General features: G+C 45.2%; 2 protein-coding genes across 5 annotated transcripts; both read left to right on the top strand.

Moving 5' to 3' along the window:
* Positions 1-29988: 29988 nt before the first annotated feature.
* LOC123133173 (RNA-binding protein 48) lies at positions 29989-33531 on the top strand. Of its 3 annotated transcripts, none has more exons than XR_006465178.1 (9): positions 29989-30252; positions 30364-30447; positions 30560-30640; positions 31287-31426; positions 31586-31682; positions 32439-32508; positions 32637-32759; positions 32875-32937; positions 33019-33531. XR_006465178.1 is itself a non-coding variant. In XM_044552709.1 (9 exons), the coding sequence occupies exons 1-8, from the start codon at positions 30191-30193 to the stop codon at positions 33097-33099; spliced, it is 678 nt and encodes a 225-aa protein (XP_044408644.1). In that variant the 5' UTR covers positions 29990-30190; the 3' UTR covers positions 33100-33116; positions 33188-33524. The 3 variants fall into 3 exon arrangements, 2 of the variants coding, with proteins under 2 accessions (XP_044408644.1, XP_044408643.1); XM_044552709.1 differs by lacking the exon at positions 32637-32759 and having other exon boundaries at positions 29990-30252; positions 33019-33116; positions 33188-33524; XM_044552708.1 differs by lacking the exon at positions 32637-32759 and having other exon boundaries at positions 29990-30252; positions 33019-33525.
* A 1903-nt stretch (positions 33532-35434) lies between these two features.
* LOC123135433 (protein transport protein SEC16A homolog) lies at positions 35435-43051 on the top strand. Of its 2 annotated transcripts, XR_006466003.1 has the most exons (14): positions 35435-37630; positions 37728-38051; positions 38688-38816; positions 38890-39012; positions 39131-39298; positions 39810-39935; positions 40015-40149; positions 40372-40499; positions 40602-40713; positions 40818-41144; positions 41260-41364; positions 41450-41748; positions 41839-42615; positions 42693-43051. XR_006466003.1 is itself a non-coding variant. In XM_044554507.1 (13 exons), exons 1-13 carry the CDS (start codon positions 35696-35698, stop codon positions 42389-42391), a joined length of 4464 nt encoding a protein of 1487 aa, XP_044410442.1. In that variant the 5' UTR covers positions 35435-35695; the 3' UTR covers positions 42392-43051. The 2 variants fall into 2 exon arrangements, 1 of the variants encoding a protein (XP_044410442.1); XM_044554507.1 differs by having other exon boundaries at positions 41839-43051.
* The last annotated feature ends 29038 nt before the right edge of the window (positions 43052-72089 follow it).

Genomic DNA, 72089 nt, shown 5'->3' with positions numbered 1-72089 from the left:
TTCGTGGAGTTTCAGGATTTTTGGACCAGTGCAGAATAGGTTTCCAATGTTTGCTCATTTTCCAGCCAGAATTCCAGCTGCCGGCATTCCCCCTCTTCATGGTAAACCTTGTAAAATAAGGGAGAATAGCCATAAGTATTGAGATATAATGTGTAATAACAAGCCATAATGCAATAAATATTGATATAAAAGCATGATGAAAAATAGACGTATCAACTCCCCCAAGCTTAGACCTCGCTTGTCCTCAAGTGGAAGCCGATATGAAAAATATGTCCACATGTTTAGAGATAGAGGTGTCGATAAAAATAAAATACGGACATGAGGGCATCATGATCATTCTTGTAACAGCAACATATATAGATGTTATCATATGATTTCTTATACTCAAGTAACAATCAATTCACAATGTCAAGTATGGTTCAAAAACTTCATTGAGAACTAACAAACTATAATCTCAGTCATTGAAGCAATTGCAATTTATCATAACATCAGAAAGAGTCAACAATAGAGCCTTTTCAGCAAGTCCATATACTCAACTATCTTGTAGTCTTCTACAATTGCTAACACTCACGCAATACTTGTGGTTATGGAGTTTCAGCCGGACACTGAGAAAGATAAGGGCTTATTGTGTTGCCTCCCAATGTATTCACCTTTAGGTGATATCAACAATAATAGCCTATGCTAACTTACATCCAGTTGGATATATATATCATGATCTTTCAAACACGAGGAGCTTGCCAAAGGATAAAATGAAAAAAAGGAAAGGTGAAGACCACCTTGACTCAAGCATAAAGTAAAAACATAAAGTAAAAGATAGGCCCTTCGCGGAGGGAAGTAGAGGTTTTCATGTGCGTTTAGGGTTGGATGTACAAAATCTTAATGCAAAAGAACGTCACTTTATATTGCCCCTTGTATGTGGACCTTTATTATGCAGTCCGTCGCTTTTATTGCTTCCACAACAAGATCGTATAAAGCTTATTTTCTCTGCACTAATAGGTCATACATATTTAGATAGCAATTTTTATTGCCTGCAACCTGACAACTTACTTGAAGGATCTTACTCAATCCATAGGTAGGTATGGTGGACTCTCATGGCAAAACTGGGTTTAAGGATATTTGGAAGCACAAGTAGTATCTCTACTTGGTGCAAGAAATTTGGCTAGCATGAGGGGGAAAGGCAAGCTCAACAAGTTTGGAACGTCAATGACAATATACTTTAACTGAGATGTGAGAAAAGATAAGCCATTATGTTGTCTTCCTTGTCCAACGTCAACTCTTTTAGCATGTCATACTTAATGAGTACTCCCAATCATAAAAGATGTCCAAGATAATATATTTGTATGTGAACTTCTCTTACCTTATTACTTCCTATTAATTGCAACGATGACCAAAACTACATTTATCGACTCTCAACAACTTTTATGCCTCATACTTTCTATGTGTGAAGTCATCACTAACCGTAAGATCAATATGAACTCTTTTATTCTTTCTACTTTATTAGGACCTTCGAATTCGATACAGTAAGTCACAACGACAAGTCTGTTTTCGTAATTAAGCATGACTTATATATGCTTTATTTGCCTGACTTATAATTTTTAATTTTCACTATTGTACTAGCGCATCCCCTGCCATGCAAGAATTTTTGTCTTGGATAAGATAGGTTTCAATGATATGGAAACTATGGAGGTAAAGATAGTTTACCTGAAAACTGAGCATGGTTGTACTTTCAACGTCAAAGTATACAATGCACACACGTACACCTATTTTGAATGCAAAACTTGGCAAGCACTATGCAAGGCTTATGCATTTGAGCCTGGTATGGTTATCACCTTTGATATTCGTCCGGAAGATGATATTGAAGGTAATAGAGACATATGGGTCGATGTGCGGACGCCTCCAGTTCTACCATTATGTGAGTTCTTCTCAACTATATTTTTGTCTTTGATATTGCTTATTCAAAAATAATTGACAACTAATTTCTATTGACAGCTTATTTCCATTCAAGCAAACATGTTCGGCGCTTGGTAGACAGGACCTACTACTGTCCCGGAGCTGAACTAAACTGCGAGGAGATAAGTCATTATGTTTCATGGCTTGAGGATCTTCATACTGTCAAGACAAATTTTCTTCCTGCACTTAGAAATGTTAGTATTCAAAATGTGCGACCAATAGTGATGGTATTGAACTACGGTCATATCTATTTAGGAATGATGGTAAGATTTTTACTATTTGTCCTCAGTGCATCTTTTGCATACATAATTTTTTTGCTAAACTTTCATTGCTAAGTATATTAATTAAGTATTATACGATGTTCTTCAACAGGGACTCCCGATGACAGTTGTGCCTCAGGGGATCGAGACTAAAGGTCGCATGTCAATTGTTAGCTTACGGCCAAGATATCCTGCATTGCACATGAGTGCATTCAGGATTTCTAGAAGCGATGAATGCTTAATAGTGAAAGATTGGAGGAAAATTGTTAACAATCACAGAGAAGTACTAGGGGAAGCAATGAGAAGCGCATCCCACGATTAGGAGACAGGTTCATCTGCATGCTCCAGTATGATGAACCAGGAGAGCTATACATGTTAAATGCTATTTTACCTGAGAGAGAGAGAGTAGCAGGAGTGATTTAGCTAGTTCATGCTCTTAGTACTTGTCCTTTCATGTCCGTGTTCTTCGTTCTGAACTTAATCTCAAAGAGTGATTTGCTTTTGTGGTGTTATATATGAACTCTTATAATATTATGACAATCATGTTGAACTCGATGATATTTTTGCTTCTGATACAACTGAATGTTTCTTCTTTAAACTACTGTTGGTGGTGATTAGATAGCGGTAATGACTATGATGATTAAATAGTGATAATGACAACTACGATGATTTTTAGCTAGCTAGCTAGAGTATATATACTCATGGTGATGATATGATGCAAGAATTTTTATATTAATGTGATGATGATGATGAGTTATTATATCATTTAATGAAAGAAATCACAGATTAGTTTCAGCTGGATGGATCCTACCTAAGTGATCAAGTATATATATGTCATATCCATATATATTATACTTGATCACCTAATTAGGTGATCAAGTATAATATGGATATGACATATACTTGATCACTTAGCTAGTAGCTAGATCCAAATGCATCCAGTCGAAACTAATCCGCGGTACTTTCATCTAATGATTTAACAACTCATTATAATGTAAAACAATCACTAAATTAAATTGAAAACACAAAATTAAAGGAAAAATTAAAAAAACATTTAGTACTGGTTGGTGTTACCAACCGGTACTAAAGCCCTACACGCACCCTCGCCTGGCTCGTGCCACATGTTTGCACTTTAGCGCCGGTTCGTGACGAACTGGTACTAAGGGGGGACCTTTAATCCCCACTCTTTAGTGCCGGTTGGCGAACCGGCACTAAAAGCCGTCACGAACCGGCACTAAAGGCCGGTTCTGCACTAGTGAGAGTTTCTCTACGACTACTTTCTTCTATCTAATTCTAAAAGAGAATTATTAAATTTATTTGGACGCAATCTTGAGCTGGAGCAACTTGACATGTAGTAATGAAAATATTAACTCACCAACTAAAAGAAAATCAACTATGTCTATTATGACCCACGCATCCAAAAGCACAAGGTGGCGCGTCAGGGTGGACACGGTCCGGGCCGGTCCGGGCCTTGACCGAGCCACCAGTTGGACCGGCTGCCGGCGGACCGAGCCGGACCGGACCGACCAGCCTCGCGGTCCTGTTTCGAGAGACTGGACCGGCGGCGACGAAGCCCGAGCCGGACCGACAGGACCGAGAGGACCGGCCATGGAGAGGTCACGGTGACCACAGCGTCGGTAACGGCAGCAGGAGACGGATGTGGTGACCATGGCGGGGGCGTCAGGATGTGAATGTGGTGGTCGTGAGCTTCTGCATGGCGACCATGGATGCCGGAAGGCACGGGAGCGAGCCGTCGCGGCCACGAACAGCACACCGGCGGCAGCAGCAACACGCGTGTCGGGGTCCTCTACTGTGTGGCGGGCGAAGTGCTGGTGCTGTGGTGCACTAGAAGTAACGCACGCGCGCGCTGGGGTCCTCCGGGAGAAAGCCAAGGGCTATGTGCCCGGTGCCAGATCTTGTTAGCATATCTTGTGAACGTCTTTGTTGTCTTTTCTTAGCATTTTCTTAGCCGCATGTAAATAAGGTAGCACGTGCATGAGTGCGACGCTGCCGAGACCGTTGCGGTGGTGTCGCGTCGGAATAAGTTTTTTAGGGCTCCGTTCGCGGTCAGGCGAGGCTTTTGCCTTCGTCTAGGAGCCAGCGGTGTTGGGGATCCCCGGATCTCGTCGAGGTCGCGGGCTATGGTGGTTGGAGGTCCATCGGCACTGGCCGTTTGGATCCTCAGATGGGCGATGGATGCAGGCAGACGAAGACCTTTCTTCTTCCTTATTGGTATGATTTGCTGCTGTTGTTCTTCTCCTTCCTCTGCGCTAATGCTGGTGTGAGATCCTGCTTTGTCCGGGCGGATGGCCCGGCCGCGGTGCTGGACTGGTCGAATGACTCGAGTTCTCTTCCTTTTGAAAGGGACACTTTTCGTGGTACTCAAAGCCAAAGATGGCGACGGCTGTTGCATGTGTGTTGGATTGATGTCCATGCCCTCTCAGCGATGGTGTCAAGAAAGGAGGAAGCAGCGTGATGGCAATTGTACCGTGGTCGAAGATGATGACATGTTTGCGACTGATTGCATATCCTTCTGCTGCAGGGGTCTTCTCTCAAGATTCAGGGATGATGACACAGGGCTCCGGAGATCTTTTTGTGTTATGGTTGTCTTAGGGTACTCTAGGTGTTCATGGTCCTTTGTGCTTGCGTTTCAGTATGCTTGTAAGAGTCAACTTTACACTAATTCTGGTGAACAACGATGGGGCGGGTCATGGCCAATGCATCACCGGCGGCTGCGACGTCGAGGAACGATCTGCAGCTTCGGTCCGCTCGGTCGGACCGGTTAAAGACCGGACCGGACCGAGTAAATTTCGGGCTGAAATTTAGGGACCGGACCGGCCAATTTCTTCAACGGGCCAGGACCGATCGGTCCGGTCTAGAACGGGCCACGAGCGGGCCGAAAAGCCCGCTCGCTCCGTCCAGCGTGAGTGGCGCGCCTCTACTACTTCGGCCAGCTACCTCCGGCTTGTGAGGGCAAACTGCTCAACTCCACGGCGCACTGGCGGCCGTTGCTCGGTGCTGATAGGACGATGCTGCTTGGCTGGGCAAATAGTTACTCTACCAATCTAAGCGCCTTTTGCGTAGGTCATGTGTAGTGAATTGCCAGACCTCAAAAGATTTACTCTGGTGAACGGGTCATCAACTCATCATGCCCATCTAGATGGTTGATAAGGTGTTTGGAATCTTGTTGCCACTAGGTATGGACATGGTCTCATTGGCGCGAAGACTTAATTATAAGGGCAGTGCTAGGCGCCGGCGCCCGGCCCAACTTTCAGCCGGTCGCCTAGCAGCCACATGATTTAGTACGCACCAGCCGCATGATTAGGCTTCTCGATTAAAAAAATCCACACAGCGCAACTTGGTAAAAAATGACGGATCCGCTCCACCGCCCACCTCGCTCACAGCCCCCGCTCCTCCCCGCCTACTCCGGTCTCCCCTGCGTACTTCTACTACATCTCCGGTCAACTCGTCAGTGGCAGCCGAACGATCCCGCTGTGGCTTGGTTGTAGCAAAAGACATGCGTGGTTCCAGCAAAAAAAGGCATGTTTCCAGCAAAATTTAAAAACATGGTTCCGCATTACACAAAATTGCGCCGAGTCAATGCAAACCAAAAGAAATCATGGTTCCAGCAAAACAGATGTATGATTCCAGCAGAAAAATAATCTAGTTCCAGCAAAACTGAAGAACAGTTGTAGCAGGAAAATACACTGGTTCCAGCAAAAATCCAAGACGATAGTAACAAAAATAATGAATGTTTGTTCCAACAAAAATCAAAACGGTGATAACAAAAGGAAATAATGCTTGCAACAAAAAAAGAAAATGGTTCCAGCAAAAGTACTTGCCGCTTCCAGCAAAAATATGAATCGTCGTCACTGGGCCGTAGCAAAAAAAAAAGAGATGCTTCCAGCTAAAAAAATTGCTGGTTCCAGCAAGGATGGATCACCGTCGTGGCCGTCGCAGCACTGTTGTCGCCGGTTCCAGCATTTGTTTTGCTGGTTGCAACTCCACCGGCTTATGGTTGTAGCTCCGCCGAACTACGGTTTCAGCTCCGCCGCGCCAGGTGTGGTCACCGCCGGAAGTTGTAGCTTCCAGCATCTCCCGCCGATGGTTCCAACATCTGCGCACCGTGGATCCAGCATCTGCACTCCACGGTTGCAGCACCCCCATCCCCCGCGTGGCCGCCGTGGAAGCTCGCGCGCGACTCGGTCGCCGCAACTGCCAGCTCGCGGCCCTTGTGAGATGCATCTGCGAATGGCCCCCGGCGTCAACAGTAGAGAAGGAGGGGGAGGAAGGAAAAATACTCGTTCGAAAGAGAGAAAGAGTAGTAGAGGGGAGTCGCCGGTGGTGGAGCTCGTCGGAGCTAGGATGTGGCGGCGCAAGGGAGGAAGCAAGGCAGGACGACGAGCACTCTAGGGGGAAGAAAAGAAACAAGATGAAGAAAGAGATAAAGGCGTACCTGAACTGTGTGGATGAGCAGTGCTGGGATAAGAACGTGCTGGTGCGCGTGGGACCCCACAAACACGTGGTGCGCGTGAGAATCAGGGTGCATGTGGGCGAGAGTGCGAGCGCGACCGGCGGAACGTTCGGCCGGCCCGCCGATCTGAAACGTTTTCCTAATTATAATACAATAAAAATTAAGTGTTGCGGAACTGCAATGTTGTCCCAAGGCCGAGATAATTTGCACCGGTCTGATCTAGTGCGCTGGTAATTAACGTGATGAATCCTTGAAGAATAGTTTATCTCCATCTGCAATCATGGTGATGTTACTTTGTGTATAAACAATTTAGGACAGCGGAGTAAGAAATCCCAATGCTTCTAAGTCCTAAGATTCATTTCTCTTTGTTATCTTTCGTATCATTAATTATATCCACGTGCTGCTATTTTGACGCAGTGAATGTTGCACTATAGTATCTATAACATTTTAATCAGATCTTGGTTTCAAGGATACCATTTTTTTTCCAATATATGTGCCAGTAGTTTGCATGTCATTGCACTACTATTCACATCTTTAACACCTAAATCTTTCATTATCTTGAGGAGATCAGGATACACCATGTGGTCCTTTCAGTGGATCCTTTGTTTCTTTTTTTCCCCAAAGGAACGTCGAGAAAATAAGTGTGCCAAATAATTTTACGGACATGTCAATGTGTAGAATTAATAGAAGCGATGAATTCCTATTATTACTGCGATGGTTTTGATCGTCCGCACTGGCTGGCGGATGTATTTGCATTCCTTTAAGGTACCGACACGTGAATTATTGTTTGCATGCGCATGAAGACTAGTCATGTCATGAGTTCATGACCAGTTAGTACCACACGTTCATATCAGCATCTCCCCATGATTAGAGCTGTTGGTGTAAAAAGCGGTCACTTTCACATAGGTACACGTCCTAATTTATATAAAATATAATGGCATAATAGGAGAGTACACACCCACTGACCAACCCACTCGACACCGTTCGGATGGGCATGCATATATATGGTGCCATCTTTAAGCAAGTAGTGGTAAGGTCAACGATTGTCGATGCGAAGAAGAATGAGAGTCAGTAGCCCAAAAGAGATGAGAAGGAAGATGGGGATGTCAAACTAAAAGCATAGGAGTAGGAGATGTCGAGAAAGAGGTCACCGGTGCTCAACGGAGAACACAATCATCCAACACCGCGACTACTAGCATGACCACAGGAACAAGGCACTAGCGGAGAACCGAGAACACTATGACTCGATTTAGGCCGATCCTCTCCTAGTTGTCCGTTTGGCGTTGACAGCGATAGATTCGATTCGTTCCACCAGATCGTCAACCTCATAGCCGTCCTCGTCATCTTCCTTCCCAGTTCAGGCGGTGACGGCTTTGGCTTCAATTCGTCCCGTCGGACCATCAGCTTGGAACCTTCACCGACGCATGCCTGACCAACGATGGATTGACGATGTTTATGTCGAGCGTAGCACCCAGCCGCCCAAGCAAGACGGGATACTAATTAAGACTAGTAGAACATCTTTGCATGGCCACAGACCAACAAATGAATCTATCATGAGTCCCTCAACTCCAGCTCTTTGATCATTGTGTTATTACTTCCTTGTGTTGTCACCCCACTCCAAATCTACCTGGAGTTCCCTCCAATCTATCAAAATGTTGAGTCACATCATCCCTGACACATGGACTAACAGGTGAATACAAGCCACTTGGCTTCAACTCTATATTGCCACCAAACTCAATGTTCGCATATGGTTTCTCCAAGTTCACCAAATTGCTATAGGCATTCCCATCATCCCTAATTTTGAATATCTTCCAACATTCGTCATCCACTCCCTCCTGAAAGTTACATGGAGTTAAGTTTTAGGGAAGGGCTGGGTGTAACAACCTTTAACTCCTCAAAATTTGAATTGAATTTGGAGGTTCTTTTTAGGACTTAAATTTTAGAGGAAGGTCTATAGATGTCCTTACTCCTCAGATTATATTTACAAATTTAGTCAAAAAAACCTTATGTCCAGTCTCAGCAGATAACTATTCAGTAATCTGTTGCCAGGTCTTCTGTAATCTCTGCCCTCACACTATCTGCATCAAAAAAAGGATGAAAATAAAATAAATTGAACCAAGCACAATTGGTACTGCAACAAAATTACACGTTGCCATGACCATTTTTTTAGATCACATACATCAAATATAATGCACGTTTTTAAAACTTCGGCAAATTTATGAGATGGTCCTGATGTACCACAGAGAGTCTCTCTCTTAAATTTTTTACATCGAGTCATCTATACATATCTACTTTAGATACTTAGTAAGATCACATTTTGATTAACAAACTGTGATTACATTTATATGCCTCTAACCCACCAAAGAAAACATTGCTTAAACAAATATGGAATTTTCCAAAAATTACAACACATAAAAATTACATATTCTAAGGCTACTTTTAGCTAAAGTTGTTGGCAACTGTACTAATCAGGCCATCTTAGTTCTCACTTTTCGCTGGCACTACATACATCCTCAGATCCCCTGCAACCCCGCAAAAAATAAAGATCCCCTGCAGTATGTAGTGAGGTAAATAGAAGCATGTTCAATACATACATATATATTTTGACTGCCATTTATTTTGCACGGGCGATGCGCATTGACCAGCATTAATCAATTAAAGTACTTTAAAAGCCTACTAAAAATAGTAACACTCACTAAATTAATCTGTTATATGTCTCGAGAATGAGGAGTGGTACTGAAATAAACCATGTATGGTTCATAAATTTTGTCGTTTTCATATTGAAAATTATAGTGTTTGCGTTACAAAAACTGAGACCAAGGCACAAATAAAACTTATTAGAGAAAAAGCTACCAGACCCTTCTTTATATAAAACAAACTCTAAGGCACAATACTGACAATAAAAGATCATGTTTATTATGCCCATCTTCCCTGGTAGGTTACATTCTGACAATGCAAACTACACTCTTTCGTATTATGGAAGTTATACTACAGTTGTCCTCACCCATCTTAGAACAACAATCTAAGTACCATGCGGTTAATGACTGCACAACAATTATGGAAAAGCTGCCAAGATGTTACATCAGTAGTAAAAATAATCATCCTAACACAAACTTCTCTTGTCCAGAAAATAAATTGCTTCAATTTGAACATTTCTAACTTGAAGCAGCGGAGATAAAAAGTACTTGTTGGCCTCTTTCAAATCAAACACACATGGGCATGATGTTCTTTCTGCTGGCGCTGCAAGCTGGAAGGGAAAGGGTAGAACTATAGCAATTGGCACAAACAATAGATCAAGCCATTGAACCATCGAAGCCAGGAAGTGAAAGGGTGTAGTCGACAGGGACCTTGTTGGATGGCTGGCCCTGGTAAATGCAAAAACAAACAATTCACGTCACAATAGCTCCTTAAAAGTTGGCTCTTCTGAAATCACCTTCCCCACATTTTCTTTTTGCATACCAACGGCTAGACCTTCCCCATATTTTGTTTAGCTCCGTGCGAGAAAGTCGTCCGTGCTCGCCCCCCCTACCAAAATCTGATTGATATCACTTTTTTTGCTCTATATAAACATTTGTTGTAGCTTCAATGGATCCCAAGCCGTACCATGATCATTGAGTAAATCATTAACCTTTTGAATGTCAGACACACTTTTAATGCCTAGTGGCTTTAAGCTGTTGTTTCTTGGGATTCAAAAGTATTTAATTGTGTTTGGGCCATTTTTTCTGTTCGCAATCTTCAAAATCAGACTCCCAATGTGCCACCATTTAAGAATCAGTGAGGAACCCTTCTCCAAAGAAAACGGTCAAATGAACAAATATTACTAAACCACATACTCCATCTGTACCGGTGCATAAGTCATTTTATGTAAACCAAATAACCCTAAAACACTTAGGCGCGGTACATTAACGTCACCTCATTTCTTGTTTGTTGACATAAATATAGTAATCAACCAATAAGAGGCGTGGGTTGTGTATTTTGCTGTAATATGGCAGAGACTTGGACCAAAGTGAACATACATAGAAAATGGTGTCGATCCGATCATTTATGAGTTTTGTAAGTAAAAGAGAATATATAAGAATGGGGCAAAAGTGCAACCCAGGCTCATTGCCTCAGCAATTTCAAAAGGATAGTTGCCCATCCAAATGGTAGTTCCCTTACAACTCTTAGCTTGATGTGACTGACCAATTGCGTATCACATCTAATAATGTCAGTTAGGTTTCTTGAAGTTGCATGTGTTTTAGAATTACCTGTACAAACATGATCGTCGTGCACTATCCTTTATATGTTTAGAAGAAAAAGTCGGGAGTAGAGTTTTTCTAAGATATCATGCTTTGTGAAACTACATTATTTAAATGTCTTTAATTATTTTAAACTATATTTTGTCATCAAGCATGCTAGTCATATGAAAACAAAGTCAAACTTTGTAGTGCATATAACTTTTGACAATACTACGTAAACTATATTTTGCCACACAAATATTGCATCTCCTATCTTCTCCCAACCCTTGATTCAATCACAATACTTCGCGTCTAAAGCGTTTTTCTCATGTTGAATTTTTTATGTCATCATGAGGTCGATGCCCACGCCCACTCCGGCACCACCGCTCTAGCCTGCTCCGTCCCCACTGCCCTCGCCATCTTTGTTGCCGTCGGACCCGGAGTCGTCGCCTACACTGTATCAAAGGTCGATGATCGTCACCGCCGCTGACTTGTAGAGCTCATACTACCAGTGTTCCTCCTCGACGAGCTCTAGGTACATGCGGCAGAGCTCCGCCATCTACTCCTTATTGGGCGCGCTTCGCCTATGGACGCTCGCGGACCTCCCGGTCTTCCAGCAACTCGCGCACTGAGGCCGCCCCACGGTAAACCGGGGTCAACTACAGCAGGCCATCGAGGAAGTTCAGCCGCGTGTTTGTGCCATGGAGGCGCACCGACATGATGCTGAACTCCTGTGTCGTCTGCACTGCCTATTGGAATGAGCCTATCCAAATGAGCTCCTGGGTTTAGCGATCGGTGATCTTCGCCACCCACGTCTCCCAGCCTGCTGCCACTCGCCGAGATATTTCCTCTGCGCCGCCGGTAGCGATGGCAGGTTGGGGAACCGGGATGTGCCGCCACGGGAGGAGGACGCGCAGCCGTGACCATGAGCTCGGGATTGTGTGCGGCGGTGTGGATTGGAACTTCTAGTCAGCTGCGGGGAGCGGCAGGGCAGCACCGGAGTGGATGTGGGGTGCGCCGACGGTGGAATGGATAAGGTAGAGCCATGGGAGTGGGGAATTTTTACTGCAGCGATGTGCGGCCGCGTATATTTAAGGGTAGGGTGGCCCCGGAGTAAAAAAAAGTCTTCCTCTAACACTTTTAATTAAGAGATCGGTTAGGTGCACTTTAGAGGAGAAAATGTGAAAATTTACTCCTATAACCGATTAAAAAGGATTGGCTAGAGATGCTCTTAGTTGGCCCATATGATCGACATCATCTGTGCTACATATTTAATTAATTTATGCAAATGAGGAAGAAACATGGTGAGACCGTACTGGTTTGCATTCTCTTCCATCATTCAAATCAAGATTCTGAAGCAGTAGTAGCATGTAGCAACAATTAAAAGCTAGAAGTGTTGTGATAGATGTAATTTCCTCACGTGTGCGTATATAATTTTTATGTGGTTTATTTACTCACATCCTAACCATTGCTGGTTCAGGAACTAACTTACTTTCAGCATGCTCGTAGGCTATAGGCCACGCGACCAACCTAGTTATATTAGAAATGCAGCATTCGTCTCTTAAAAGCATCAAAAAATGTGGATCACCTAGTCAATTCCTTGTTATCAGATTGGAGCTACCACGAACTGCTGCATGCGGTCGATAGTAGAACAGATGCGCCAAACAAATTCTATTCATTGAAGGATGGATTCGCATTTGAACCACTGGTGATACGCATGACAATATATGAACCAATCGTGAAGCGGAAAAAAAACACTCTGACGTAGGGTACATGCAAATCTTTGCCAAGCGATGGCATCAAATCGATGTGAAAAAGGACTACATACCCACCAACCAACCAAGCTGGCACCGCGGAGATAGGCATATGTATCATATATACCATGTCATCTAAGACAAAGGAGGTAGCAGCAACAAGTGATGAGACGGGAGGATGTAAACTAAAAACACTATGGAATAGGAGATGTCTGGAAAGATGGCACCGGTGCTCGACAAAGAAGACAACGATCCAAGAAAATTACAAGTAGCACGACTTTGGTGCAATCTTGAGCTAGCACCCCTTGACTAGTATTACTGAAAAATTTATTCAGTCAGCTATGACCCGAGCATCTAGAAGCACAAGCTCCTACTGCTAAGTGAGCATCTTCTGCGGTGCGAGGTCTATGTGCTAGACCCTGCGAGTGATTAGGGATGAGTTATCTACGGTACCCTGGTACTCCTTTCCCCTTAGATGGAGTACCCGTCAGATCTAACCATTGGTTCAAAGGGGGTAGTTTGCTCATTTTCTCTTGCTAATATTGGGTAGAAGTAATTTGGCTTCTTCCATTAGTAATTCCGTCCTCATCGAGCGCACATCTCCTAATTGAGTGCACGTTGCTTGCCGCCACCATCCCTGATCGGGGGCACATGAAGCCACCGTCGACTGCACACGGCCACACAGGCCACCGCCTTTGCAGCCTCCTATCAAAACGATGGATGGAGATGGAGGCACCATTTGCGGCAGATCGTGCACTTGTAGCAGAGGATACAACGCAGGCACCATTTGCGAGACCCGTACGTCCATCCCCATGGCCAGCCAAATCAGGTCATGAAATTAGGGTTTCCAAATCAGGGATACAACAGTGCGCACTCAAACCGTTAATTATCTTACAGATTACATATTACCCTTGTACTCAAGGTACTCTCTGCCTTTCGATGATAGTACTCCCTGCCACTTCCGCTGGAGTACCCATTACGTCGGGCCATCAGATTAGAACAAATGGACGGATCATATTTACTTCGGGGTACTTTAAAAGTGCTCCTTGCCGAGGGGATTTTTTTGTTATTATTTTGCACTAGCACATATGCACGTATGTTGCAACGGGAAGATATTTTTTGCAAGAACCAGCGGGAGAGATAATTGATGTTTTCATAAAAAACGGTCTCGAGGGCGGTGGGCGATAGAGCAAGGAGTTGAGGTCTTCTAACAGGTCTTGATAGTGGTGGGGTATGTCGGCGTGGCGGCATTTACCCAACTGGTATCTTTTTTCCCTCCGAGTCCATCTCCGTCTCGGAGTTGTTGTTGCGTCCACATTTGGTTGTCGCGCGGCGACCTTCAAGGCACAGTTGCTTTGACCACATTCTTCCACCACGATGTAACTCGATGGGTTACTAATTGCAGCACGTAAATTATGTTTAATTAGCATAATCAACGCATAACCAGGCATGAGTGTCCCTTCATTGTCAGGATTTATTTTCTCAACTATTTTTGCGCTCACATGCCCACAAATTTTATTAATTAGAGCAAAACCAGCATATTCTTTTTTATTACCATGTGTCCACAATTTTTTCCATTATAGCCAACCAGCATATTGTCTTTTATTGACACGTGCAAGTTACCTCCGGCAATAATTTATGGAGTCCTCATTTTGCTCATAATTCTCGAGACAACTTCCTTCTTCTCGCACAATCCTTATGTTCAAACAACTTAGAGACATATAAAAACTGGTGTGATTTAGTATAAAATTTCAAGATAGGACTGTTCCGATCATAATTGCAAGCTACATGAGTTGGTTTTATCCGTCAGCACAATAGAGAAGGTACATGGTGCAATCCAATCGCGCCCTTTATTTTTTGCTGCTCGTCCGTCCGACAAAAAAAGAAATATATGGTAGGTCCAGTTTGGCCCACCCGGAGGATAACCGAAAAAATTGAGGAACTACGTGTGGAATGGACAGAACAAAATTTAGACGTATATTTTTTCTTCTTTTCTTAGGGCAGCTGCGTGGGAGCTACTATCTGACGCTAGCTGCGTCAAATAGCGTGGGGGACGCACAACAGTTCGCGTCTGGGCCAGCCCACTGGCAGGCGCTGAAATAATCTGTGTTTGCAAGGCACGAGTAATAATCCAAAAAAAACAACGTGTTGAACGATTCAACACATGACCTTAAAGACCCGACCAATTTGCCGCTAGCCACGACAACAAATGCCTACTGCTAACCAATGGCCAGCGTGAATATTTAAGAACACAGTGCAACGTTGGATTTAAAACTTTATTTATTTATTTTTTAAATATGAATTGCTGAATATTCTCGGAAACCTGAACTTTTTTTGAAATTGCGAACAATGCTTTCAATATTCTGTCCATTTTTGGAAAAGAAAACATGAACAAATTTTGAAACAACATCATTTTCTAAAGACATGAACCTTTTATCACAACCCAAATATTTTTTTAATTTGTGACTGAGTTTTGAAAATGCAACATATTTTAACATTCATAATAATTTTATAAATGTGTTTTTAAACGCAAACATTTCTTTGAATCTATGAATATTTTAGTAAAAGAATAATATATTTAAAATTTCTAATACTTTTTAAAATACATGTTTGTTAAATTCCAAACAATTTTGGAATATTTCTGAATTTGAAAAAAAATGAAATCAGAAAATAAATTAATGTTCCAAACATTTCAAAAAGGGGAAGACAATATTTTAATTCGATCAATTTTCGACAGTTTGACAAAAAAATAATTCTGATTTTTTTAAAAATTTCGAATGACGAAATAATGTAAAAATAAAAATAAATTTGAACAGAAAAAGAAAACAAGCCGGCCCAGTCTTTGGCGCCTGTGCGAACTTCATCTATCTTCCGCGCAAGGCGAGAAATAGGAATTTTGTGGCTACGTGGGCAGGCTGATAAGTGGGCTGGATTCGCTGGGCCAGAGCGTGTGCGGGCCAAATACAAAATTCTGGATTGCTAGAAGAATAGATGGACACACAAAAATTTAGTATCGCCTCGGATAGAAGAATAAATTTCGACGGTGAACATATGAAAAAAAAGGGAGAAATGCACCTTGCTTTATTAGTAGGTATAGATTAAAAAAAATCTATGGCCGTGGGATTCAAATCGTATCAATGGCAGTCGACACGTCTGAGGATTGCCTCGTATCAAACCATATAGATAAGACGTGGTAAGGGCATCTACAATGGCCGATGCTTGTATGGACGCTATAGAGAAGAAATTAAATGCATACATCCCGCATCATATTGCGGTACACAAGATGTTGCAGCATGTAACTGTGACGAGCTGGAGAAGAAGGAAACGAGATTTGGGATTAATTGCTTTGCTCAGATTGCTTTGCCGTACGGGCCATCTTCCGTACCACCTCTGGCGCAGCCGGCCGTTCACAGCCCACAGGCTGCGGCCAGCCACGCACAGTCTGGAGGGCACACTGCCATTCTGCCAACAACATGATTTCATTTGCCTCAAAAAAAAAAGACAGCACGATTTCACCACGGCGCCCCTGTTAGCTTTTCCCACGGGTATACAAAACTAGATGTAGTGGTTGGATCCGGCCATTTTGGGCTGGCGGGGAGGCGGGGGAAGTAGAAGTGGGGGCGTGCCAACGGCGGAATGAGTAAGGTGGAGTGGTGGGGGTGGAGAATTTTTACTCTCTCGATGCGCGGCCGAGATATGTTAGGTGCACGTTAGATGAGATTTCTTTTTTTGAAAATTTACCCCTCTAACTGATTATGAGGGATCGGTTCAAGATGCTCTTAGTTCGCCCATATGATTGACATCGTCGGTGCTACATATTTAATTAATTTATGCAAATGAGGAAAAACCATGGTGAAACTATAGAATATCACTGTTTTGCGGTCTCTTCCATCATTCAAATCAAGATTCTGAAGCAGTAGGAGCAACGATAAGAAGGTACAAGTGTTGTGATAGATGTAATTTCCTTGCATGTGTGTATACTTTTTTTGATGTGATTTACTCACATCTTGACCATTGCTAACTCAGGAACTTATTTCCTTTCAACATGCTCGTAGGCCATAGGCCACTGCCAACCTAGTTATCTTAGAAATGCAGCATTTGTCTCTTAAAAGCATCAAAAAAATGTAGATCAGCTAGTCAATTCCTTATTATCAGAATGGAGCTACCACGAACTGCTGCATGCCAGCATGCGTTCGATAGTAAACCAGATGCGTCAAACAAATTCTACTCATTGAAGGATGGATTCGCATTTGAACCACCGGTGGCACACAAGACAATATATGAAACCACTTTGATCGTAGGGTACATGCATGCACTCTTTGCCAAGCGATGGCATCAAATCGATGTGAAAAAGGACTACACCCCCACCAACCAACCTGGGCACCGTGCGGACTGGCATATGGATATATACCACTCCATCCAAGACAAAGATGGTAGCAGCCTCGAAAGATGAGACACAGATATGTGAAACTAAAAACGTTAGGGAATAGGAGACGTCAGGAAAGATGGCAAGCGTGCTCAATGAAGAACATGATGATCCAGAATGAGTTCAAGTAGCACGACTTGGATGCAATCTTGAGCTAGCACCCCTTGACTAGTACTCGTGCACAGAGCCCGGCCGGCTGCCCCATGAGGAGCTCCGTCACGCACCCATGGTTGCCGCTGGGGAACACACTGAGGAGAGCGCATGTAGGCTGCAGCATCGTCCGCGTCGAGACTGACGGCACAGTAGGGTCGTGCATCATCGCACTGACGGCCCTCAAGCAGCGCCGCATCAGCCACCGCGATCACGGGTCCAGGAGCTCTGTCTGTCTCGGGTCGCATCATTGTCGCCGCTCGAGCATCTTATTCTCCAGCGTCACGACTCACCATCATGTGTGTGTGTGTGTCGGTGCGTGGACGACGATGGTCGTGGTTGCCGGAGACTAAAGGCTGGAGCTCGTCGGCAAACAAGTCGAGAGCGTTGAGGAGAGCAGGACAGGCTTTGACAATGGGTCTACGAAGATGGTGCGCCACTTCTTCATCAGGCTGCACTATGAGTCTACGAGCTCTCTTCCCTGTGTAGTCCTCTCTGGCATGCGTTATGTGACTTGCAGCGCGCCTCGCTGGATTCTTGCTTGAACGACCAGAAGCCGACTATTTAATAGTGAGGCTTAGTATCATTATGATGTTGGATCAATTGTTATCTTAGTTGCGATCTTGATCGCATTTGTTGTTGCATTTACATGCTTTAGCTAGAGAGTTTTTATGTTGTTTTATGAGAATAAGTGTGTATGAACTTTATGTATGAACTTGTATTAATTTGGTCTTTTCGGTGTTGTGTAATGAAGATGAGCCGGCAATGGATGTACGATGATCGATGCTCTCCCCAGTTCGTTAATGGCGTGCGTACTTTTCTGCTTGCGGGTGAGGCAAACAAGCGGGCGGATGGTTTTATGTGTTGTCCATGTGCTGGTTGTAAGAATGAGCGGAATTACTCTAAGTCAAAAACCATTCACGTCCACCTGTTTGAGTCCGGTTTCATGCCCCACTATAATGTTTGGACCAAGCACGGAGAAAGAGGGGTTATGATGGAAAACAGTGAAGAAGAAGAGGACGACGAAAGCTATTTGACCATGGGTTCCCTGAATACGATGGTACAATAATGGGGGGAAAAGCTGAGCCGGCAATGCGGGAAGAAGCTGAAGAAGAGGCATCAGATGAGCCCGCTGATGATCTTGGTCGGGCCATTGCCGATGCAAAGAAAAACTGCACAAGTGAAAAGGAGAAGAAAAAGTTGCAGCGCCTGTTAGAGGATCAAAAGAAATCGTTGTACCCAAATTGCGAAGCTGACAAGAAAAAGTTGGGCACCACACTGGAATTGTTGCAATGGAAGGCAGAGAATGGTGTATCGGACAAGGGATTTGGAAAGTTGCTGATAATGTTAAAAAAGATGCTTTCAAAGGATAACGAATTGCCCGAGAGTATGTACGAAGCAAAGAAAGCTATCTGCCATCTAGGATTAGAGGTGCAGAAGATACATGCATGCCCTAATGACTGCATCATCTACCGTGGTGAGTACGAAGATTTGAATGCATGCCCGGTATGCGGTGCATTGCGCTATAAGATCAGTCGAGATGACCCTGGTGATGTCGAGGGTGAGCGCCTCAGGAAGAAGATTCCTGCCAAGGTGATGTGGTATGCTCCTATAATACCACGGTTGAAACGTTTGTTCCAAAACAAAGAGCATGCCAAGTTGATGCGATGACGCAGAGAAGACCGTAAGCGAAAGAAGGGAAGTTGAGAGTAACCGCTAACGGGTCGCAGTGGAGAAAAAATGAGATGAAGTGGAGGGACTTTGCAGATGACGCAAGGAACGTATGGTTTGGTCTAAGCGCGGATGACATTAATCCTTTTGGGGAGCAGAGCCGCAATCATAGCACCTGACCTATGACTCTATGTATGTATAATCTTCCTCCTTGGTTGTGTATGAAGCAGAAGTACATTATGATGCCATATGCGAAAGTGGTGTGGAAATAGAGAGCACCACTTAAATGCCATTTTTTCACTTGGCTAGCGATGAGGAACCGATGTTGGACACCCGACAGGTTGGCCTGGAGACGTCTGCCACACCAACCGGCATGCCCCCTGTATGATCAGCACACTGAATCTACACGACACATTCTTCTCAACTGCGTATTCTCGAGGACAGTCTGGGCATGGATTTGGACGGCTCTGGGAAGGATTGACCAGGCTCCTGGAACTGCGGATGAGCTAGTGGAGTGGTGCACGACAAGACAGTGCGACAACTTCTCACCAAAGGATTTGAAGGCCTTAATCATACTCACTCTCTGGGAACTATGGAAACATAGGAATGATGTGGTATTCGATGGCGCTTCATCATCCCCTCGGTAGGTTATCAAGAACATCGACCGTGAAGATAGAACTTGGAGAGTCGCGGGGCTTCTCAAGGGAGAGTTGGACTTCTTCTTCGGCGGGATATCAACGTGGGCTGGAAGTGAGTAGTCCATTAGAGTTGTGGCGGGGGTTTGTGGCAACAATGTAAGATGTAACTGTTGTAAACCCTGATGGAAGGCTCTTCACCCCTTTTCTTCTATCAATACTCCCTTCATTTTTATATATAAGGCCACGAACCTATATTACACGTACCAAGGCAAAAGTAAATGTGTGCTTAAGCCAATATTACAAGCTAGCTTGTCTCCTTGTTTGATGTGTTAATTAATTTCTATTTTCTGTTCCACCCACAACAAGCCAATACTCTCACTACTTTTGGTTGATTAATAAGGTGCATGCAAGCCAACTTTCTCACACCCACATGCATGCAAGAGATAGTTAATGTCTCCTTTGCTAGTACGAGGCAAACACCATCAATTCTGTCTCAATTAGTGTTAGTGGCCTTGTATAGCTACAAATTATAATGAGGTAAAAGCACGGGAGACCCAGGAACTTGTCCAGCCCGTGATGTTTCAGCCCATGAACTTGCAAAGCCTCATCCCGCCACCCACAAACTTGCAGCTGATGTGCAAAAAAACTCAAAGCCAATCCCGACGCGACATCTGGCGCCACGGTGGCGGAGGAGAGCCGAGGCGGTCGTCGCCCGTTTTGCAGAAACCACCCTGGGCTTTAGCAGTAATAAACCCGCACTCCACATCTCGGCTGTACGGAGGATGTCCACCAGTCCCCACAGGGTCGTCGGCGGCCGAGCACATCGACCGAGCTACTCGAGCCGCTCCACCGCGAACTTTGACATCGAGCCAACGGCAGCGGAGCCCGCTGCTGTTTGTCGGGGGCATGAGTTGAAGGATGCACAGGAGGAGGCAGAGTTTGAGGAGGTGTAGGCGAGACGGCGCGCGTAGCGGAGGGATGCTGGTGGCGACGAATACCTGCCGCCCGACCAGGTCGTCTTCGGGCTACCAGCTCCGGCGTATGAGGCATCCTTGCTCACCGCGCAGGCCGATGAGGATCTACGCGCAGCCAAGCAGTAGCTCGACGACGCCGTCATAACTGCGTCCTGGTCCACGCGCCGTCCTCCGCCGGGCTGCAGAAGCAGAGCGCGCAGCCAGAGAGCGAGGAAGGGTTGTGTCTGCCTCTGCGTCTGCCGCTCAACAGGGAAGAACCCCATTGTCCACTCTTCTGACGACGACGAGTAGAATAAGCACCTGCAATTCACTCTTCTTTCAGTTAGTACTCTGTCAGTTTAGCCTGTTTGTATCAATGTTCAGTTAGCGTTTGTAACAATGTATCCATGTTTGTATCCATTTGAATTTCTATCCATGTTTATAGTCAAAGAACTATGCTGTCATGAACATGTAGCAACGAGAGGAGTAGAACGGGATTTGGCTGGGCTAGAAGATCTATTTTCAGCATACAGCGAAGGGGTTCCTGCAAATTATCCTGGGCGTGGGCCAAGTTCCTGGGGCCGACGTGGCGTCTGACGCGGCTAATGCAGACGCAAATTGTGCATCAACATACCCACAAAGCAAGTTTAGGGGTCCATCTGAGTCATTTTGCAAGTTTTTGTGTGAAATTGATCCCACGATGCAAGTTTACGCATGAAAAGTGTAATTAACTCATAAATTAGTACTATCAAACCTAAAAAAACTATCACTACAGTGATGAACTTTCATTGTACTACTACCATATTTTATAAATCCTCTTTTCCTTAGAAAAATTATTCAATTCTATTATAAGAATAGAGCAATCACAAACTTCTGCGATTGTACAAAAGATGCATCATGTGTCTTTTATTGGTTCAACGATGAATTCACCTTTTCTTTCCAATGACTGGTGTTACGGCATGACAATATATCAAATCATTCAGGAATCATCAAAAGTCATCATGACATAGGAACATGTATGTACTACCTTACTAAGTAATGACATCAAATCGATGCAAAAATAGTACAGACAAATCAACCAATGTGACACCACGTGGATGGGCTCACGGGCATATGCATATATATACTACACCATGTAGACAAATGAGGTTAGTAGCCTAGCTAGAGAGATGAGACCAGGAAAAGGAGAAGGATGCGAACCACCAAGTATTAGGGAATAGGAGACACTGGGAAAGATGGCACCTATGCTCGATGTGGAATAGGATGATTCATGATAACAAAAAGTAGAACTCCAACAAAAAGATGCAGCAACGCTCATAGAACACATTGATAGGATATAGTTCTGACCAGCACAAGAGCAAACAACACATAGTGGCATGCCATGAGAACACAATGATTCACTACATACAAACATCGAAGTCATCAATTTCTCAGCCGTTGTTGTCCTTACCAATAGCATCACTCCATTCTTGCACAATCGGTTTAGCGCCACTACACACGTAGGGGCCCTTGATGTGTTGACCGAGATAGTCGCCGTAGTTGAGCTATTGTCCTCCCCTGACACTCGACGCACCCTTGGGCTGCTCAAGTGTGTACGTCGGAGGTGGCACTCTATGAATGAGGTTGACCACTTCATCAGGCTACACGATGAGCTTTCATCCAGGAGTTCCCCTTCCAGCGTCGTGCACCTCTTTGACATGCCTTATGACTGAAAGTGCACTATCTTGTGATGTTCCTCTATAATTTATTCAGTTCTATCGAGTTTTGTTTTCTTCAACTTGATGCGACTTACTTATAACTCACATTTTTACATGCAATTTTTTAAGAATATTTAGTTCAGATCAAACTAGAATGTTACTCTTTTGTCATCACTACATATGGCTTAGGTTTTTTGGAGGAGTAGAGTTCAGACTCATGTATTAGTTTGGTGCATGTGCTTTTTCCTTGATGATCATCACTAATATGTAATTTATCACTACATCGATCATAAAAGCCTCAATTTCTAGATTACATATTGATAGCATTGCCTTTTTTTGCGGGAAGATACCATTGCTTTTTTGTGGAACAAAACATCACTACATCATATACCCAAATTTCGTAAGTTCATAAAATGCTGGCAATCTTATGTGGAAGAGAGTTATAATTAGGTTGCCCATTTGCAATTTTGAGCTAGTATCACTTGACTAGTATCAGTAGATTTGCATGCGTGTACGGGGAGGGATGATGCTTCACTTTTTTTCCTCGTGATTTGCTAGTGTTAATGATGTTTAAATGGGTTGTATTAGTTTTGCATTTTTTTACTAAACCGCCTACCTATTTAAAGGTGACAAAATGCAATACACCAGGGTCATTTCAGTTGGTAGGTGGGTTCATTTTTGTCAGCAAACTCTCATCAACGCCTTTCGTTTGGCATTTCCATTCACTCTACTCACAATCCAATGCTTTATCACCATTAGTCATCGCAAATTTTGACAAGCTAGGCTTCCTGGCGGAGATATGTTTCAAAATAGTTTGACAACCTAATTTCAATGTTGGAGTAACTTCATGCATTGGGTTTTCTCTTTTGCTCATGTGCATAAATGTTTACTGTATAGCTCGGTGTTCATCTTTATATGGTCTCGCTAGACCAATATGCTCATATTGTTGTTGGCTTTTTGGTCAAAAAAATCTTGAAGTCTCTGACTTAATGTAACAAGTAGTGGGAAAATCCTCTACCTTATAAAAATATGTCAACTGATGGTCTCACAGTCAATACAAATACCGATCTGACCAACACAGAACTTTGATTTTTCCATCGGCTACATGCAAATGTGTCTTACCAAAACAAAGATATAGTATTGCAGACTCAAAGTTTTCACAAGGTCGAGATGATTATTACTACTCTGATCAAGTGTGTCATCGCCGTGGGCAACCCCTGAAGAATTTTTTTTGTCTCCATCTGACCATCAAGGTGATGCCACTTCATGTGCAAACAGTTTAGGTCGGTGTTATCAAAAATCTCGATGCTTCGAAGTCCTGCAATGTTTATGGGTTTCAACGACACTGCAAAAACAGCTCCAACTAAATGCAAAACTTGGAAACACCATGCAGGTAGTGTATGTGGATGTGAATCTAGAAACAACTAAGCTCTACTGCTTGCTCAACATCAAATACACGCATCAGCTTTGTGAATTATTATCCTACTACTCCTCCCTTCTCATTCTTAAATAGAAACACATGTGGCACAACAACCTTGAAATTGATGCTTTCATCCCATGCAATACTTCTATAAGGGCATATTTATTCCCAATATGTTTTGGTGATTGATGACAATGCTTGTACGGACTAATCGTGTGCGTTAGTTCTTTCAGAGATTCATCCATTGGCACGAGACGATTTCCTCCCCTCGGTGTTGTAATTCAAGACGGTGTAGCTCCTTCGTTTCGTTGTTGGTGGACTAGTTTCGTAGGAGTCACCGTACTATCAAGAGCAGATCCGTTTTGGTAAGACTTGGGTGGAATCACACGTACACATCATTATCACACCCGTCGTCTTTCCTTCCGCATCTCTGGAGCTGCTGTTTTCCCTTTTACTATGCTCTGCTTTGCCCTAGCGGTAGTACCGCGTCCACAGCGGTAGTACCGCCGAAACTCCACAGCGGTAGTACCGCTCTCAGCGCGGTAGTACCGCTCTCAGAGCGGTAGTACCGCTTGGGTGTTTCGGCCGTAGTACCGCTGTGCGTCTGGGCTACTTCCGCCTCGATTCTCGAACGAATTTTTCGTGTCGGGTTTTGCGGCACTAAGGGAGGTAGTAGGGGCGGTAGTACCGCTCTAAGCGGTAGTACCGCCCTGGTGACAGGGCCCTGGGCAGCGCGGCAGTACCGCTGGGTCTAAGCGGTAGTACCGCCCGGAGCGGTAGTACCGCTCTTCCCTGGCGGTAGTACCGCCCTGGGGTCAGGGCCCCAGGCAGCGCGGCAGTACCGCTGGGTCGAGCGGTAGTACCGCCCGGAGCGGTAGTACCGCCCTTCCCCAGCGGTAGTACCGCTCTGTGCGGGGCTGGTAAGTGGGATAACGGTTGGATTGATCTTCCCACTATATAAAGGGGTCTTCTTCCCCAAAGTTGACTCACCTCTTTCCCCCAAAGCTCCATTGTTGCTCCAAGCTCCATTTTCGCCCGATCTCTCTCCCTAGCCAATCAAACTTGTTGATTTTCTCGGGATTGGTTGAGAAGGCCCAGATCTACACTTCCACCAAGAGAAATTTGATTTCCCCACTTATCCCTAGCGGATCTTGTTACTCTTGGGTGTTGAGCACCCTAGACGGTTGAGGTTACCTTGAAGCCATACTCCATTGTGGTGAAGCTTCGTGGTGTTGCTGGGAACCTCCAAGTGTTGTGGAGATTGCCCCAATCTTGTGTGTAAAGGTCCGGTTGCCGCCTTCAAGGGCTCCAATAGTGGAATCACGGCATCTCGCATTGTGTGAGGGCGTGAGGAGATTACGGTGGCCCTAGTGGCTTCTTGGGGAGCATTGTGCCTCCACACCGCTCTAACGGAGACGTACTTCCCTTTAAAAGGAAGAAACTTCGGTAACACATCCTCGTCTCCATCGGCTCCACTCTTGGTTAGCTTATCCCTTTACTTTTGCAAGCTTACTTGTGCTATATCCATTGCTTGCTTGTGTGCTCATTGTCTTTGCATCATATAGGTTGTCCACGTAGTTGCACATCTAGACAACCTATTTCATTGCAAGGTTTAAATTGTTAAATAAAAGTAAAAAATTGTTAGTTGCCTATTCACTCCCCCTCTAGTCAACCATATCGATCCTTTCAATTGGTATCAGAGCCTCGTCTCTTTATTAAGGACTTTGTCGTCCGAAGAGATAAGGTAGCATATGTCTCACACCATATGACTTGAGCTTAGGTCTTACAGACAGAACCAGAACTTAGGTCTCACAGACACAAACCAAATAAAACAACAAGCGAAAGCACAAACACAAACGACGGAAGACACAAAACGCAAATCCCTAAACTCTCTCCCCCTTTGGCATCGAGACACCAAAAAGGAGAGGGAGTGATGCTACGGCTCCAGGTGAAGGTAAACGATGGACACCCATCAGACCTCAGAGGGATCATCTGCGGTGCCATCGTCAGCCGGGAAGTGCTCAGTATCAGAATCAGTCCAGGGGCAGTGCTGCTGAATCCACTCCTCCTCCTCGGTAAGCTGATCCTCAGAACCACTAATCACAATAGCACCCATCTGACGCATGAGCTCCTTGTGGCGACCTCGGGCCTTCTTCTCAGCCACATGAGTCATGTACTGACCATGAGACTCCATGCAGAACAGCTTCTTCACCTTGATCTTGAGCTTCTTGGCCCAAGAGGGCTCTGCCTCAGAAGGCACGTAGTCATCATCTTCATCCTCAGCCTCAGCCCCAAACTCCTCCTCAGTCTCCATGGCAGCAGCAGATGAAGGAACTCCATTCCTAGGGGCCTGAGTGCCCCAGTTATCCTTCTTCCTCAGACGCTTGACATCGTGAGAAACCAAGTCTCCAATCTCCAGCACCACCTTGGGATAGACACGATCCCATGCCTTCTCAATGAGCAGCATAATGAACGGACCATAAATCGGGCACTTGCGCTCGGAGATAGCAGAAACTAGCTTAGACCACATAACATGAGAGATATCCAAGGACTCTCCGGTGCTCTGCCCCTTCTCCCACTGACAGAAGAGAAGCATGTCCACGAGATAAGAGTGAACCTGGTCCAGATTCCCGATGCGAGGGAAAAGAGTTTCTCTGAAGATATGGTGAAGAATTTCCAGATAGGCAGGCAGCTCATAGGTCTCCTTCTTCGTCTCATGATTGATCCTCAGAGTGCAGTAGGGCCACATAGCTTGCTTGTGAGTGGCATTGGCTCGACGGTGGGGGCGAAAGCCGACAGCAGACTCAAGTCCAAGATCTTCCACCCCAATCAACTGCATGAAAGCTTTCCACTTGACTAACAGCAACTTGCCATTTGTCATCCAAGTCAGAGTCCTGTGCTCATCGGTCCCAAGGTGAACCGTGGCATAGAATTGGGCCACAATATCAGCATCGTAGTCCTTGTTGAATTGCATGATCCCGAGAATGTTCAGCTGAGTGCACATCTGAAGAGCTTCACCAAAGTAGTCAGGATCATTCTCCATATGCTCGGTGTCGATGGAGTGCACGTTGACATAGAGATTCTTCTTGGCTTTGAGGACATCAAAATAGATGGCAAACTGGAACCTGTTCCAGAACGGACGGTTGACCAAGGTGGGATCTTGGTCGACTTCATACGGGTTGCGGCGGCGCCTTGCCCAGAACTCCTTGGGCGGCATTTCTGGCACGGTTTTGCTTTGCTTTGGCTTGACCCCAGGCTTCTTCTGCAGTTGAGGAGGAGGTGGAGCACTAGAAGATCCTCCGGCAGGCTCAGTGGTGCGATAGCGCTTGGACGAAGCACGACCGGGGTTGACACGATGAGCCTGATGCTCAGGAACCTCATCACCTAGAACCACACACACAAAACACGCAAACAACCAGAAAGAACGAGCATAAGCCACAAACACGAACAAAGAGGATCACTGAGAGGTAGGAGTATGATGGAATCTGGTAGAGGGCGGTAGTACCGTGACCCTTGAGCGGTAGTACCGCTCTAGAGAGCGGTAGTACCGCTCGAGGCGGGGAAACAACAGTTTCCTACTACCGTGGTCAGATCCGGTACTTCCGTCCTACCAAATTCAAAAATACTCCAACCAAACACTAATCCAAATAGTCTAGAAGCATTCTCCATCCTACTCAAGCCTAGATCTGGACAAAAATCTAGAGATGCAACTGCTATTGCCCCTAGGAAGCTAGATTGAAAATCTAGACAAAAGGAAACAGGGAACAGGGGCAATACCGGCATCCATGGCAAGAGGACAAGGTGGGGATCGATTCCACCGAAGGAAACAGAGAGGAGTGCCCCGGAGAGGGAGATCCGCCGGAGCCCTCCCGCGGCGCCGGTTGCTGAAGAGAGAGAGACGAACAGGGCGTGGGGGCAGTGAATGGGTATGGGGGAGAAGAAACTCCCCCTGCCCCCGATATAACCCCCAGCCCGCGCCTCACAGCGGTAGTACCGCTCCGGAGGGCGGTAGTACCGCGCTGGAGAGCGGTAGTACCGCCAAGGTTTTCACAAGGTCGAGATGATTATTACTACTCTGATCAAGTGTGTCATCGCCGTGGGCAACCCCTGAAGAATTTTTTTTTCTCCATCTGACCATCAAGGTGATGCCACTTCATGTGCAAACAGTTTAGGTCGGTGTTATCAAAAATCTCGATGCTTCTAAGTCCTGCAATGTTTATGGGTTTCAACGACACTGCAAAAACAGCTCCAACTAAATGCAAAACTTGGAAGCACCATGCAGGTAGTGTATGTGGATGTGAATCTAGAAACAACTAAGCTCTACTGCTTGCTCAACATCAAATACACGCATCAGCTTTGTGAATTATTATCCTACTACTCCTCCCTTCTCATTCTTAAATAGAAACACATGTGGCACAACAACCTTGAAATTGATGCTTTCATCCCATGCAATACTTCCATAAGAAGCATATGTGTAGTACCATATTGATGCATCTAACCTGACCCTCAATGTATTAGTTCCTTCATAAACGTTTTGATTGTATTAATTTAAGTTCGCACTATAGTTGAGTTTCTCTAGGCGGCCACATTTTGAGAAACCTTTTGCATTCTTCGTCTCAAGTCGCATTGATTCTACGGAGTAGAAATGGGCTAAGCAACCATCATATTCACAGTATACAATCACCTATCAGCCAAATTTATGTGATAACAATTTGGTAAATAATTTATACCTAATTATCCCCTCTAGATGATTAAACAAGTAGCAATCATATCACAAGGAGTGTGCAGTTTTTTCATCAATCTCCAGCAGATCACTCACTGCCTTGCAATACGTTGATGGTGCAATTGCATGTGATCGCCACCTCTTTTTCTCACAAACCTGTGTGGGTCTGTGCTAGATCACATATGGGATCTTCAAAGAGATTTGCAAAGAAAAAACCGGAAGGGATTTTCACAAAAAGGTTTGATGTGATTGGTCCATATAAAGGTGCCCTATCACAGGGGTTACCTTTGACATATCGGGCTTCCTAGGTAAGACAAGGATGTGATCCTTTTTGTTTAAAAATACTTGTATTTTTATTTAATAAATATTCAATACAAAGTGTTGATGTAACACAAAACACATACTAGAGATTTTAGAAATTGTGCAACTAGCTCGTCTCTATGTTAGTTGGTAGAGTGTAGCTCAAGACTGCAATTGAAAAATTCATGATAAGAAATCTGAATGATATAGAAGAGCATTTCAGTGTTCACACAGCTTACTGGAAAAGTAGATGTTGGAAATTAAAATCTATTGGAGAATCAATGAATGGTGCTCGGAGATACTTCACTAAGAAATTGGATGAGTGATACCACTTCTAAAAAAATCAACAAAATTCCCACACACGCATATACAATTTATATTTTGAACAATTCAAAATGCCAAAAAAAATCATTTGTTTGTGTTCTTAAGCACCTTTGACGCTACTAGTGCCACATTTTTAGGTCTTTGTGGACTTTCATGCATGCTTTTTGAGAAACAAGTGGCAAAGGAGAGAGAGAGAGTGAGAGAGAGAGAGAGAGAGGGAGAGAGAGGAGTTCAAAACTATTGACTTACTAGTCTTTCTTCCTTTAGTCAATGGCCTAAAATGCATGTTATTTACAAACTCTTAACATATTTTTTTGTGGAAAATAATGCTAACATGTATAAATAATGAATTAATATGCATATGTATTATGTTAGTTAGCGCCACTGCGGCTTGGGGGTGAGGGTGCCGCCCCATGGCCCCATCCTCACGTCGACCTTGTCTGTCACCCTCACCGCCCCAATGCGTCCTTTTAAATAAAAATGGGTAGGCAAGAAACCCATATTTGCATTGTACTCCCTCCGCCCAGAAATATTTTTTTTCCTTTCTTGACAACCCGTGAGCATTAAGCCAGTACTCTCAGAAAAAGGCAAAGACCTTCTACCCCTTATGAACTCCTGCAATGCATAATTCGTCTACATATCAAGAAAAATAAAAAAAATATCATGAAAGAAATTGAGAGAGATTCAAACATATAAAATACCCCGGCTTTATATTTAAATTTTATTCATATAGACACTTTTTGAAATAGGCCTACCGATACTCTGTTAAGTTATAATTTATATTTATATTATAAAAAAGCAAAGACTTTCTTTTAGATGATCACACGCGAATAATGCAGACGAAAAGAGTATTACTATTAGTCTTTTTTTTTTGAGGATCTTGCATCCCGGACCAAGACTAAGAGAGTGTGTTTAGCTAAACTGTGGGCCTCGCCATTAACAGACCGGCCTTCAAAAATGAAACTACAATTAGAACTTAAAGCTCGAAGTTTAATCTTCTGAGAGACTACGGCCCAGGGAACGCCTGCCTGTTCATCAGGGCCCGTGCCCCCCCGCCCGGCCCAGACCCGAGCACAGGCGGGAACCGGCGGCGGCGACCCTCGGCCGTCCGGCGTCGCAACGAGCCTCAACCCTCTCTCTCTCTACCACCGTCCGGCGCTAGCGCCTCTCCCAGATCCGGCCGCCGCGCGCCCGAAGAACCCCGCCCCCCCTCCTCGACGGACGCCCGGCGAGATGCCGCGCGACCGCGACGAGCCGGCGGCCGTGCGCGTCTACACGGTCTGCGACGAGTCCAAGTAACCGCCGTCTTCCCACCCCCTCAACACTATCCCAACTCCTCCTCCTCCTCCGCGCCACCGCCGCTAACCCCTCCACCCGTCGTCTCCCGAACCCCGATTCGGCCGCAGGTACCTCGTCGTCCGGAACGTGCCGGCCCTCGGATGCGGCGACGAGCTCGGCTCCGTGTTCGCGGCGTACGGCCCGCTGGAAGAGTGAGCCGGCAGCAGCGACCTGAATCAACTCCTTTCTCCCTGTTAATGTTCAGTGCTCACCATTTTTCATTATGTGTATGTGCTCTGTGTGTGTGTGTTTGTTTGGGTTCAGGTGCAAGCCCATGGACGCCGAGGACTGCGAGGAGTACACCGACGTCTACTTCATCAAGTTCGCGCAGGTCAGCAACGCGAGGTGACCAATGCACACATATATGTAACTCGTTCTAGTGTAGGATTTTTTGCTCCCTCTGTGATGAGAGCCGGCGATCGATTTGTGGACATTATTTGTCGCGGTAGTCTCGCGTTTGTCGGGCATGGTTTAGATGCTCTTTCTAATAAGAACCATAAGGTTCGTTCGGTCCGGTCGATAAGATTCTCTTCTGTTTTCTGTCATTATGTATCTGATTCGGCGGTCACATCTCTGAATATGTCACTGAAGGATGTGCGTAGCTTGCTGATCTACTGGACAATCGGTGTTGCGTGCTTCTGTATATCGAGGGGAACATATTTGAGGCTTTTTATTCAGCACTATTAGTGGAAGTGAGTGAGGAAGGATGACCTGGGTAGGCTTTCCAGATGCAAAATTCAGTAATGTCGTATACTTTGATGTCAGTATGTGCGCTCTACTAAGGACTACCAAGTTGCGAATTAAAGGAAGGATTGGATTATTTCCTAGACCTTCTTTGAGGGCATGGTTTAGTTCAGGTCCTGTGGGTCCAGTCTTTGGCACCTGGGAAACAGATCTGGCGCAAATAGTTGCCTGCCCCTGCTACTTGTTTGGTGCTTTCTTTCGATTAATTTTTGTTTTTAAGTGTGGTAATGGTTCTATCATGTTGCAGGTTTGCAAAGAGGAAGTTGGACGAGTCTGTATTTCTTGGCAACCGGCTGCAGGTTTCATATGCACCTCAGTTTGAAAGTCTTCTGGATACCAAGGAGAAACTGGAAGTCAGGAGAAATGAAGTCCTCAGACGAATAAGATGTATGGTTTCATTTTTCTTTTCAAGTATATCTGCATCGTAGAATGCATTATTGGGTTGGCAGAATGCAACCATAAGATATAGCAAGGGCTATCAGAATTGCTAGTATATTTTCCATGGTACTTAACTAGCTGGATTTAGACATTTCTTGCATTTTTCAGCACCTGCTGGAAGCAGACCTGAAGGGCTATCACAGTATTCACCGGGTCAGGGATCATCTAGTGGGAACCCACACCATCATATGAACTCCAACAAGAGGTTAATATTTGCATTCTTCATTTGGTTTTGTGCTGTAAAACTGATAATCAAAAGTTGGTCATAATTTACTAACAACAACAACAACAACAACAACAAAGCCTTTAGTCCCAAGCAAGTTGGGGTAGGCTAGAGGTGAAACCCATAAGATCTCGCAACCAGCTCATGGCTCTGGCACATGGATAGCAAGCTTCCATGCACCCCTGTCAAATTTACTCATCGGATGAAATCATGTTGCCACTTCAGAATTGCTATTGGTAGCATGATTGACCCCGACCACTGATTTTCTTATGGATACTTGTGTTATGGTTCACACAGCTAAATATAGATGTCCAGAGAAAATTAAGAACTAAAAGGGGCAAACTAGTTAAGAAGTTTTATCAGATCCTACAGGCATTTACTTCTTATGTCAAGTTTTTGTGTTTGGACTTTGTAAGTCGTTTGGTTGCCGGCAATTTTGTCAGGTTGACGATCTAATGGAATAGCTCGTTGTGTGAGGCCAGACATGCCCTGAGCTTCTGTGCAAAAATGTGGATATTCTGACTTGGCAGTACACTCCAAGATTCGGTGTCTTTCTGTTAGGAAATATAGTCGACCATGATACAATCATATGTGATCTTATTATTTCGAAAAGGTTTTTTGTATGCAGAGCTGCACTACTTAACTAAAAGCCTAGAACAAAACAACCCGAATGTTTTCCAAGAAAAAGACGAGCACCATGGTGACTTCTCCTCTAAAGTTTCATCTTATTATCTTCAGGGAATACATGAAGACAATGCCCGCTACTCATATCGAAGATGATCGTTTCAGCCATGTGCCCTCTAATAAGGTATGCAGTATTAGTAAAACAATGTTTTTGTTAAAAAACTAAGGGAAATCAAGTAGTTGTTCACTGAGAAGAATTTGGACATTTAGTAAGAATACCAGATCACATGCTAAAGGCAACTTTATTTGCAGAAAATCTGGGAAAGAAACTTTAATCAGTTAAGCTGCATTTTGACCAGAAAGCCAACATTAATGCACTAGCTCATATACAAAGTACCACCTGAGCAGGGCAAAATCTCTACTACCTTTGTTATCGTGAGTGCAGGCATCAATCTTTAGGAGTTTCCAACAAATCCCTTTTTCCTAATCACGGTTTATCTTTTTTTTGTTGCCTTTAATATAATGCCTTATGATGCTGTTAAATTGTTAGGACTATTTCCCGTCCGAGTCGATGAATGCAACTGTAAATCTAGTGAGGCAGAAGCTTGACAAGGTAAGAATACCCATTCCGCCCACCATTTTCCGTGCAACAGCCACATGGATGACCTAAAATCTCCGTGTTCGAAATCACCAGATACAGTCCGGCGGCGACGCTCCCGATGCTGCTGCCGCCGCATCCAAGAAACCACGGGCCGATAACCGCAGGCGTATTTGAACCATTGGATGACACAGGTGAGGAGTAACCGTGACCCAATCGCTTGCTTGTTATGTGCGTTATAAACGCACCGTCTTTCTCATGACAGGTCAACTCAACACACTGTGATGTGAATCCGAAGACTTTCGCCGTTTGATTTTTTATTTTATTTTTTGCTACTCCGATTTATTTATTTGCTTACTCTAGAAAATATGTTTGTAAGTAAGAGTGTAAGACATGGTCTCTTCTAGAAGCGATGTGGTAGTAGCAACTCTTTTTTTTTTGGACATAATGTGGTGGTAGTAGCAACTTAATTATGCTGATGTGGATGCTGGTGGTAGCCAGACAGCTCTAGCAAGCTAGGCATGTGTCTTTTGGCTGAGCGGTTGGTGTTGCCTGTGGTTGCAATTTAAAACGGTGTCCTCTCTAGGAATTTCAGAAGGAAATAATAATAATAATATCACCAGGCTGCTTTCAATCTCACCTTCTGAAAGATATATGACCAGGCTGCTTTCAATTTCTTTTTCGCACAAAAGAAATATCCTAAGTAAGCCACACAATTTGTTAAAAGAATTTGTTCCGCAAAAAAAATGTTGGTTTTTTTTAACACCAACCCCCTCCCCTACTGTGCCATTTCATGTACTGGGGGAAAATGCGTAATCTTTTCATACAATGGGTGTATGTCAATGTAGAAACTACTCCCTCCGTTCCTAAATATAAGTCTTTGTAGAGATTCCTAAATATAAGTCTTTGTAGAGATTCCACTAGGTGGACTACATACGGAGCAAAATTAATGAATCTAAACTTAAACTGCATCTATATACATCCGTATGCGGTCTATAGTGGAATTTCTACAAAGACTTACATTTAGGAATGGAGGGAGTAATATCCAAACATGTTGTGCCTAATTGTTTTCCTTTTCCATGCAGACTCATGCTGTACATACACTAGAATATGGGCAACATAAGTATATTAGACGTGTGTGCAATGACGTTCTCAATGTTTGCAAGACGTCTTGTCTGATTTTTGCCGAGTCTAAAAAATGGAAACAGAAGCGAAAAAAACCCCTTTTGTCTCTCGGGATCATGTGACCCCTTCTCAAAAAAAAAGGAGACATGCACTCATCCGATAAAATTCCAAGAAAAAAAAAACACAAGCAAATGACTATATTGTTTTTTTTCTATGATACAATCTTCTTTCCAAGTGTTTCAATTTTGATAATCAGATACTCCCTCCATAAAGGAATATAAGAGCGTTTTGGAAATGGTTAACAACAAACATGCCACAGGGGGTGGGGTGGGGTGGTTGTCGGGGCTTTTGCGTGGAGCTGCAAAGAGTTGGCCGTCGGCGCCGGTGCTACAAACCATTAGCGGCGTTTCGTTGGAGCTGCAAATGATTTATCGTCAGTGCTCTGCTGCAAGGGGGTGGTGTTGCCGATACCGCTCCCTCGTTGCAAGGTTCTACGGCATTCCACCTGGACAGAGTCGTGATTGCAACGTGTAGTGGCGGAGCTACGTACAACTCTGGGGGGCTGTGCCCCCCAACACTCATTTTTGAACCTCCCCCCACTCCCCCCAAAAAAAAGCAATTGTACCTAGCTCCGCCACTGGCACCATGGCTCGAATTGGAAACGGGGTCATATGTTTTCCCCGGACGCAACATGGGCTACGTTCACATGTGGGATCACGGTGAGCAGCCGATCGGACGGACGTCTGGCTTGTAGAGTGCGAATCCAGCTGCTCGGGGAGGCGACGGGCCTTCTCCTCACCCCAGCCCGCCGACGCGAACCATAACCCATCCCATCATCATTAATAAAATGGATACTATTTTGGTATGCGGACATTGGCCATATGCATACATATCAATAGCCGCAACACTAAAAGGGTCTATTTGATTCAAAAGATTTTCATAGCATCTTTTAAGGATTAGAATCCTTGGGAATTTTTTCCTACGCCGGTCGTTTGATTCGTAGGATCGAATCCCGTAGGAATTTTTTCCTAAGGATTCGTTTGTACTACATTTCACAGGGATTCTAACATCCACTCCTGACCTCTCGAAAGAAATCCTTTGTTTTTTCCCACGACACAACCAAACAAGCTCGAATCCTATAGGGATCCAATGGACATATGCCATTCCAACCCAATCTTTTTACCCATTCGTGTGTTTTTGCAGTCCTATGGATCGAAATCAAAGAGGCCCTAAATCATCACACGATGGATGAAGGGAGGAGTATGGTATGTTTGTTGTTGACGGGAAGGAAGTATATTATTCCCCTTTACCAAAACAGAAGAAAAATCCATGGGAGGGAGCAAAGAGTGAACGTATGAGAGGGAAAGAAAAGAGCCGGGAAAAGGTGAAGCAAAAGAAAAAAGGAAGCGAGGGGACAGCGAGCGAGAGAGAAAAAAAGGAGGAGGAGGAAATGGAAACTGGTGGCGCGGCGGGATGACGCGACGTCGGCTGCCGTCCTCCTCCTGAGCCAGCCGGCGCAACCGCCCCCAGCCGCGAGCCGGCGGATCCCGGCCCGACCCATTCCGCCCGTCCCGCGCCGCGCCGCGCAGGACCCTAGATCCGCGAGATCTCGCGCCGATCGCCGCTGGGCGGGAGGCGGGCGGAGGGGATGGCCGACGACCTCACCGACGCCGACTTCTTCGACAGGCTAGTGGAGGACGACGACGAGGCCGCCGGCCCCGCCCCCGCCGTGGGGGCCTCGGAGGAGCTGGCCCGGGGCGTCTCCGGCCTCGGCCTCGCCGACAGCGGCGACCCCGGGCCGTCGGCGGCGGGGGCGTTGGGGGAGGTCGCGGCGCCCCGCCCTGTGGCCGGGGCGGCTGCGGAGGGCGGGTCGCCGGGGCCGGGGAGGGGCGCCGCAGTCCACACCACGGTCAAGCAGGTGCAGTGGGCCGCCTTCGGGGCCGACGCCGACGACGCCGGGCTCGACCCCTTCGGCGATCTGTCAGGCGGTGCCGCCCAGGAGGAGGCCTTCCTCGGCACCGCGGCCGCAGACCAGACCTCGGCGCTCTCCTCTGCTGTCGGTGGGGCGGTGGATCATGGCTTCCTCGGCGGGAGCCAGGGCCTGGCTACGGACCAGGGATTTGTTGGGGGAAGCTCGGACCAGAGCACGGCCACGCAACAGCTCAGCGGCACCGGTGCTGCCGTGGACTCCACGGATCCGAAGTACCTGGAGAGCATTTACCCCGGGTGGAAGTTCGACGAGCCGACGCAGCAGTGGTACCAGGTTGACGCTGCCCAGACGGCCGGCGAGAATGCGCAGCAGCAGTTTGGTGCTTCCTACCTGCAGAACTCGGCGCTGGCCGGGCTGGAGACGATTGCGGAGGAGAGCGCCGCCGCGGTGAGTGCATCAGGCTGGGGACAGGGGGCCGCTTCGGAGTACCCGGCAAACATGCTGTTCTACGCGGAGTACCCAGGGTGGTACTTTGACACCAACAAGCAGGAGTGGCTATCGCTCGAGGCGTACCAGCAGGCCGTCATGCAGGCCAGCGCAGCCAGTCCTGTTCAGGGTGGTGCAAGCCATGGTGTTGTTGCGCCTTCTGGTGGGATAAATTACAATGTCAACCAAGCCGAGGTTCCTGCTGTCAACAATCAGGTGGCCCAACATAACTACGGCCAGCAGAGCCAGTGGCAGCCGGATGCATTTGCTAACAACAGTATTCAACCAGAAAGTGCCACGAATAGCTTGGCAGGTAGTTTCTATGGTGCCGATCAGCATGCACACTCCGAATCCATCAGCCCCTCCACAAATCATCAGGTTCCCTTTAACACAGCTGAAACTTCCACAAGTTATTATGGCAACCTTCAGAATGACTACAGCACAATTGGTAGCCAACAAGCCGGTTACAAGGGGTTCGAACCTCCCACGGTTTACCAGACCAGTCCAAAGGCGCTCCAGTCATCCATGGGTAACCAGGGCAGTTACAAGGCATTTGAACCTACCGCTGCTCACCACATTGGTGAGAACAAGGGTTCTACGTCTTCTACTGGTTTCCAGCCTGGTTACAAGGGATTCACTCCTTCCACGGTCCACCAGGCTGGTTACAAGGGATCTGGTACTTCTACGGGCCACCATACGAAGGCATTTGAGCCTTCCTCGGGTCACCAGGCTGGCTACATGGGATCCCAACCTTCTACAGGTCAACATGCTGGTTACATGGGATCCCAACCTTCTACAAATCACCAGTCTAGTTACATGGGATTTGGAACTTCTACAAACCAGGGTTATGGTGATGCCAATGGTTTTGTCAATGCGCAAGGCTTTGTTCCAACGGGGAGTATGTACAACAGCCAGAAACAAGCTCATGCAAACACCCAAGCACACTTGTCTAACAGCTATCTCGGTACTGAGAACTCCATGAACTTCTCTCAGCAACAATTTAGTGGTACAAATGCTTCACATATGCAATTTGGTTACTCTCCACATGAAGAGATGTCATCGGCTGGACGCCCACCTCATGCTCTGGTTGCTTTTGGGTTTGGAGGAAAGCTTATAGTTATGAAAGAAACAAGCTCAATGGCCACAAACTTTAACAGTGGAAATCAGGTATGCTTATATCTTCCATGCAATATATTTTGATAACCAAGAGAAATTAGAAATTTTATTGTGAAGTTACTGAAAGTATTATGTTTGGCAAATTAAGGGGAGTTCTATTGGAACAGTGTCAGTTCTTAATTTATCAGAGGTTGTCGCGGATAAAGTCGATGCTTCAAGGATCACTGATGGCAGTGCACTTAGTTACTTCCATGTTCTATGTCGTCAACCTGTTCCTGGTCCTCTTGTTGGTGGAAGTGCTGCATCAAAGGATGTAAACAAATGGCTTGATGAGATGATTACATGGTATGAATCTTCCACCAATGAACACCAGAGAGGTGATCCTCGCAAGTTGCTTATTTCGTTGCTGAAGATACTATGTCAGCACTATGGGAAACTACGTGCACCTTTTGGGTCTGATCCATCACAAGAGGTACTTTCTTTCTTTCTTCCTTTCATGCTTTACTCTGTTGCAGTTATAGTTCTACTGTTACTTCTGTTACCATTCTATTGTGCGCCTGCTCCCCTTTACTATATTTTTATTCATTTGGAACTTTCATCAGAAGGAGGATCCCCATAGTGTTCTACTTAATCAACCCTTGTGTTGTCATAATGCCACATAGTGCAAGTAAACTAATACGATTGGTAGGATTAACATTTCTGAATGTTTATGCTAGATGCAGCAGACTTGCTTTTTTTATAATTCTGTTTGGTATTATTGCCTCGCCATATTGTAGGTTGTGATTTTACATTTTCCACTTTGTTGAACTCTACCTACTGGCTACTGCTAAGGCAACTGGTTCCAACCTGTTTCATGGTCCTTATTTAGGTGACAATTAAAATGGTTCCTTTCAAGATTAAGACCATTATTGAGTTAATTTTCATCAAGTAGCATCTCAAATTATAGATTGGTATTATTGGTCTAGAATTATGTGAATGTCTAACTCGTCTTAGCAATATATTAGGTGGAAGAACCTAGCAAAATTTCATTGTTGAGTAACATAAAGGATAATTTGACTAGTTCTGTAACCTTTACACATCTGATTCTTGTTTAAATTCCTGGTAATAGGATACAAACGGTCCAGAGATGGCAGTAACCAAGCTCTTTTCATCTTGCAAGAGAAGTAGCAATCATATGGGAGATTTTGGGTCAAATGTTCCTTTCATGCAAAATATCCCCTCTGAAATTCAGATGCAGGTACTTCTTATATCCTGTGTCATGCCGTATTTAACCAAATATCCTCCAGTTGAGGCAACTACTCTGCTTGTAGGCTGTTGCGCAAGTGGTACAAGCTCTTCTAGTATCTGGCAGAAGAAAAGAGGCTCTTCTGCATGCTCAGGAAGGTCAACTGTGGGGGCCTGCAGTCATACTTGCTTTACAACTTGGCGATAATGTTAGTTTAACTTGATTAAACTTCTTTCTTTCATTTGTAACAGTTTGCTTGATTTAGCTGTCAGGTTTCCAGCTCCCTAAATTAGTTTTCTTTCTCCTTCATTTGATTGGTGGTGCAGTTCTACGTGGATACTGTGAAGAAAATGGCCCAGTGCCACTTTATTTCTGGGTCACCTTTGCGAACATTGTGCCTGCTCATTGCTGGTCAACCTGCAGATGTTTTTAATGTAGAGAACAACAGCAACATCAACTATGATACTCTAGGTGCATCCCAACAACCTATGCAGGTAATTACTTAGTTATGATTTCTTCATTTGCGAGATGCATTGTTATTTTCAACAGTTAATGATTATCATATAGGCACTGTCTTTCTCATGTTGTTATGTAACATAATAATATTCCTCCTGTTCAGATATTTGCTCATTATCTTAGGAATGATCTGTTTCACAATTTTTATCCATTGAGGAAATCAAGAGTATAACTATTGCAATAGCTTGACTCTCTGATCCCACTTTAATGCTGTGAAAAAGACGAAGTAGTTTTAGTAAGCCATTCTGTTGGTGTATGTATGGCTATTTGTCATTTTGTTTTCTTAGAGCTGGTGCTCCTTATTTATTGGTTACTGCACTGAAATGGAAGCGTGATATTATTGATTACTATTGTCACGGGTTCTAAATGTTGCTTAGAAAATGATTGCCCTTTTACTATCATTGCATGTGTCAGTTAGTCCAGTTTCTAACTTCTGAATTTCTGATTAACTTGTGGCTGACTTCATAACTCCGTGTTTCTGTGGGACAGCCTAATCCTAATGGTATGTTGGATGACTGGGAAGAGAATTTGGCTATTATAACTGCAAACAGGACAAAAGGTGATGACCTAGTTATTACCCATCTTGGAGATTGCCTTTGGAAAGAGAAAAATGAGGTTTGTATGATACATATTCGGAGATATATGCGTTCCTTCCTTTTTGTGATCAAGTACCTTATGGAGCTACTTGATACAGGTTGCAGCTGCTCATTCATGCTACTTAGTCGCTGAACTAAACATTGACCCATACTCTGAAAGTGCTCGGTTATGTCTCATTGGTGCAGACCATTTGAAATGTCCTCGAACATTTGCCAGCCCTGAAGCTATTCAGGTCTGTTACAACTTCCTTATTACCTGCAAAAAAAATTCAAGCTCACTGCAAGTTTACTTCAAAACTTTCTTGTATTGTATATTGAAGAATGGGCCTTAATCCACAGTGCGTTCTAAACAATCATTATGTGGATACATATGCATGATCTTGCATAGTCTATTACTTGTTTTTTTTTGGGGCCATTCACTGCTCTGGACTAATATATTTGAAATGCAACTACAGAGGACAGAGGTTTATGAATATACAAAGGTGCTTGGTAATTCTCAGTATATCCTGCTACCCTTCCAGCCATATAAGCTAATATATGCGTACATGCTTGCGGAAGTGGGAAGGCTCGCTGATTCCTTGAGGTAGGTTATTGCCTTGTGTTTTGCATGATTAGACACTGACTTGGGTGTTTTCCCTAGAATCTGTTCTTGCACAGCATGACCGAATTAAATCACCTCTTCAAGGTACTGCCAAGCTTCTATGAAGGTGCTGAAAGCTTCTGGCCGTGCTCCAGAACTGGAAGCATGGAAACAATTATTTTCCTCCCTGGAGGACAGGATACGCACTCACCAGCAGGTACAACCATACATAATTATAATATTTGTGTATCCTGTTCTGCATTGTAGCTAGGTGTGCACCTCCTTCGTTAATCACTAACCCACTTGCTTCACCTTTTTTAGGGTGGGTATGGAACGAATTTAGCCCCTGCGAAACTAGTTGGAAAGTTATTTACCTCGCTTGATAAATCTATATCCCGCATGATGGGCACACCATCCGCAACACTTCCACCAGTGCCACAGGGCTCTGTTGGTGATAAGGAAACCTATTCAGCACCTGCAGCAGCAAAATTTGTAAATAGTCAATCGTTAATGACGATGTCATCATTAACTGCATCCCCTTCAGTGCATTCTATTACTGAAATGTCAGAGAATAGTGGTGGCGCTGGCAGGAAGATTGCACACAACAGAAGTGTTTCTGAACCAGACTTCGGCAAAACACCAAAACCGGTATGTATTTTTTCTATAGAGGAAGAGAGATGTAGCAGCTTTTTTATCAATGGATGCTCTGCAAGAAAGATCTTTTGATTCTCCCTTCTCACTTCATATTGAATAAATCTATTAGGGTGCGCAATCGGATAATACACAGAGCAGTGCATCAGGTTCAAGATTTGGTTGGATTAGCTCCACACTGCAGAAGACAATGGGATTTGTTTCAAAATCCCGCCAGGTGAGTTATGAATTGCAGTATCTCCACCATTGTTCAGTTTGTCTTATCTAAGCAATGCTGATGCTGAAATCCTGTTGTTCTGAAGGCAAAATTAGGGCAACAGAACAAGTTTTACTATGATGAGAAGCTGAAGCGATGGGTAGAGGAAGGTGCTGAGATTCCTGCCGAGGAGCCTCCTCTCGCTCCACCTCCAACAAAATCCTCCTCATACCAGAATGGCATGCCAGACTATAACTTAAATGGCCCTACTAGTGGAATGCATACTCCTAATGGAGTGGCAGAACGAAGATCTCCAAAACATGCAGATCATGGTTTGGGGATGCCGCCAATTCCGCCCAGCCAGAACCAGTTTTCCGCTCGTGGACGAACGGGTGTCCGGTCCAGGTATTTCAGCACCGAGGACATTTGCTTTCAGTTCATTTTCTCTATTTTTTCTGTCAACAAGATAAAACTTTAGTATTTTGTTCATTTTAGATATGTGGACACATTCAACAAGGCTGGTGCAACTGGAGCGGCCCAGTCTTATAACAGACCGGCTGCTACATCTGTGACACCACCTACCGGTGCCAGGTTCTTTGTGCCCACGGCGGCTGCTGTCGCTGCAGAGCAGATGCCTAGCCAATCAGTGCAGACACGTGGCGAAACCTTCCAACGGGATGACCGCTCATCCTCACCGCCAGCGGAAACATCATTTTCATCACCCCCTCCAGCAGCACAATTTTCATCACCAATGTCATCTGCCATTCAGCGGTACCCGAGCATGGACAACATTGCTACACCGAACCAGGCACCCTGGATGTCCCCGGGAAGTAACAGCAGCTCATTCGCATCAAGATCACGGGCAGCATCATGGAGTGGGACATACTCTGACCAATTCAGTTCCACGGCAGAGGCTAGGTCACCTGACGGACCGACTGTGCCCTCGCCACAAATGCCTGGCAGACCCCCCTCGCACAGTCGTTCCAACAGCAACTCGTCCGTGCAGTTTACCGGCTTGACGGAGGATCTTCACGAGGTTGAGCTCTGACAGGTGAGGTGACGGCTCAGCATGACTGCCGTGTCAGCCATGATTCAGCCCAGACAACCTTGGTTAACCGCGGCTCTTCCAGCAAACCCCAACTAATTTAAAAAGGTGAAAGGAGCTGTTCACAGCGAATCAAGTGGTGATTGCCAGGAAAGGGGTGAACAGACCTCCCCTCCGATTTTGAATGAAACCTTGGGGGAAACCGCACCGAAACCGAGGTGCGCCAGGCGCGTACGACATAAGTACAGTCTTGGTTTTTTTGAGTATTTAGTAGCTATATGTTTGTTGTTATTATGTTCACTAGAGCGCAGGAGAAAAGAGTCGGGCATCCTTTTTTTCGTTGCGTGCGAGGAAAAGCAACATCTGGATGCCATTGTACAGATAATCCGCCTCTACCCCCTGATTCATTGTTCGAAGGCGCGAACCAGTTCACCCCCTCATTCTTTTTTGGTTTTGGTGAGAATAGAAGATAGAGATAATCTGTCTGTTATTCTAGTAGTGTAAGAAAGGAAAGCCCGACCACGCCGTAGAAAGTGATGTTGCTGTTGTTGTTGTTGTTGTTGTTGTTGTTGTTGTTATACTTGTATGTACTTGTTACCACACACCATGGTGTATTGTACTACTGTATTATTCTTTGGAGATGATTCGATTCTTTTGCCTCAAGGTTAAATGCATAAAAGGAGCTCATTGCCCCCTATCTTGTGAGTTGATAGCTATTTGTGCTCAGCAAGTTGCTGTTTTTGTTGATCTTGGTTGGCATGGTTTATACAATTTTTCATTGGCATATACTTCCTCTGTCCTAAAATAAGTCTCAACTTTGTACTAGCTCTCACCCGTAAAAAAAACACTTTGTCCTAAAATAAGTCTCAACTTTGTACTAGCTCTCACCCGTAAAAAAAACACTTTGTACTAACTCTAGTAGTATAAAGTTGTACTATGGTTGTTGAGACGGATGGAGTAATATGTTCATTTTTGCAATGGTACTCTAGATGAGTGCTTTTCTATCTATATAAATGAATGTTTTACTCGGATCTGGTTGTAGTTCGTCTACGTCCGTCCGTAGGTTGGAACCTTGTGACCCGCGCTACTCTTCAACGGCGGCGGCTGCTGTTTTGCCGCGTTGGTCCTATGGGGAGTTAGCACGACAACTTTTCGACTGTCTACTACAAAAGGTTTTCGCCGGCTTCGTCGAGGGAGGGGCGATGACGACGGCGCGCCTTGGGCTCGCTTCAGTGCTCGTAGTCATCATTAGATTGTCTACGAATTTGGATGTAATTTTTATTATTTTTGGTGTTTGTTACACTGTCATGATTGATTGAAGATAAATACTATATTGTACGTTTTCTCGAAAAATATTATTTTACGGGGCTGATGTTAGATGGTTCGCACCACCCACCCTCTCGCCTCACCTACCGCGAGTAATGGCGCCGAAATCACCGCCAATAATGGTCGCGCGGACCTATCTAGCCCTCCTCCCCCCTCGCCACATCTTCTCCCTCCCCTGGCGGCCTTTCCTTGTCAGATCCCACGGACCAGTCGAGCCAGAGAGATGGTGGGGAGCTCATGGAGGAGTGCAAGGGCGCGGCGGGTGCGTCCCAGCCACCAGGTGGCGGCGTCGATGGCGCCTCTGCCGCCGGTGCTGGTGTCGCAGCTGCCGGTGACCGAGCGGGGATCGCCAGAGGCACATGCGGAGATGGTTCGCGTGGTAGGGGAGCGATTCCCGAACCGCGACAACTGGCCGGCAATCCTCATCGAGGTCATCCAACATGCGGCGTTCAAGGAACGTGCGCGGTTCGCCGGCGACGATGGGGGGATGGATTACGAGCTCATCTTCTGGGCCATCCAGGAGGCGGAGTCAACAGATCCGAGGCAAGCGGCGAAGTGGACGAGATTCAGGACAAGGAATCCGTCGCGGCTCAACATCCGGCCGCCGCCGGTGGTGCAGATCGTCAATATCCCGCCGGAGTACCTACCGCCGGGGACGGTTCTGCCGCGGGTCCCCTGATTCGTGGGGAGCCCGGCGTGCACGTCCCGCAGGGCTTCTCCAACCTGCGGTACATCGTGGGAGGAGCGAGGCACGCTTCCTCAACCTCCCACCATGGTCGGGCGACCGCGGGGAGATTCCTCATCTCCCTGTTAAGGTAAGGAAATTCAGACCCAATTTGCATGCTCGTTTGAGATCTGATAGTGATTTGGGCGGTGAATTGAATGTTAAGGAAGATAGGGTTATCCCTTGTGAGAATATATGTGAATCCACTCCTATTTTCCCTGAATCAGTGAGAGATTCTTGTGAATCTGCGATTCCGGCGAGCCAGTCCGCCGCCGACGAGCTCGCTTCTGCGGGAGGGGCGGGCTTGGTTTCGAATCCAGTGGTCCCACAAGCAGGGTCGATCCCTCAACCACTGCCGTTGATTTTGGGTCGTGTGGTTGGGAAGAAAACGGTCCGTCAAAATACGTGTTCTATCTCTGCTAGCGGAGACGGGGAGGAAGTGGCGGAATTTATGGCCAGCTCTGGGTGGTTCCCTCCCCCAGCCGCCGCCAGCGCCTACATATAGAGAGGTGGTCGCTACCAAACCCTAGTTTCGTGATCCCCAAATTGTTTTGGGTAAGGAAGGATTTGTTTAGGGATAGAAATTTCTCAACACAAGATTGTTTCCCGATTCGGGCAGTGAGCAGATTTGATCCGACCCCTACTGTCTTTAAAATTTCCACTGAGAAGCTAGGTTTTCCTAGATCATTTGTTGAAGTGGTTAAGGGAGGGATGGAGCGGGGACAGGGAGGGCAGCGGCAGCGCCGTCCACCGTCGGGGAAGAAGCCTGCGCTGCCGGATGGGAAAGCTGCGGCCCCGTCGGCCGGTGCTGCTACAATGGCAGGTGCTGTCAAGCAGGGGCATCAACCTCCCAAGCAGGCAACGAGGGTGGTCCAGCAGCAGCAAGTGGCCGATGCAACAGTCCAAGCTCCACCTCCTCCTCCTGCTGCTACAGTTCAAGCTTTGGATCCAAGGTACAAGGACATGACCTGCTTTAATTGTAGTTGGCCGGGGCACTATGTGGGGAACTGCGTTGAACCGAAGAAATGCTTTATTTTCGTGGGAGGTCATAATGTCAATAATTGTGCTGCCTGGGAGAAACCACATCCTACAACGACATACTTTGGCAGTGCAGCGGCTGGCCTGGGATTTTACCACATAGATGTTCCTACTGTGTCAGAACTAGGTTGGCTTAACTACAAGAATTGTGCAGTTCTCAAAGTTGTTAAGGGTGAGGTTTCTGCCTCGGAGTTGCTGATTCAGCTTAATGGAATATTTTGTAAAAACAAAGAATGGCCGTGGCAGATTAGGGACTTGGGAGAGAAGAAGTTCTTGCTGAGATTTCCACCTTGGAAGAATGTGGGAGACCTGATTGAGTTCCCTGCTTTTGAGCTCCCAATTGATGGAGTTTCTGTCAAGATCTGTGAATGGGAGGGAATGTTGGATGAGTTTGGAGGACTTACTGAGGCCTGGGTTCAAATTAAAGGGATTCCTCCAAAGTGGTGTGCTTGGAAGGTATTTGCCCAGATTACAGCTTGCTTTGGGATCCTGGTAGATGTGGACTGGAATGGTATATTCAAGAGTTTTTATGAGAATATCAGAGTGAAAGTGGCTTGTAGAGATCCCAGGAAAATTCCTTTTGATAGGTTAGTGGAAATGAAAAGGAAGCTATACATTATGTTCTTCGCTGTTGAGGGTTTTGAGCAAATGGGGGAGGACTCTGATGGAGATGATCTAGACCCAGATGAGGACAATATGGAGAAAGAGGAGGAAGATAACAATGAAGACTTGTCTGACAAAGATAAAGCTCATGAAGAAGATATGGGGGAACCTATTGATGAACTAGATAAGGCTAATTTTCCTTCCAAGAACACTCTGGCGGCAAGCTCTAGTCAGACAAACCCACAGAGAACTGCTTCTGCAGTGGAATTTAACCCTTCCAACATGCTGGACACAATTCATGAGGATTTTGTGGAAGAAATTAGGACCAAAACACCAGAGAAGAAGAAAGAGGCAGATAATGAAAAATCCACTCCTGCAAAAACCTTTCCTTCTGGAAGACCTGATCCCTTGTCAGCACATATGGAATATTTCTCTACACAATTAAATAAATTTGAAATGGTTGAAACTGATGAAGAAGAGGAAGAATTGGTGGAGGAAATGCAGTGTATACCTGATGATTTGGCTTTGGCAATGGGATCTGTCAAAAGATCTCTACTGGAAACCCTGGAGAGTGTGGAATTAGTCCAGAAGAAAAAACCAAGCGTAAAAAATTCTCCTGTCTAGGGACCATTTCTCACAAGCAAACCAAATACTAGGAATCATGGAGATGTTAAGATCATGGACAAAGAAGCTGCATACATGAAGAGGAAGAATCTGGAAATTCCCACTACCTTCAAAGGTAAATCATTTGCTGTCCTTGACCCTGATGTTCTTGTCTCTAACACTAGTAAGGTTGATTTATGCATTGGGAGTAGCATTGATGATCAAGTAGTTATTGTCATGGATATGATAGATGAGGAGAAAAATCGTTGCCTTAAGTTTGCGGATGATAACCCGGAGATTGTTCTCCCTGAGAATCTCGATTTAGAAACAAGGGGGGATGAGTTCGAAATTATTAACAGTGACCTTCACATTAATGGTTCGGATGGCACTGCTGAACCACTAATGGAAAGTCCTGTCTTGAACACAAAAAAGAAGCCTTGTGGGTTGTCGCACCCATTTAAGGTTAAATGATAGGAGCCTTTTGGAATATTCGGGGAATGGGCCAAACTGGGAAAAATCAGTGCCTAGGTGACTTTATTACTAATAACCATCTGGATTTTGTGTGTTTCTTTGAAACCAAGAAACAAAATATTGACAATTATGTGCTTAGATTTATATCTGGTAAGGAGGAATTTGTATGGCATTTTTTACCGGCTGTGCATACTGCTGGGGGATCCTTGTGGGTCTCAGGAGTGATTTATTTGAGGTGATAGGCTTTATTAATAAAGAGTTTTGTATTGTGGCTACTGTTAAAAATAAATGTGATGGTTTTATTTGGCATTTAGTGGCTGTTTATGGCACTTCTTACAATGACAGGAAAGTAGAGTTTATTGCTGAACTACATAATACTATGGATACCCACACTTATCCAGTTTTGGTGGGAGGGGATTTCAACTTGGTCAGATCGACTGACGATAAGAATAATGGGGTTATTAATAACCAGTTTTCCTATTTGTTTAATGATTGGATCAATAAATGGTCCCTTACGGAGATCAAGAGCGCTAATAGGAAATTTACTTGGAGTAACATCCAGAATAATCCTATCTTTGCCACTATATACAGGGTTTTTTCTTCGGGTTCTTGGGATACCAAATTTCCTTTGTCTGTGGTGACAGCTCTCCCACGTGTTGGGAGTGATCATACCCCTCTCCTTATTGACACTGGTGCTCGGAGGGTTACCTCCCCAAAAATCTTCCGGTTTGAAAAGTGGTGGCTTGACCAACCTGACTTCAAAGACCTAGTGCGTAATATCTAGAACACCTCAGTTCCTGGCAGGTCGGCCATAGATATCTGGATGAATAAAAGCAAATTATTTAGGAAAAAAGTTAAAGGTTGGAGCATTAACATAGAGGCAAGTATTAAGAAGAGGAAGAGAGAGCTTCTGCTCGAATTTGATATTCTGGATGTTTTTTCAGAGAGGAATCAAATCAATGACATGGATAGGCGTAGGATGGAGGAGATTAAAAATGAGCTTAATAGCATTTGGAGTAAGGAAGAAACTGCTTTCTGGCAGCGCTCTAGAGATCGTAAGATTGTTGATGATGACAAGAACAATGCTTATTTTCAAGCATTAGCTAACCATAGGCATAGAAAGAATCACCTATCTGAGCTTAATGGGGACAATGGTCCTGTCTACACTACCAAGGAGATGCTGGAAGTAGCTACTACCTTTTATAAAAACCTATTTGGAGCTGAAAAAAAACCTTATGTTCATCTTGGGCCTTCCTTTTGGGAGGAGGGTGATCTGGTTACCGAAGAAGAGAACGATCGTCTCCAAAGTAACTTCTCAGAGGAGGAGATCAAGGAAGCCATCTTTGAGTCGTATGCACATGGTGCACCTGGACCAGATGGATTGTCATTTCTTTTTTATCAAACTTTTTGAGATGTTATCAAAGCTGATTTTATGGCGCTGGTGAGAGACTTTGAAGAAGGCAAACTAGATTTGCAGAGGTTGAATTTTGCTTTGATAGTCCTTATTCCTAAGGAGCCTGACGCCAAGGATTTAAAGAAATTTAGGCCAATTAGCTTGAGCAACTGTGGTATTAAAATCTTTTCTAAAGCCATGACCAATAGGGTTTCCCCTATTGGTCGTAGATTAATCTCTTCGAACCAAACGGTGTTTATTAAAGGGAGATATATATTATAAAGTGTTGTCATGGCTCATGAAGTGATTCATGAGGTCAAGAAATCTGGTTCTCAAGGTTTACTGCTTAAGCTAGATTATGAGAAAGCATATGACCGGGTTAATTGGGATTTCTTGTTTGAAATGTTACACTCTGGGGGTTTCTGCCCCAAGTGGATTGCATGGATTAGAAGTACCTTAATTAACAGTACTTTTGCTATGAGAATTAATGATACTAAAGGGAACTATTTTGTTGGTGGGAAAGGTCTTAAACAAGGGGATCCCCACTCCCCCTTGTTGTTTAACTTAGTTGCTGATGTGTTTACAAAAATACTTTAAAAAGCAGCCTCCCAAGATCTAATTTCTGGGCTTCTGCCCAATATAATTCCAGGGGGTGTGGCGAGTTTACAATACGCAGACGACACTATCCTTTTTCTGGAAAATTCGGCTCATAAAGCTAGGAACTTTAAATGGTTTTTATCATGTTTTGAATCTCTTTCAGGGATGAAAATTAACTTTCATAAGAGTGACTTAATGACCATCAATATTGATGAGGAAGTGGCTAATGACTTTGCCCAGATTTTCTGTTGCAAAAAGGGCGCTTTCCTATTAAATATTTAGGCGTCCCTTTACATTATGACAAGTTGAAAAGGGAAGATCTCCAGCCCATTATTGATAGAATTATTAAGGGCATTTCTGGATGGCTTGGGAGATATCTCACATATAGAGGCAAAATTATCTTGCTATGTGCATGCTTGATTAGCATACCTGCCTATCTCATGTCTATCATTAAGTTTCCCAAATGGTGTAAGGGCATATTTATCCCTAAGGTGTTTTGGTGATTGATGACAATGCTTTTGCGGACTAATCGTGTGCCTTGAGTTTCTCAGACGCTTCATCACTAGGCACGAGACGATTCGGTGCCCCTCGAAGACTATTGAAGACGGCGTTGTTCTACGTTTCTTTTTGGTGGATTTGAGTCATAGGAGAGCCGTACTATTAAGAGGGGGTCCGCGTCGGAAAGGTTCGGGTGGAATCATCTCGTACATGTTTCCTTCCTTGCCTCCACCTTTCCCTTGCACTTTGGAGCTTTCCTCGGTTATCCTCTTTGTGCTTTTTCTGACGGCTACTGCTGAGATTGCGGTAATACTGCTCTATGGAGCGGTAGTACCGCAAGCACCTGCGGTAGTACCGCTGGAGCCCATGGTAGTACCGCTCCTCTGGAGTCTTAGTACTGTGGCTCCCTGGCCTAGTGCCGCTTCGGTATGGTAGTAGGGGCGGATGTAATTTTTTACATCCGCACCCCCACGGTAGTACCGCTCGTCCCGCCCGGTAGTACCGCGGGTGCCCACGGTAGTACTGCTCTCCGGGAGTCGTAGTACCGTGGCCCTCATACCTAGTACCACTGCGTCGCGGTAGTAGGAGCGGATGTATTTTTTTACATCCGCACCTCCACAGTAGTACCGCACTTCATGCGCAGTAGTACCGCATGCGGCCTGGTTTTGCTGGGTTACGGTAGTACCGCGCCTTAGCGGTAGTACCGCGTCGGATTTTTGCACTATTTCGTTTCCAGCGGAAGTAGGCACGGATGTATTTTTATTCATTCGCACTCTTCGTAGACTAGAACTTTCCTGCCTTGCGGTAGTATCGCAAGGGGGAGCGGTAGTACCGCGCTCGCGGAAGTACTGCTCTCAGTCAGGCAGGTCCTAGTCTCTGCCGCTGCCGCGGAAGTACCGTGGTCCCTCACGGTAGTACCGCGGGGCCTTGCGGTAGTACCGCACCCCTGGAGCGGTAGTACCGCATGTTGCGGGCTGGACATGTGGATAACGGTTGGATCTTTTCCATAGCTATAAAAGGGGCATCTCCTACCTCTAGCTGACAACCTCTTCCACCTCTAAGCTCCATTGTTGCTCTAAGCTCCATTTTCGCCCGATCTCTCTCCCTAGCCAATCAAACTTGTTGATTTGCTCGGGATTAGTTGAGAAGGCCTCGATCTACACTTCGACCAAGAGATATTTGATTCCCCCCACTTATCCCTAGCGGATCTTGTTACTATTGAGTGTTTGAGCACCCTAGACGGTTGAGGTCACCTCAGAGCCATACTCCATTGTGGTGAAGCTTCGTGGTGTTGTTGGGAGCCTTCAATTAAGTTGTGGAGATTGCCCCAACCTTGTTTGTAAAGGTTCGGTCACCGCCTTCAAGGGCACCAATAGTGGAATCACGGCATCTCGCATTGTGTGAGGGCGTGAGGAGACCACGGTGGCCCTAGTGGCTTCTTGGGGAGCATTGTGCCTCCACACCGCTCCAACGGAGACGTACTTCCCCTCAAAAGGAAGGAACTTCGGTAACACATCCTCGTCTCCACCGGCTCCACTCTTGGTTATCTCGCACCTTTACTTTTGCAACCTTACTTGTGTTGTATCCCTTTCTTGCTCGTGTGTTTGTTGTTGTTGCATCATATAGGTTGTTCACCTAGTTGCATATCTAGACAACCTACTTTGATGCAAAGTTTAAATTGGTAAAGAAAAGCTAAAAATTGTTAGTTGCCTATTCACCCCTCCTCTAGTCGACTATATCGATCCTTTCAATTGGTATCAGAGCCTCGTCTCTTTATTAAGGACTTTGCCATCCGAAGAGTATGGTTGACACCGTAGACGGTGGGGAGGAGGAGCACTCCGGTGTGAATCCGATCTCGTCTACGGGTAATGGGGAAACCGCGGTGTCCCATGAGGAATTCAATGTGGCCTTGGACACATTGAAAACCTCCATGACAACCACGGTTGAAAGCATGTTTAATAAATTCTTAGAAGGACTTAAACTACCTACCTTGCCGTTGAAAGTGGGTGATACCGCTAAAAAGGTGACGAATGCTAACTCCGACAAGGGGGAAGATAATAGTGAGAAGGGTCCTTCTACTAGTGGTAGAAATGGCACCGGCATCTTTGCCCATGTGGAACCTCCAATTTATGGAGGACCGATTCCCTCTACCCATTTAAATCATGCCGATCCTCCTCCTAAGATTGTGAAAAATGAGGATTTTGATTCTTGGGTGTATCGCTTCAAGCGTCATTTAAATCATGTGAATACTAATCTTTGGAGAATCATTGATTAAGGTTTCTATCCACATGACCGAAGCAACTTCACCCCGAGAGAAGTGGTGGATAATCAATTCAATGAGAGTGCTCTCTTCATCATCCAAGATGCAATCCTTCCCGAAGATCTCCCTCATCTTCGACCTCATGCCATGGCCAAAGACGCATGGCAATGCGTTGTGTCTCTCTATCGAGGAAGTGCTAGCATTCAAAGCTCCAACTATGAAGTGGTACAAGATGAAGCCGATGAGTTTGCCATGAAAGAAGATGAAGAACCTCGTGAGCTCTTTCGAAGAGTGACCAAACTCGCGGTCTCACTCCGAGATCATGGGAGCAAGGACACGGATGACAATTGGATCAAGCGCAAGTTCCTCAAGGCCATGATGCCCTACAACAAGGCCATGTCCTCCGTCATTCGTCAAAGACCGGACTTCCACTCCATGACCTCAAGTGAAGTGTTGGATGAGTTCGTTGCAATGAGCATATTGGACAAGACCGCCGACAATGCGGTGCTCCATTCGCAAAGGGCAAAGAAGCCCAACCTTGCTTTGAAGGCCAAGGTTAGTGTGGAAGAAGAGGAAGAAGAGGAAGATGAGGAGAGCAACCCCGAAGACACCAAATATGATTATCATGAGCACATGGCTCTTGCTTCAAGACAATTTTGGAGCAAGAAGAATACAAGACCCAACTTCAACAAGAACAACTCAAGTGCCTTCAAGGGCAAGCAACGAGTTAGAACTTGCTTCAACTGTGGCAATGTGAGCCATTTCGTTGCGGATTGTCCTTACGAGAAGCGGGAAGACAATGGTGGCAAGTTCATCCGAAAAGACAAAGCCAAGTCCTTCCCCAACAAGAACAACTTCACCAAGAAGACTCCTACTCGTGGGTTGGTGGTTCAAGAAGAATACCATGAGGATGACGATGATGATGAAAATGGAGAAGCAATGGCCATGGCGTCCGTTGCCATTGCTACCACTCCCTGGGTGTCTCTCTTTGATTCACCCAACGAGAACATCACCGCCAAGTGCCTCATGGCTAAAGCTTCCAACAAGGTAACCCCCAACATCAAAACCACCATCATTACTAATCCCTCCTTAGAGGATTGCATTGATGAACATGATGGGTCTAATGAGGAAGTGAATGAATTTGAGTCTTTTATGAGTAAGCTCAAGGGCGAATCCAAGAAGCACTTTGTTGCTCTCTTGGAACAACTTGGTGAGGCCAGTGACATGATCGAGGCTCACAAAGAAACCATCTCTAAGATGGAAGGTCATAGTCGTGACTATGCCGATGAGATATCGGATCTCTCTAATGCTCTTGAGGAAGATCATGTGCATCATTTGACTCTTGAGGAGTCATACAACGATGACCATGCTAAGTTAAAGAAAGATCTTGATCATGCTCTTGTCGTGTCTCGTGTGCTAACTTCCGAGAAGGCTAAACTTGGGGTTGACCATGCTAGACTCAAGGAGGAGTTTGAGGTACTTGACAAGGCCCACAAGGTCTTGAAGGGTGCTCACGCTAACCTCAAGGAGTCTCATGCTCAACTCCAAGTTAAGCTAACCAAGGAAAAGGCCACCTTCCCTCATATGGTATTAATTGATAATGCATATGCTACTAACCCGTGTTGTGAGCATGTGCATCTTGTGGAGGAGAATGCCAAGTTGAGGAATCAACTTGAGAAAGGCCTTGTGACTTGCATTCAAGGTGAGAAGAACCTCAACGACCTTTTGAGCAATTGAAAGGAAGTTGTGGCCAAGAAGGGAATTGGGTTTGCACCCAAGTCCAAGAATAAGAAGAAGAACGACAAGACCAAACGTCCTCCTCCTCTCAAGCAAACTTTTGTGAAAGATGGAGAGGATGCTCCTAAGGAGAAGAAGGAAAAAGTGAAGGACGTTGATGTCAAAAAGGGAAAACCATTTCCTCCAACAAAGCCGGCGACTTTAACCCGTCATATGTGTTGTGCCGTGCTAGTGATGGACATGTTTATGCTAAATTTGTTGGTTATCCTTATGAGTACATTGAATGGCCTATTTAGGTTCCTAAGACCCTTGTTACTAACATCAAAGGACCCATTACTAAATGGGTACCTAAAACCAAGCATTGATCTCTTGTAGGTGTTTGCTTCCGGTGGGGGATCATGGTTGCTCGATAGTGGAGCAACAAATCATATGACCAGGAGCAAGGACTTGGTGGTGGACGTGCAAAAGATTCCATCTATGCCCACCAATGTCGAGTGGGGTGATGCCTCACATTCTAAGGTATTGGGTCTTGGCAAGGTTGTCATTTCTCATGATCTAATGATCAAGAAAGTCATGCTTGTTGAGTCCCTTGCATACAACTTACTTTCCGTTCGTCAACTTGCACTCATGGGCTTTGCCACTTTCTTTGACATTGATACCGTGGCCTACTTGTGGAGCAAGACTCTTAAAGTAGCCTTTGTTGGGCATGTCGAGAACGGTCTCTATGTGATAAACTTTTCAGAGCGACCCACTAAGACCGCGACATGCCTAATGGCTAAAGTTGACGTGGGATGGCTTTGGCATCGCCGTTTAGCCCACGTCAATATGAGATCTTTGCAAAGTCTTCTCAAGGGGGACCATGTCCGTGGACTAACAAATGTTAGTTTAGCCAAAGACCGTACTTGCAGTGCTTGTATTGAAGGAAAGCTCCATGAGAAGGCTCACCCTCCCACGACCATCATCTACTCGAAGAGACCCCTGGAGCTCCTTCACATGGATCTCTTTGGGCCCCCATCATTTGATAGTCTTGGAGGTAGAAAGTATTGCTTGGTGATTGTGGATGATTATTCAAGATACACTTGGGTATACTTCTTCAAGAGGAAGAGTGAGACTCAACAAACCGTCATCGAATTTGCAAATGAAGCTCAACGTCAACATGATGCAAAGATCTTGACAATAAGGAGTGACAATGGCACCGAGTTCAAGAACTACACCTTGGATGAGTTTCTTAGTGATGAGGGGATCAACCATCAATATGCTGCACCATATACCCCTCAACAAAATGGTGTAGCGGAGAGGAAGAACCAGACGTTGATGGATGCGGCAAGGACCGTGATGGTGGAGTTCAAGTCTCCATACAACTTTTGGGCCGAAGCCATCAACACAGCGTGTCATGCATCCAATCGGCTCTATCTCCGCAAAGGTTTGAACAAGACTCCTTATAAGATACTTACCGGCAACAAGCCCAATCTCAAGTACTTCCGGGTGTTTGGGTGTAAGTGTTTCATTCTCAAGAAAGGTGTTCGTTTGTCTAAATTTGAGGCTAGTGAAGGAAATATGCCCTAGAGGCAATAATAAATTTAATATTTATTTCCTTATATCATGATAAATGTTTATTATTCATGCTAGAATTGTATTAACCGGAAACATAATACATGTGTGAATACATAGACAAACAGAGTGTCACTAGTATGCCTCTACTTGACTAGCTCGTTAATGGAAGATGGTTATGTTTCCTAACCATAGACATGAGTTGTCATTTGATTAACGGGATCACATCATTAGGAGAATGATGTGATTGACTTGACCCATTCCGTTAGCTTAGCACTTGATCATTTAAATATTCTGCTATTGCTTTCTTCATGACTTATACATGTTCCTATGACTATGAGATTATGCAACTCCCGTTTACCGGAGGAACACTTTGTGTGCTACCAAACGTCACAACGTAACTGGGTGATTATAAAGGTGCTCTACAGGTGTCTCCGAAGGTACTTGTTGGGTTGGCGTATTTCGAGATTAGGATTTGTCACTCCGATTGTCGGAGAGGTATCTCTGGGCCCTCTCGGTAATACACATCACTTAAGCCTTGCAAGCATTACAACTAATGAGTTAGTTGTGAGATGATGTATTACGGAACGAGTAAAGAGACTTGCCGGTAACGAGATTGAACTAGGTATTGAGATACCGACGATCGAATCTCGGGCAAGTAACATACCGATGACAAAGGGAACAACGCATGTTGTTATGCGGTCTGGCCGATAAAGATCTTCGTAGAATATGTGGGAGCCAATATGAGCATCCAGGTTCCGCTATTGGTTATTGACCGGAAACGTGTTTCGGTCATGTCTACATTGTTCTCGAACCCGTAGGGTCAGCACGCTTAAGGTTTCGATGACAGTTATATTATGAGTTTACATGTTTTGATGTACCAAAGGAGTTCGGAGTCCCGGATGAGATCGGGGACATGACGAGGAGTCTCGAAATGGTCGAGACGTAAAGATTCATATATTGGATGATATGGTTAGGCCAAGGGGTCAAGCCCATGAGGCTTTAGGTCGGTGCAAAAGGAGTTTTGCGGAGGCCAGGGGGCCAAACGCCGGAGACCCTGGCGTCTGGCCCTGGGCCAGACGCCGAGGCCCATGGCGTTTGGGCCAGACGCCAAGGATTGTGGCGTTTGGTCCTGGAGTCCGAGTGAGACTCTTGCCTTTCGGGCAAAACCGACTTTGAGGAGGCTTTTGCTCCAAGTTTCGACCCCGAGGCTCAACATATAAATAGAGGGGCAGGGCTAGCACCAAAGACACAACAATTGATCCCTTGGATCTCTTAGCCGTGTGCGGTGCCCCCCTCCACCATAGTCCACCTCGATAGTATCGTAGCGGTGCTTAGGCGAAGCCCTGCGACGGTAGAACATCAAGATCGTCACCACGCCGTCGTGCTGACGGAACTCTCCCTTGACACTCGGCTGGATCGGAGTTCGAAGGACGTCATCAAGTTGAACGTGTGCTAGAACTCGGAGGTGCCGTAGTTTCGGTGCTTGATCGGTCGGGCCGTGAAGACGTACGACTACATCAACCGCGTTGTGCTAACGCTTCCGCTTACGGTCTACAAGGGTATGTAGACCACACTCTCGCCTCTCGTTGCTATACGTCACCATGATCTTGCATGTGCATAGGATTTTTTTTGAAATTACTACGTTCCCCAACAGTGGTATCAGAGCCTAGGTTTTATGCGTTGATGTTATATGCACGAGTAGAACACAAGTGAGTTGTGGGCGATACAAGTCATACTGCTTACCAGCATGTCATACTTTGGTTCAGCAGTATTGTTGGATGAAGCGGTCCGGACCGACATTACGCGTACGCTTACGCGAGACTGGTTTTACCACCGTGCTTTGCACACAGGTGACTAGCGGGTGTCTGTTTCTCCAACTTTAGTTGAACCGAGTGTGGCTACGCCCGGTCCTTGCGAAGGTTAAAACAACACTAACTTGACGAACTATCGTTGTGGTTTTGATGCGTAGGTAAGAACGATTCTTGCTCAGCCCGTAGCAGCCACGTAAAATTTGCAACAACAAAGTAGAGGACGTCTAATTTTTTTTGCAGGGCATGTTGTGATGTGATATGGTCAAGACGTGATGCTATATTTATTGTATGAGATGATCATGTTTTGTAACCGAAGTTATCGGCAACTGGCAGGAGCCATATGGTTGTCGCTTTATTGTATGAAATGCAAATGCCCTGTAATTGCTTTACTTTATCACTAAGCGGTAGCGATAGTCGTAGAAGCAATAGATGGCGTAACGACAACGATGCTACGATGGAGATCAAGGTGTCGCGTCGGTGACGATGGTGATCACGACGGTGCTTCGGAGATGAAGATCACAAGCACAAGATGATGATGGCCATATCATATCACTTATATTGATTACATGTGATGTTTATCCTTTATGCATCTTATCTTGCTTTGATTGACGGTAGCATTTTAAGATGATCTCTCACCAAAATTATCAAGAAGTGTTCTCCCTGAGTATGCACCATTGCAAAAGTTCTTCATGCTGAGACACCACGTGAGGATCGGGTGTGATAGGCTCTACGTTCAAATACAACGGGTGCAAAACAGTTGCACACGCGGAATACTCAGGTTAAACTTGACGAGCCTAGCATATAACAGATATGGCCTCGGAACACGGAGACCGAAAGGTCGAGCGTGAATCATATAGTAGATATGATCAACATATTGATGTTCACCGTTGAAACTACTCCATCTCACTTGACGATCGGACATGGTGTAGTTGATATGGATCACGTAATCACTTAGAGGATTAGAGGGATGTCTATCTAAGTGGGAGTTCTTAAGTAATATGATTAATTGAACTTAAATTTATCATGAACTTAGTCCTGGTAGTATTTTGCAAATTATGTTGTATATCAATAGCTTGCGTTGTTGCTTTCATATGTTTATTTTGATATGTTCCTAGTGAAAATTGTGTTCAAAAATGTTAGTAGCAATGATGCGGATTGGATCCGTGATCTGAGGTTTATCCTCATTGTTGCGCAGAAGAATTATGTCCTTGATGCACCGCTAGGTGACAAACCTATTGCAGGAGCAGATGTAGATGTTATGAATGTTTGGCCAGCTCAATATGATGACTACTTGATAGTTTAGTGCACCATGCTTAACGGCTTAGAATCGGGACTTCAAAGACGTTTTGAACGTCATGGACCATATGAGATGTTCCAGGAATTGAAGTTAATATTTCAAGCAAATACCCGAGTTGAGAGATATAAAGTCTCCAACAAGTTCTATAGCTAAAGGATGGAGGAGAATCGCTCAACTAGTGAGCAAGTGCTCAGATTGTCTGGGTACTACAATCGCTTGAATCAAGTGGGAGTTAATCTTCCAGATAAGATAGTGATTGACAGAGTTCTCTAGTCACCATCACCAAGTTAGTAGACCTTCGTGATGAACTATAGTATGCAAAGGATGACGAAAATGATTCTTGAGCTCTTTCTGATGTTGAAATCAACGAAGGTAGAAATCAAGAAAGAGCATCAAGTGTTGATGATTGACAAGACCACTAGTTTCAAGAAAAGGGAAAAGGGAAAGAAAGGGAAACTTCAAGTAGAATGGCAAACAAGTTGTCACTCCCGTGAAGAAGACCAAAGCTGGACCAAAGCCTGAAACTGAGTGCTTACACTGCAAAGGAAATGGTCACTGGAAGCGGAAATGCCCTGAAAATTTGTGGATAAGAAGGATGGCAAAGTGAACAAGGGTATATTTGATATACAGATTATTGATATGTGCCTTACTAGTGTTTATAGTAACCCCTGAGTATTTGATACTTGTTCGGTTGCTAAGATTAGTAACTCGAAACATGAGTTACAGAATAAACAGAGACTAGTTGAAGGGGAAGTGACGATGAGTGTTGGAAGTAGTTCCAAGATTGATATGATCATCATCGCACACTCCCTATACTTTCGGGATTAGTGTTAAACCTAAATAAATGTTATTTGGCATTTGCGTTGAGCATGAATATGATTTGATCATGTTTATTGCAATACAGCTATTCATAAGTCAAAGAATAATTGTTGTTCTATTTACATGAATAAAACCTTCAATGGTCATACACCCAATGAAAATAATTTGTTGGATCTCGATCATAGTGATACACATATTCATAATATTGATGCCAAAAGATGCAAAGTTAATAATGATAGTGCAACCTATTAGTGGCACTGCCGTTTAGGTCATATTGGTGTAAAGCGCATGAAGAAACTCCATGCTGATGGGATTTTGGAATCACTTGATTATGAATCACTTGATGCTTGTGAACCATGCCTCATGGGCAAGATGACAAAAAACTCCGTTCTCCGGAACAATGGAACGAGCTACTGACTTATTGGAAATAATACATACTGATGTATGCAGACCAATAAGTATTAAGGCTCGTGGCGGGTATCATTATTTTCTGACCTTCACAAGATGATTTGAGCAGATATGGGTATATCTACTTGATGAAACACAAGTCTAAAATAGTTGAAAGGTTTAAAGAATTTTAGAGTGAAGTGGAAAAATCATCGTAACAAGAAAATAAAGTTTCTTCGATCTGATCGCGGAGACGAATATTTGAGTTACGAGTTTTGTCTTCAATTAAAACAACGTGGAATAGTTTCACAGCTCACGCCACCTGGAACACCACAACGTTATGGTGTGTCCGAACGTCGTAACCGCACTTTATTGGATATGGTGCGATCTATGATGTCTCCTACTGATTTACCACTATTGTTTTGGGGTTATGCATTGCATTCACGTTAAAAGGGCACCATCTAAATCCGTTGAGACAACACCATATGAACTGTGGTTTAGCAAGAAACCCAAGTTGTCGTTTCTTAAAGTTTGGGGCTGCGATGCTTATGTGAAAAAGTTTCATTCTGATAAGCTCAAACCCAAATCGGAGAAGTGCGTCTTCATAGAATACCCAAAGGAAATTGTTGGGTACACCTTCTATCACAAATTCGAAGGCAAGATATTTGTTGCTAAAAATGGATCCTTTCTAGAGAAGGAGTTTCTCTCGAAAGAAGTGAGTAGGAGGAAAGTAGAGCTTGATAAGGTAATTGTACCTTCTCCCGAATTGGAAAATAGTTCATTACTGAAATCAGTTCCAGTGATTCCTATAACAATTAGTGAGGAAGCTAATGATGATGATCATGAAACTTCAGATCAAGTTACTACAGAACCTCATAGGTCTTCCAGAGTACGGTCCGCACCAGTGTGGTACAGTAATCATGTTCTGAAAGTCATGTTACTAGACCATGATAAACCTACGAACTATGAGGAAGCGATGATGAGCCCAAATTCCGCAAAATGGCTGGAAGCCATGAAATCTGAGATAGGATCCATGTATGAGAACAAAGTGTGGACTTTGGTGGACTTGCCCGATGATCGGCAAACCATAGAAAATTAAATGGATCTTCAAGAGGAAGACGGACGTTGATAGTAGTGTTACTATCTACAAAGCTCGACTTGTCGCAAAAAGGTTTTTGACAAGTTCAAGGTGTTGACTACAATGAGATTTTCTCAACTGTAGCGAGGCTTAAAGTCTGTCCGAATCAAGTTAGCAATTGCCACATTTTATGAAATTTGGCAAATGGATGTCAAAACTGGATTCCTTAATGGTTTTCTTAAAAGAAGAGTTGTATATGATGCAACCAAAAGGTTTTGTCAATCCTAAAGGTGCTAACAAAATATGCAAGCTCCAACAATCCATCTATGGACTGGTGCAAGCATCTCGGAGTTGGAATATACGCTTTGATAAGTTGATCAAAGCATACAGTTTTATACAGACTTGCGGTGAAGCCTGTATTTACAAGAAAGTGAGTGGGAGCACTACAACATTTCTGATAAGTATATGTGAATGGCATATTGTTGATCGGAAATAATGTAGAATTATTCTGCAAAGCATAAAGGAGTGTTTGAAAGGAGTTTTTTCAAAGAAAGACCTCGGCAAAGCTACTTACATATTGAGCATCAAGATCTATTGAGATAGATCAAGACGCTTGATAAGATTTTCAATGAGTACATACCTTGACAAGATTTTGAAGTAGTTCAAAATGGAACAGTCAAAGAAAGAGTTCTTGCCTGTGTTACAAAGGTAGAAATTGAGTAAGACTCAAATCCCGACCACAATAGAAAATAGAAAAGAGAATGAAAGACATTCCCTATGCCCCAGTCATAGGTTCTATAAAGTATGCTATGCTATGTACTAGACCTATTATATACCTTGCTTTGAATTTGGCAAGGGAGTACAATAGTGATCTAGGAGTAGATCACTGGACATTGGTCAAGAATATCCTTAGTGAGGACTAAGGAAATATTTCTCGATTATGGAGGTGATAAAATAGCCCATCGTAAAGAGTTACATTGGTGCAAGCTTTTACACCGATCCAGATGACTCTAAGTCTCAATCTGGATACATATTGAAAGTGGGAGCAATTAGCTAGAGTAGCTCCATGCAGAGCATTGAAGACATAGAATATTTGCAAAATACATACGGCTCTGAATATGACAGACCCGTTGACTAAGCTTCTCTCACGAGCAAAACATGATCACACCTTAGTACTCTTTGGGTGTTAATCACATAGCGATGTGAACTAGATTATTGACTCTAGTAAACCCTTTAGGTGTTGGTCACATGACGATGTGAACTATGGGTGTTAATCATATACAGATATGAATATTGGTGTTAAATCACATGGCGGTGTGAACTAGATTATTGACTCTAGTGCAAGTGGGAGACTGAAGGAAATATGCCCTAGAGGCAATAGTAAAGTTATTATTTATTTCCTTATATCATGATAAACGTTTATTATTCATGCTAGAATTGTATTAACCGGAAACATAATACATGTGTGAATACATAGACAAACAGAGTGTCACTAGTATGCCTCTACTTGACTAGCTCGTTAATCGAAGATGGTTATGTTTCCTAACCATAGACATGAGTTGTCATTTGATTAACGGGATCACATCATTAGGAGAATGATGTGATTGACTTAACCCATTCCGTTAGCTTAGCACTTGATCATTTAAGTATTATGCTATTGCTTTCTTCATGACTTATACATGTTCCTATGACTATGAGATTATGCAACTCCCGTTTACCGGATGAACACTTTGTGTGCTACCAAACGTCACAACGTAACTGGGTGATTATAAAGGTGCTCTACAGGTGTCTCCAAAGGTACTTGTTGGGTTGGCGTATTTCGAGATTAGGATTTGTCACTCCGATTGCCGGAGAGGTACCTCTGGGCCCTCTCGGTAATACACATCACTTAAGCCTTGCAAGCATTACAACTAATGAGTTAGTTGTGAGATGATGTATTACGGAACGAGTAAAGAGACTTGCCGGTAACGAGATTGAACTAGGTATTGAGATACCGATGATCGAATCTCGGGCAAGTAACATACCAATGACAAAGGGAACAACGCATGTTGTTATGCGGTCTGACCGATAAAGATCTTCGTAGAATATGTGGGAGCCAATATGAGCATCTAGGTTCCGCTATTGGTTATTGACTGGAAACCTGTTTCGGTCATGTCTACATTGTTCTCGAACCCGTAGGGTCCGCACGCTTAAGGTTTCGATGACAGTTATATTATGAGTTTACATGTTTTGATGTACCGAAGGAGTTCGGAGTCCCGGATGAGATCGGGGACATGACGAGGAGTCTCGAAATGGTCGAGACGTAAAGATTCATATATTGGATGATATGGTTAGGCCAAGGGGTCAAGCCCATGAGGCTTTAGGTCGGTGCAAAAGGAGTTTTGCGGAGGCCAGGGGGGCAAACGCCGGAGACCCTGGCGTCTGGCCCTGGGCCAGACGCCGAGGCCCATGGCGTCTGGGCCAGACGCCAAGGATTGTGGCGTTTGGTCCTGGAGTCCGAGTGGGACTCTTGCCTTTCGGGCAAAACCGACTTTGAGGAGGCTTTTGCTCCAAGTTTCGACCCCGGGGCTCAACATATAAATAGAGGGGCAGGGCTAGCACCAAAGACACAACAATTGATCCCTTGGATCTCTTAGCCGTGTGCGGTGCCCCCCTCCACCATAGTCCACCTTGATAATATCGTAGCGGTGCTTAGGCGAAGCCCTGCGACGGTAGAACATCAAGATCGTCACCACGCCGTCGTGCTGACGGAACTCTCCCTCGACACTCGGCTGGATCGGAGTTCGAGGGCGTCATCGAGCTGAACGTGTGCTAGAACTCGGAGGTGCCGTAGTTTCGGTGCTTGATCGGTCGGGCCGTGAAGACATCGACTACATCAACCGCGTTGTGCTAATGCTTCCACTTACGGTCTACAAGGGTATGTAGACAACACTCTCCCCTCTTGTTGCTATATGTCACCATGATCTTGCATGTGCGTAGGATTTTTTTTGAAATTACTACGTTCCCCAACAGCTAGAGCTTATGAGGGCATATTTGTTGGTTATGCTACAAACTCTCATGCTTGCCGTGTTCTCAACAAGTCCACCGGACTCATTGAGGAGATGTGTAACGTGGAGTTTGACGAAAATAACGGCTCCCAAGTGGAGCAAAGTGGTACTTGTGATGTAGGTGATGAAATTCCTCCCCAAGCCATAAGAAGAATGGGTATTGGTCATATTCTACCCATTGAGGAACCCCTTGTGGCTGAAGGAGAAGGACAATGCTCCACTCAAGTGGAGCCATCACCTCCTCAAGACCCACACGCTTCCGAAGAAAAAAGTGAAGGCCCTCAACCTTGTGAACAAGACCAAGGGCAAGATCAATCTCAAGATGGTGGTGAACCTCCAAATGATGCCCAAGGTCAAGTTCTCCCCCTCGAGCAAGTTCAAGATCATGAGCAAGCTCAAGATCAAGAACAAGCTCAAGACAGCGCTCAAGATAATCAAGTTAACCCTCCTCCTTCCACATCCGAGGAGGAATTAGAGCGTCGTGCCGCAAAGATTTCTTCCAAACTCACCACCAAAGGCCATCTCATGGAGAATGTGGTTGGAAGCCTAAGAAAGAGGGTAAGCACTCGTAGACAATTAGCAAACTATTGTGAACATCACGGGTTTGTCTCTTGTGTTGAACCCCAAAAGGTCTATGAGGCGCTCGAAGACTCGGATTGGCTCAATGCCATGCATGAAGAACTCAACAACTTCGAGTACAACAAGGTGTGGAGATTGGTGCCAAGGCCATCGGGGAACCACAACGTCATTGGAACCAAGTGGATTTTCAAGAACAAGCAAGATGCTCATGGGAACATCGTTCGCAACAAGGCAAGGTTGGTAGCACAAGGCTACTCCCAAGTCAAGGGTATCGACTACGGTGAAACCTTTGCTCCCGTTGCTCGCCTTGAATCCATTCGTTTGTTGATTGCTTATGCTTCCCATCCCAACTTTAAGTTGCAACAAATGGATGTGAAAAGTGCTTTTCTTAATGGTCCTATTAATGAGTTGGTCTATGTCAAGCAACCCCCCGGGTTCGAGGATCCCTACTTCCCGGATCATGTGTATCAACTCGATAAGGCACTCTATGGCCTTAAACAAGCCCCACGTGCATGGTATGACCACCTTACCGAGTTGTTACAAGATCGTGGATTTGAGGTGGGGCAAATCGATCCCACTCTTTTTACTAAGAAGGTCAAAGGGGAGTTGTTTGTATGCCAACTATATGTTGATGATATTATCTTTGGTTCCCCTAACAAAGCTTTCAATGAGGAATTTGCCGCTCTCATGACCTCCAAGTTCAAGATGTCTTCGATGAGAGAGTTGAAGTTCTTCCTTGGTTTTGATATCAAACAAAGAAGAGAAGGAACCTTCATCAACCAAGACAAAAATACTCAAGACATGCTAAAAAGATTCAAGCTAAGTGATGTCAAGCCGGCTTCTACTCCAATGCCTACCAAGTGCCAACTTGACATTGATCCCAATGGTAAAGCGGTGGATCAAAAGGTATATCACTCCATGATTGGCTCCTTGCTTTACCTTTGTGCATCTAGACTGGATATCATGTTGAGTGTGGGAATGTGTGCACGGTTTCAAGCCGCACCGAAGGAAAGTCACTATGTGGCGGTCAAGCGAATCTTTCGATATTTGGCTCATACCCCAAAATTTGGCTTATGGTACCCAAGAGGGGCAAACTTCAAGCTTGAAGGATATACGGATTCCGATTGGGCGGGAGACAAATTGGATAGGAAGTCCACCTCTGGAGGGTGCCAATTTCTTGGTTGCTCTTTGGTGAGTTGGTCTTCCAAGAAGCAAAGTTGTGTGGCTCTCTCGTCCACCGAAGCAGAATATGTGGCGGCCGGTAGTAGTTGTGCACAACTCTTATGGATGAGGCAAACTTTAAAGGAGTACAGTGTCATTTGTGACAAAGTGCCTCTTTGGTGTGATAATGAAAGTGCCATCAAGATTTCTCTCAACCCGGTGCAACACTTCAAGACGAAGCATATTGAGATTCGGTATCACTTCATCCGGGATCACATTAGGCGAGGGGAGATCGAGCTCAAGTATGTCAACACTCATGATAACCTTGCAGATATTTTCACGGAGCCCTTGGATGAAGCAAGATTTCGCGAGTTAAGGCATGAGCTAAATATCATTGATTCGAGCAATGTGACTTGAACCCTTGCACCCCCACCACACTCAACTTGTTGTCAAGTTTAGGTGTAGGCATGGACATAGGGGGAGTGTTGTTCTCTCAATGAACTCTCCCTCCCCCCATTATGCATAAATCGATCAACTCTTTCACATTAGCCATTTTTGATGGTACTTGTGCTTCAAAGACGAGTTTTGGTCATGGGCCCAAGGATAATTCTTCGCGGTGCCATACCAACTAACTCAAACATAGGTGGCTCTGGCCACCGCCCTCTCCTTTTGAGAGGTAGTGTCGCATGGTTGCTCCTTGTTGTCTTTCTGCCTTGGGTTGTGCGTGTTCTTGTGGTGTCTCTTGTGCTAAAAGTTTCCTTGCAAAGACCTCTTTTTGTGTGTTGAAACCTGCTTTTTCTTGAGCTCATGGTACTACCGCAGCCTTCTACGGTACTACCGCGTGTGGAGATCATGGTACTACCGCCCCCACGCGGCAGTAATTTTTTACTGCCGCCTGGGAGAGCGGTACTACCGCTTCGGTGCGGTACTTCCGCCCAAGCGGTACTATCGCGATGATATGCGGTACTACCGCGGCGTCATAGACGCGTGGGGATAAGGACGAGCAGGGGGAGTTCTAACTCCCCCATACCCATTCGTCAGTTTCCCCACTGCGTCTCCCTCTCTCTCCCTCGCTCAAGAACGGGGCTGGCGTCCTTCGCCGGATCTCCGCCTCCGGCTGCTCTCCTGCGATTCCGTCCGGTGGGATCATTCCCCACCACATTCTCTTGCCATGGACCAAGGTCTTTCCCCATCTCCCTCTCGTTTTTGTTGTTTTCTTTGCCTCTAGGTTTGTGGGGAAGACTTGTGTGTTCTTGAGATTTGTAGGCTAAATCTATGCAAGAGTAGGATGTAGGAGAGTAGTATTGCGTAGGGATTATGCTTGTCCTTTTGTCCTGTGCTAGAATTGATCACCGTAGCACCGCCATGGTTTCGCGGTTCTTTTCAGATTCAAACTTTCGTTTGGATCTGACGCGGTGCGGTACTACCGCCCGTCTGGTGCGGTACTACCGCTTGACCGGTACTACTGCCCGTCTGGCGCAGTACTACCGCACTCGCTGCGGCACTAAAATTTTACTACCGCTCCCACCCCTGTACTACCGTGACCTCGCACGGTACTACCGCGACTTGGAGCGGTACTAAAATTTTAGTACCGCAGGATCTGGAAGTACTACCGTGGATCACATCTATCTCATGGCAACTTTCACGTATACTTTCTATGTGTTTCTTGTGCTTTGCCATGGTCTTTGCATTGATCCTTTTGCTTGTCGTGGGTGTTTTTGCGTTTGTGTCTCAGGTAGTGGCTCTCGCCGTTCTAATCCCAGTCGTGACACCGGCTCTAAGCGTCTGCGCAATCCAGGTGAAGCACTAGAGGGCGCCACTGCCCCCAAGCGCCATGTCAAGACTTCCGCTAGCAAGCACAAGGAACCCACTAAGGGCATGGACGAGATACCCCAATCTGAGTACGTCTGTCTCAGACAGCTCAACACGTATGTGAACCCTCATGCTACTGTCAGAGGTTGTGAGCTGTTTTGGAACAAGCAACAGACTCTCACTTATCTGGATGTCATCAAGAACAAGTAGAATACCTACGTGGATGTCAAATGGATAGAAATGCATCACCTGAGGAAGGAAAAGCATCGTGAGTACTTTGGAGAAGCTCTGGACTTGGTGGAGCAGTTTGGCATTGAACATGTGATCTCTTTTCACCTTGACTATGACCCTGAGCTTATCTGTCAGTTCTTTGCCTCAGTATACTTTCACCCTGATGAGGAGCGGAGGATGACCTGGATGACCAATGGCCGTAAGTTGACTGCTACTTGGAAGGAGTTCATGGACCTGCTCCATGTTCCTGATGACGGGCTCAACACTCCCGTGGGTGTCTGCCCCCATGCTAATTCTGCGTCTGCTAACAAGGACAAGCTTCAACCATACTATGTTGAGAAGACGCTTGCAACTGGCAAGTCGGCGTGGGTGCTCAACTCCTTTCTGGATATCATGTATCGCATCTTCCGCAACTCATTGTTTCCCTGCATTGGTGACAAGGACAAGGTTCATGCCTATATGGTGGATATGATGCTCCTGTGTGAGGAGGCTCGTGTGTCTCAGACTCAGCCACTTGATGTCTCACACATCATGTGGTGTGAGCTTCGGTTTGCGGTGTTCAACCGCAAGGTGCCTATCTATGGGCCCTATCTGTTTCTGCTGATCTCGAAGACTTGGGAGAAGATGTTCCCTGGTGATGAGTTCCTTGCTCCAGACTGGATTCGACATGATCCCATCTGTCTCCGTGTCAAGCCCAACTGGGCCAACACTACTACTCGTGCTGAGGCGTCTGCTGCTAGGGCTGTTGTTGATGGGGAGGATGCTGGCGCAGAGGATGTTGCTGAGGGTCGTGCTGCTAGGTCTTCCCATAGTTCCTCTATGCCCTCGTGGGCCAAGAAGCTGAAGGACAAGATGAAGACTCTTTTCTGCATGCAAGCTAAGTGGCAGTACATGACTCACGTGGCATCCAAGGAGAGTCGTCGCCGGGACAAGAAGATCTTGCAGCTGTATGGCGAGGATGTGTCTGGCGGTTCTGAGGATCGCATCACTCTAGAGGCCGAGTGGATGGAGAAGCAAGGCTACAGGTGGACTGATTCTGAGGAGGACGTCGAGGAGACCATCCCTGCTGCCGAGGAATCTGACGAGGATCATTGGGATGAGTTCCCTGCTTGAGCCACCCCCTGTGTGTAGGTGTCCTCTTTGCCTTTTTGGCGTCTCGATGCCAAAGGGGGAGAGAGTGGTAGGGATTTGCGAGTCGTGTGTCGTCGTTCGTGTTCGGTGTGTTTGCTTTCTCATTTGAACCTCGTTTCAGTTGCTTTGGGTTGCTTTACTTCATATGGTGTAAGACATATGCACTCTATCTATCTTAGCGAGGTTGTGATATATTGTGCTACCTTTGTGCTATGCTCTTGCTTAGATGTTAGTTATCATGCCTTTGTCTCTAAAATATAGGGGGAGTGTTGATCCTAATTTGTGTGCTATGAAGTCCAAAGCATCCATCTAGATTGCACACATCTAGGGGGAGCCCGTCTATATTCTAGAGAGGAGGGGTTTGCCTTTGCTCAATATTATCTCATCTATGTGCAAATCCCGTATTATCATCAATCCACCAAAAAGGGGGAGATTGTAAGGGCATATTTATCCCTAAGGTGTTTTGGTGATTGATGACAATGCTTTTGCGGACTAATCGTGTGCCTTGAGTTTCTCAGACGCTTCATCACTAGGCACGAGACGATTCGGTGCCCCTCGAAGACTATTGAAGACGGTGTTGTTCTACGTTTCTTTTTGGTGGATTTGAGTCGTAGGAGAGCCGTACTATTAAGAGGGGGTCCGCGTCGGAAAGGTTCGGGTGGAATCATCTCGTACACGTTTCCTTCCTTGCCTCCACCTTTCCCTTGCACTTTGGAGCTTTCCTCGGTTATCCTCTTTGTGCTTTTTCTGACAGCTACTGCTGAACTTGCGGTAGTACTGCTCTATGGAGCGGTAGTACCGCAAGCACCTGCGGTAGTACCGCTGGAGCCCACGGTAGTACCGCTCCTCTGGTGTCTTAGTACTGTGGCTCCCTGGCCTAGTGCCGCTTCAGTATGGTAGTAGGGGCGGATGTAATTTTTTACATCCGCGCCCCCACGGTAGTACCGCTCATCCCGCGTGGTAGCACCGCGGGTGCCCACGGTAGTACTGCTCTCCTGGATTCGTAGTATCGTGGCCCTCATACCTAGTACCGCTGCGTCGCGGTAGTAGGAGCGGATGTAATTTTTTACATCTGCACCTCCACGGTAGTACCGCGCTTCGTGCGCGGTAGTACCGCGCGCGGCCTGGTTCTGCTGGGTTACGGTAGTAACGCGCCTTAGCGGTAGTACCGCGTCGGATTTTTGCACTATTTTGTTTCCAACGGAAGTAGGCACGGATGTATTTTTATTCATCCGCACTCTTCGTAGACTAGAACTTTCCTGCCTTGCGGTAGTACCGCAAGGGGGAGCGGTAGTACCGCGCTCGCGGAAGTACTGCTCTCAGTCAGGCAGGTCCTAGTCTCTGCTGCTGCCGCGGAAGTACCGTGGTCCCTCATGGTAGTACCGCAGGGCCTTGCGGTAGTACCACGCCCCTGGAGCGGTAGTACCGTATGTTGCGGGCTGGACATGTGGATAACGGTTGGATCTTTTCCATAGCTATAAAAGGGCGTCTCGTACCTCTAGTTGACAACCTCTTCCACCTCTAAGCTCCATTGTTGCTCTAAGCTCCATTTTCGTCCGATCTCTCTCCCTAGCCAATCAAACTTGTTGATTTGCTCGGGATTAGTTGAGAAGGCCTCGATCTACACTTCCACCAAGAGAGATTTGATTCCCCCCACTTATCCCTAGCGGATCTTGTTACTCTTGGGTGTTTGAGCACCCTAGACGGTTGAGGTCACCTCGGAGCCATACTCCATTGTGGTGAAGCTTCGTGGTGTTGTTGGGAGCCTCCAATTAAGTTGTGGAGATTGCCCCAACCTTGTTTGTAAAGGTTCGGTCGCCGCCTTCAAGGGCACCAATAGTGGAATCACGACATCTCGCATTGTGTGAGGGCATGAGGAGAACACGGTGGCCCTAGTGGCTTCTTGGGGAGCATTGTACCTCCACACCGCTCCAACGGAGACGTACTTCCCCTCAAAAGGAAGGAATTTCGGTAACACATCCTCGTCTCCACCGGCTCCACTCTTGGTTATCTCGCACCTTTACTTTTGCAACCTTACTTGTGTCGTATCCCTTGCTTGCTCGTGTGTTTGTTGTTGTTGCATCATATAGGTTGTTCACCTAGTTGCATATCTAGACAACCTACTTTGATGCAAAGTTTAAATTGGTAAAGAAAAGCTAAAAATTGTTAGTTGCCTATTCACCCCCCCCCTCTAGTCAACTATATCGATCCTTTCAAATGGGCTATCAATGCCATTAATTCCCAAATGGCTCACTTCTTTTGGGGAAATATTGGGGACCAACACAAATACCATCTAGCTAATTGGGTTTTTGTTACTAGGAGGAAAGAGTATGGAGGGTTAGGGATCCCTAACATCAAAGAATTTAATATGGCCTTATTAGCTTCATGGGGCAAAAGGTTCTTTGATGGATCTGATGCAGATTGAAAAAAAAAATCATCTGTTACAAGTATAGAGTGAATACTCCTAACATACTTTGGGCAAAGGGAGATGGTGGCTCTACCTTTTGGAAGAGCATCACTTGGGCGTTAGTTGCTGCTAAAAATTTCTACAGATGGAAATTAGGCAATGGTGAATTAATTAGCTTCTGGCATGATACCTGGGTTGGGGAATGTTCCCTGAAGGTGCAATTCTGGGACTTATATTGTATTTGTAACCAAACGGAGTGTACTGTGGCTCAGGTGTGGGACGGTCAGGAACTTAAGTTATCTTTTAGGAGATGCGTAGACCAAAGTGGGTTGAACAGATGGGATTTGCTGTTGAGACTTGTTCAGCAGTGTATCTTATCAGATGAACCTGATATGCCGATTTGGTCCTTGGAACCTAATGGGTTATACTTTGTGAAATCTTTCTATAAAAGCATCAACTTTGGGGGGATAGCTTCTGCTATCAAAGATGATCTTTGGAAAATTATGTGCCCTCGGAAGATACATGTATTCTTGTGGTTGTGTGCTCATAATAAAATTCTGACTAGGGATAACCTTTCTAAAAGAAGGGAGGTGGAGGACCCTTCTTGTCTTTTCTGTGCAGAACTCGAATCTGTACATCATTTGATGTTTGATTGTGTAGTTGCTCGACATGTGTGGGGATTTGTATCCGAATTTTTTGAAATTGATAGAATTGCTAGTTTTGATGATATCTTTGCTTTCTGGCAAGTTCATAAAAAGAAACCTGTGCTCAACATGGTATATGGAGCTTGTGGAGACTAAGAAACAGTTTCTGTTTTCAGGGGCAGAAATGGAGAAACGTGAACTGCATTCTTGCAAAACTAAGCTGTTATTTGCACCAGTGGAAGGTTCTCTGCGACGATGCTCAAGCAACCCTGCTGCAAAGGTGTATCCTTCTGTTGGACAAGCGACGTGGAGAACTGATGCGGATAGCCTGGAAGTGAGATGTGGGAAGGGAGCATGAAAGGCGCGCGAGAAAATCTTCTGTGTTCCCTCTCCTTCTGATCTGGTTATGTAATAAGTAATACCTAGTTTCCGTTTCCTACTCAGTTGGAGAGAACTTCTGCTCTCGTGCGCCAGGTAGTGTAGTCTCCTAGTG

Source organism: Triticum aestivum, chromosome 6B (genome assembly GCF_018294505.1).
Source record: "Triticum aestivum cultivar Chinese Spring chromosome 6B, IWGSC CS RefSeq v2.1, whole genome shotgun sequence".
Taxonomy (NCBI): domain Eukaryota; kingdom Viridiplantae; phylum Streptophyta; class Magnoliopsida; order Poales; family Poaceae; genus Triticum; species Triticum aestivum.
Note: the sequence above shows the minus strand (reverse complement) of the source record. Positions and strands in the feature narration are given on the sequence as shown.

Bases quoted from the DNA above. Each gene is read 5' to 3' on its own strand.
- LOC123133173 (XM_044552708.1), top strand. From the start codon at position 30,191: ATGCCGCGCGACCGCGACGAGCCGGCGGCCGTGCGCGTCTACACGGTC. The intron at 30,448-30,559 runs GTGAGCCGGCAG...GTTTGGGTTCAG, and splicing joins GCGTACGGCCCGCTGGAAGA to GTGCAAGCCCATGGACGCCG. The intron at 30,641-31,286 runs GTGACCAATGCA...ATCATGTTGCAG, and splicing joins GCGCAGGTCAGCAACGCGAG to GTTTGCAAAGAGGAAGTTGG.
- LOC123135433 (XM_044554507.1), top strand. From the start codon at position 35,696: ATGGCCGACGACCTCACCGACGCCGACTTCTTCGACAGGCTAGTGGAG. The intron at 37,631-37,727 runs GTATGCTTATAT...TGGCAAATTAAG, and splicing joins ACTTTAACAGTGGAAATCAG to GGGAGTTCTATTGGAACAGT. The intron at 40,500-40,601 runs GTAGGTTATTGC...CACCTCTTCAAG, and splicing joins AGGCTCGCTGATTCCTTGAG to GTACTGCCAAGCTTCTATGA.